This window comes from Citrus clementina, unplaced genomic scaffold (genome assembly GCF_000493195.1).
Source record: "Citrus clementina cultivar Clemenules unplaced genomic scaffold, Citrus_clementina_v1.0 scaffold_1, whole genome shotgun sequence".
Lineage (NCBI taxonomy): Eukaryota > Viridiplantae > Streptophyta > Magnoliopsida > Sapindales > Rutaceae > Citrus > Citrus x clementina.
In genome coordinates this window covers 19,952,487-20,023,061 of record NW_006263303.1, presented here as the reverse complement: position 1 = coordinate 20,023,061, position 70,575 = coordinate 19,952,487, and the positions used below count along the sequence as shown (strand labels likewise).

General features: G+C 34.2%; 5 protein-coding genes and 1 pseudogene across 7 annotated transcripts in view; 1 reads left to right on the top strand and 5 right to left on the bottom strand.

The window, feature by feature from the left end:
- The window catches only part of LOC18054771 (WD repeat-containing protein 25), a 4,837-nt gene extending 4,159 nt beyond the window's left edge, over positions 1-678 (bottom strand). Inside the window, exon 1 of the mRNA XM_006452050.2 lies at positions 344-678. Within this exon, the coding sequence (XP_006452113.1) occupies positions 344-650 (307 nt within the window). The 5' untranslated portion in view covers positions 651-678. The remainder of the gene's footprint in view (positions 1-343) is intronic.
- Positions 679-10,379: 9,701 nt separating this feature from the next.
- LOC18054770 (transcription factor bHLH123) lies at positions 10,380-13,024 on the top strand. Of its 2 annotated transcripts, XM_006452049.2 has the most exons (7): positions 10,380-10,991; positions 11,086-11,650; positions 11,770-11,892; positions 11,982-12,047; positions 12,177-12,242; positions 12,369-12,422; positions 12,545-13,024. In XM_006452049.2, exons 1-7 carry the CDS (start codon positions 10,636-10,638, stop codon positions 12,692-12,694), a joined length of 1,380 nt encoding a protein of 459 aa, XP_006452112.1. In that variant the 5' UTR covers positions 10,380-10,635; the 3' UTR covers positions 12,695-13,024. The 2 variants fall into 2 exon arrangements, with proteins under 2 accessions (XP_006452112.1, XP_024033849.1); XM_024178081.1 differs by lacking the exon at positions 12,369-12,422.
- A 3,150-nt stretch (positions 13,025-16,174) lies between these two features.
- LOC18054769 (probable NAD(P)H dehydrogenase (quinone) FQR1-like 1) lies at positions 16,175-19,922 on the bottom strand. Its single transcript, XM_006452047.2, has 4 exons — positions 19,787-19,922; positions 17,679-17,772; positions 16,728-16,990; positions 16,175-16,636 (listed from the first exon to the last, which is right to left on the bottom strand). Exons 1-4 carry the CDS (start codon positions 19,807-19,809, stop codon positions 16,405-16,407), a joined length of 612 nt encoding a protein of 203 aa, XP_006452110.1. The 5' UTR covers positions 19,810-19,922; the 3' UTR covers positions 16,175-16,404.
- Positions 19,923-28,199: 8,277 nt separating this feature from the next.
- On the bottom strand, positions 28,200-32,102 carry LOC18054768 (G-type lectin S-receptor-like serine/threonine-protein kinase At4g27290). Its single transcript, XM_024192348.1, has 7 exons — positions 30,551-32,102; positions 30,168-30,284; positions 29,668-29,816; positions 29,365-29,575; positions 28,978-29,215; positions 28,744-28,894; positions 28,200-28,661 (listed from the first exon to the last, which is right to left on the bottom strand). The coding sequence occupies exons 1-7, from the start codon at positions 31,818-31,820 to the stop codon at positions 28,356-28,358; spliced, it is 2,442 nt and encodes an 813-aa protein (XP_024048116.1). The 5' UTR covers positions 31,821-32,102; the 3' UTR covers positions 28,200-28,355.
- A 5,577-nt stretch (positions 32,103-37,679) lies between these two features.
- LOC18054765 (G-type lectin S-receptor-like serine/threonine-protein kinase At4g27290) lies at positions 37,680-48,156 on the bottom strand. 2 transcript variants are annotated; one of them, XM_024192347.1, is made up of 7 exons: positions 39,961-41,645; positions 39,619-39,735; positions 39,052-39,200; positions 38,769-38,979; positions 38,421-38,658; positions 38,187-38,337; positions 37,680-38,104 (listed from the first exon to the last, which is right to left on the bottom strand). In XM_024192347.1, the coding sequence occupies exons 1-7, from the start codon at positions 41,225-41,227 to the stop codon at positions 37,799-37,801; spliced, it is 2,439 nt and encodes an 812-aa protein (XP_024048115.1). In that variant the 5' UTR covers positions 41,228-41,645; the 3' UTR covers positions 37,680-37,798. The 2 variants fall into 2 exon arrangements, with proteins under 2 accessions (XP_024048115.1, XP_024048114.1); XM_024192346.1 differs by lacking the exons at positions 37,680-38,104; positions 38,187-38,337; positions 38,421-38,658; ... (2 more) ...; positions 39,619-39,735; positions 39,961-41,645 and adding exons at positions 44,227-44,964; positions 45,047-45,197; positions 45,281-45,518; ... (2 more) ...; positions 46,443-46,559; positions 46,799-48,156.
- A 15,910-nt stretch (positions 48,157-64,066) lies between these two features.
- LOC18054763 lies at positions 64,067-67,540 on the bottom strand (annotated as a pseudogene).
- Between the last annotated feature and the right edge of the window lie 3,035 nt (positions 67,541-70,575).

Below are 70,575 nucleotides of genomic sequence, written 5' to 3'. Positions count from 1 at the left end.
TAAGGTTAGCTAAGCATATACCCAAAAATTTGCCCTATTAGATAAGATATCATATGCCCTTTGATAATTAATCTCATTATACCATCTGAATAATCATACCTAAATCATCAACACAGTTCTTAACAAGCTTCACTACAGTCATCCAACTTTAAAAACATACATATTTGTAATTTCAGAAACAATTGCTTGTAGAAGTTTGCAACTTTAGAAAGCACTTCTACTCAAAACTGCTTCTCACAAAAAGCACTCCCAAACATGCATCCATCCGCACAACATTTACACAAGGCATTTCAATTTGTGACTCTTATAAAAAAGAAAAGCAAATGGGTTTAAATAATATTACCTTGTGCAGCGGCAACAACGGCACTCGGGTCAGGTTTCGGGTCGGTAGCGGCGGGAATACCGGGGCCTAAGAGTGCTCGCTCTCTCTTTGACATGTATCTGCCGGCTACTGAAGCTTCGGTTCGAAGACCAGAGTGCTGTTGATTCGAGCGGTGAAGAGGGTGGGGCTTTGTTTGGGGATACGGGTAGTCGGGTCTAGGCCGCTTTGAAGGAGGTGAAAATATGGACCGTAATTCGGGTTCGTGTTTCGATGCCGGCTCGGGTTCATCGTCTGAGGTATTGGAGTATGCGTTGCAGAGAAGATCCATTGCGCGAAAAGTGGGGGAACTTTTCTGGTATCGGTGTGAGAAATTTAACAAATACTGAGGGTGATTTTGTCATTTTATCTTTGAAATAAGACCTAGATGGGCCGGAGTAGTTTCCTTATTTTTGGGCCTCACAAGATAGTTCATGAGTAGGCGGTTTGACCCCTCTAAATTCTTAATGAAACCCCTCCACCTAAATAATCAAAGACAAATTAATGTCTTTTTTTTTAATGAAAATTTAGTTAAATACTTAAATAAATTATTATTTTTTTTTTACACCTACCCTATTTCATAATTTATACTTATATTTTAAATTTTAATTAATTATTTTTTTTTGAGAAACTTTTAAGAACATAGAATAATGGAGATAGAAATTCTGTAACAAAAACAAAATAATTTGAGATTTTAGGATTTTTATGCATTTATGAATAAAAATTTAAAAGAACTACTCTTTTTAAGGTGAAATTTTAATGACAAGATGATTGATTTTAATTAATGAGTTACTATTTTATAGATTAAGTTCGGATACTTTAAAGAATAGAATTCAAAGGAGTGTTGTAAAGATTTTTTGAAGGGTGTTAAAAGCTCCGCTGGTGGCTCGTCTCTGTGGGTCATTTGGCAAGATGGGTCTTCAACTCTATTAACTCAAGCTAAGTATAAGCCACTTAGAATACTTAGAAGGGTCGTATATACGCAAAATTAAATCCCTCGAGGTGGGGCAGCTGGTGGTGGCCTGATCTAAACATTGTCGCTCCAATAAGTAAGTTTTAATTGGTAGGACACGTCACTTCAATGTGCTGAATTGATACTTTCACCCCATAAAAAAAAACTCTCCCCTAAACTTAAAATAACATGAATAATTAAAATTTAATAACGAGTCATTGAGACTGAACCTATTCTACAAGCAAACACAATGGATATAACTAATCAAGCAATAGGTTCAAAAATAAAAGGAAAAAAAAATTCACCAAGTAGTACAAAGTGAAATATTGTTTTTTGTTGTGCACTCACGAATTTATTGAAATATGTCTGGCTTAGCCGCTTAGCTAATGAATTTTTGTTATGGATTGTATGGTGTTCATAATATAATCTAATTTGTTTAATTCACCTTATCTGTAAAAATTTAATCCGTAAAAAATTCGATGGTGGATTAAACATGGATTTACTTCTATAAACCCACAAAAACTCGCGAATATACAAAAAGAATAAAAAAAGTTTATTTAATTAAGAGTAAAACTTATAAATGTGGTGTTACTACTTGCTAATAAGTAAATAAGTTAAAATGTAGTTACGTTAAAACCATATTATATCATATCCAATAATAATGTAAAATAAAAATAATTGAATAATGAAAATAAACAAATATTAAATTGTTCTTTTCGGTGTGTTATATATTTGAAACTTTGAATGTATTATTCTAACTTTTTTATAAATAATTAATTAATTTAAATCTTATTTAATATTGATTTTGATCGATAGTAAAATTATTTTTATATAAGATTTTTTATTTAATTAATTCATAGATTGGACAGAATTAAAAATTTTTTATCCACAAACCAATGTGCAAAATGGTAGATGAATATGGATTGAGTCAAATCAGCATCCGATCTGTAGATGTATAGATTGTATTTGAATTGAATTGAATTGAAAATTTATAATCTGTAAAATCATGTGTCGGATATAAATTAATGTGCAATCTATAAAATTTGATCTGCGAAGACTCCTAATGGACTGTGATCCACTAAACCAATGAATAAAAGTAACTTATTTTTGCAGGTATTGTTTTGTAGGAATGGTCTGAACATAAACATATCAATCATTAGCAGTGAAGAAATAAAATACTAGAAGTAGGTCCATTCAATCTCTTTTCTTCAATTTACACAATCATGAACCCTTTAAAATAGCTCATTACTCTCTATGGCCCTATAGACTATGGTCACCACAAATGCTTTTATGAAATGGTCCTTCAAATATTTATCATAGCCATATAATAGAGGGCATATACCTTTGGATGATGTAGAGATGAAGTCATGCTCTGCACTTGTTGGCCAGATATGTGTCCCACGATGCTTAACTTAAAAAAAATGTTGTATAATTGATTGTAAGTGATTGCCAATTATATATGAATCTTATTTGCCCCATGAGGGCACTAATTTGTCCTTTAAAATTGTGTGGGGGATTTAAAATACTAGTCTTCATACTTGAAATAGACAAGAGAAAAAATAAATGAAAAGATAAATATTTACAATGATATTAGAGATTTCAATAATTTTTTTTAATGGGATACGATATAATTGATATATTTACAATTAGAATTTAATTCAATACTATTACAATACTGCCCAAAGTTTTATCTTTACAAATTGTTCACAAATACATTTCAGAATTAATGTCCACAAATTTCTTATAAATTTAGAATAATAGTAGCTCCTCCACCAACTAGTAAGAAAAAGTAAGCTCCACCCACAAGCTAGTAAGAGAGAAAATAATTTCTAAATATATATATGAATTTATATTTAGAATGAGAAAAGAATCCACTAAGACTCGACCCAAACTCCCAAGTTTAACTTAATATAGTTGAATCAATTTAATTGAGTCCCAACAACTATGTGTTACTATGAATTCCATAACTTGCAAATTACTATTCTATCATCCAACAAACAAAAAATCACATTAACAAGAACTTAAATGCCAGCCTCTCTAAACATTACCCAAATATGATGTACCTTTTGCCTTCTTATTATGGATCAAAATTTTTGATATTATTAACATGAATAGTTCCACTAATCACTATCAATAAAAAATTCGAAAGTTACTGCCAAAAGAAGAATTTTGATTGCATTAATTCTTGAATGAATAGTACTTGTAACCTTATAATAAAGCTAGAGGACAAAGAAGATAAATTATAATTCACCGACCCAAAAGAAAAAAATATATTGATTTACAAAAGCATAAGAGGACAAGCAACAGAACAGGTTTCAACTCAAGTCTTCAAATATTGTAAGATTATAACAAAGGTTTGTGATAATGTGGGTCCACTTGAAGACTAAAGGAATGTTTCATCAAAGAGGGTCAAGAATCAAGATCACACCCTCTTAAGTCAACCCCACCAAGGGTCTTGGTTGAAGATTAATTTGGTGACAGGACACATGCCCACTAGTCAATTTGTTTATTCACTCATCATCCTATTGAAAATTTTAAAGATGATAGAACCTCTCTTTTGAATTTCTTTTTTAATGGTTGAAATTTGATAATACAATATTTAAATCAAAGATTTCAATGCAAAGTCAATGACAAGAGAGATGGTCTTTTTAGACACAACACCGAAAGCCTTCAATTCAACCAACAATAATACATATAAATTTACGAAAGAATATTGTTAAGATGATTTTACAACTGATTTAATTTACAAATAAATTTTACTAATAATAGCCAAGGGAGAGGAACTTTTGAGCTTAATTAGGTGATGATGTTGGAGGGAGGGAGGGAGTTGGTGAGGATAGCAAGAATTTGGACAAGTTTCCAAGATTAGAATTAATTCCACATATTAATTTGGTTGGTAAAGTAAGTTTTAGACTTGCATTTCTATATTAAATTATCATCTTGTTGAGAATGTAAAGCAACTTAAATGTATTATATTGCCACTAAACCATTTGTAGATCTTACTAGAACAAGAAACTATGGATATAGGCTCTATTTTAAAAGTCATGTATATGTAATGGTTAAATTATTTTGAGTTTTTAATTAAACATTTCTATCCATAATACATTATCCCACTAGGGAGAGCCAACTTTCAGAAAGCAAATTATATAAATATCTTTTGGCTCTTGTAACACAAAGTGGAAATCTTTGTTGGTTTTGTAGGAAGAGTGTACAAAATAAGAGTGGATTGTAGAATGGCTACAAATTAATTAGTTGGCAGAGAAATACAGCATAAAAAAATGAATATACATGTGAAAAGATTTCTTAAAAAAGTTGATGAAATGGAAATATCATTCAGTTTAATATAAATTCTCTTTCTTAATTGCTGAGAAGAAGAGAAAATCCTTCTTAGTTCTTAGCCAGCCAACCCTTCCTAAGCCTGACGTGATTTTTTAATTTTCTAATTTTTTTATATACTTATTTTGACTTATTACCCTCACTCATTGAGAAGAGCAATTTGTTTTTGCTTTAATTACCTTTAAGTGGTAGGGTTCCCGTTTGTTTTTATTTGGTCCTTATGTATTATTTTTATAGGCATTTTAGGGTTACGGGGGGGTTTGCCCTATCTCCCAATTGTGCTTTCTTGGATCACACTGATCAATCACCTACCAAACATTGCTTTTGTTTCCCAAAATAAAGTACTTTTTGAGTTTGGGTATTTATAATCAGTGGTGAAACTGGTGACGTTTGTTTTTTTATCTGAAATCTGAATAGACTTGAATTAGTCTGAATTATGAATAAATCTGAATGTTTGAATCTGAATAATATGTTTGTTTTTTCGTCTGAATCTCGGAAAATAAATATTAAGTTGTTTGTTTTTTTCAACTGAAAAAGCTGAAAATATGTACTTTTACATTTGTATCCTTATTAAATTTGAATATCAAATAAATAATATATTAAATACCACAATATTTTAACATTTATAAGTAAAACTATATTCAAGTGAATACATAATTGTTTTAGAATTTTAATATATAAAATACCATAAATTTCAAATTTTATCGTATATAATATAAGAAAGAAAAAACATAGATATTTTTATGTGGGCTAAATGTCCATGGGTGAGTTTTGGGATAAATATGAAAAATAAATTATAAAACATGGATATTTTTTACATTAGTAAGTAATTGACTTAATTCAAATTTCTCCATTAAGTAAAAAGCCAAAAAAATTAGCTTATTTTATTAAGTCAAAATTATCTAAAAAGTCTCATTAAGTTATAAAAACAAACACCTCTAATTAACTTAATTAATTAAGTTAAGTCACTTTAAGTCATTAAGTTAAAAGACAAACGCCACCTAAGAATTTATTTTAATCCAAGTTAAATTAAAATACTCTTTCAATAAATATTATCGATTAAGACTAATACGAACATTTCTTAAAGTTTGATATGAACATTACTAATTTTATTGTGATTACAAAAAAAAAAAAAAACATGCTAAAGGCCAGTATTAACATTACTTATTTTATAACGGTTTATAATAAAATTTCTTGAAATTTACCTTAGCTTTGCCTATGTTTATTACTACTCCAAAGTTTCATTATAAGAGATCATTTGAGGTTGTTTGTAGGAGATTTTATTTTAGTTATCAATTATTATATATACACAATAAAAAATATTTTATATGCATATTTATAAATGTGTCAATAAATTTCATTCAACATTATCTTCAATTAAGTCATTTATATTCTCACAGTAGTTTAACAATAAAATACATACAACTGCTTTTTAAAACTCACAACACTATTAAAAATAAATTTGACCTAATTTTCAACTAATCTATTTACGGCTAATTATTTTAACAGCACAGTTATAAAAAAATATTTTAAAAATTACAGCATTACCAAATTGACCCTAAGTATAGTTGTTTAGGTTTGAGATTTCACTTTCATGTGACTTATGTTTTTGCACTGTGCTTGGTAGACTTTGAACTATATGTTATTATTAATCTGTGAATTTAGACTTCCATTTAATTTAGTCTAACTAAAAGAATAAAAAAGTATGGCAAGACCTAAGACATGAAACAAAGAAAGTTAAAAATGAAAGATGAATTGACTTTTGAATAATGAAAGCTCAGTAAGTTAAAAGTAAAACTAAAAACCCACCAATCTAGACCGTCCAAATTGCTTCACGTTGGTTGATGACTCTAGGAGTATATCATAGTCAACAGAAAAGTAAACCAGTTGACAACATTTAATTATAAAATTGTTAACAGCTAGGATAATTGATTGACTTAGCAAAACATGATATTCCAATTCAGAATTGCATGATTTTTGACAACAATAAATAACTATCACATCAATCTAAGTTTTAGATATTTTTAATTTAATCGCACCAGTAATTAAGTTAATCTAAGATTGATTTTTGGTACGTATTTTGATAGGTACCTATTGACTATTGTTCTAACCAAAGTCATCATGTATGGGTGTGTATATATATATATAATATAATATAATATTATGATTGTGGCGTGTACGCGGTGCGTGTTTTACTTTGAGTACTAATGAGTTTGACCTAATTAAAATTTAAAAATTAGGACATACGAAGATTTTAGAAGCACTTTGTGAGACTGAAAAATTCTATAAACATGGGCCATGAAAGTAAGGCGTGTTTGGCTGCTGAAATTGTTGCTTTTGTTTCTTGAGCTTTGGTCAGAAGCGCTTTCACAATCTTAGTCACTCTCGTGAAGCTAGCTAGCTGCTTGGCCTTTTCATTTTTCTCATTTTGTTTTCCTTTTCATGAGGAACAAAGAGATCAGACAAAATCTCGTGTCAAGAAATTCAAGTAGGGTTCTGGTTTTTGTCACGTTAGTATGCACATGACCAATTGACCACAATCTTAATTACACTATTGTTACATAATCGTCTTTTATATATAATCCCTAGCTAGAAATAAAGGAATTCTAACAATTATAATTAATATATTAGGACTATTAATAATTTTCAAATGACAGGATGTTCATCTTCATCGATCGGCTAATAAACTAAGAAACTAATTAATGTTGTACTAATTATTTATAAAGCTAATTCTTATTCCCAAGCGTTTTGGTTGATGGAGAGGAATGTGAACGAGAAAAACTCAAAATTGGAATCTTGTGCAGTATCATTGACAATGACAAGCACTGCTGCTGCGTGAGGCGACAATTGATATTTTGCCGGCAGCAGACCTTTAGAAAGACATGGGGGGCACATGCAAATGCGATGAAGAACCCACTTGGAAGTTTGAAGATCCAAATTCAAATGATTCATTTGGGCAAGTTGTAAGATGGAGAGATTCAACCCAGGTTGCGAATGTGATGAAAATCAATTGGATTGCTTGTTCTTTCTACATAAACCGTTCACTTGCCCAACCACCTCCATTACCCACAAAAGAAAGAAATGAAACAATTAATTAACAACTACTTGTTATTTGCTAGTAAAATACAATCAACAAGACAACAACTTTTTAGTTGAATTTATCGGTACATGCTCTCCTTATTTTTATAATAGAGAATTCGAGTCTCTTTATTTATGTAATTATAAGAACTTATTTAGTTGATTCTCTGAATTAGATTTTAATATTGGGAAAGTAGTATTGGTATTGTGATGCTATGCCTTTGTTTTTATTATACAAATATATGATACATTCATGTAAGTTTATAATCCACAACTGTAAGTGTCTATTAAACATTTTAGAGATGTATATTTTAAGACTTCGAGTACCAAATAGAAATATCAAACACACCTTGAATTAAAAAAATATTCAATAATCGATAAATTGTGTCACAATTATTAGAAATTTGAAATGGAGAAGAAAATGAAGGGGGTACGTGTAAAAATGGGTTGGGGTGCAAATGATTAGGAAATTAGAAGAATATCATAAAAGAAAGCACGAAGAAGAAGAAGAACGAACGATAAGGCGGCAAGCAAAAAGAGAGGGGGTCGCCTTCGCTTTCAGGGCTCTGACTCTGAGGCAAGTGTAGGGCTTGCGGGACCCATGTGTCGTCGCACGCGAGCGTGCACGCCGCGTGGACCCCACCCGTTGACTTTGATCCAAAAGTCTTACCCTTCTAAGCATGACGTCATCCAGTCTCTGCCGCCTCGACCTCAACTCAACTAACCTAGTCAATTTCCATTTCCCCACCTTTATTTATTTATTTATTATTATTATTATTTTATTTTTGTGGTCAATTCTTAATTTTAATTTAATCTTTCTTCTTTTCCATTTTTTTCCTTAAAAAATTGTTACCTTAATTAAATTTTCTTATTTTTGGATACTCAACTGATAATTTTTATTTGCATTTGCCTTTTTTGGCTAATGGGTGGTATACACTTATGATGATACATGCATGTAAACTCCTAACAATTTTCTACTAAAAATAGGTGAAACATGAGTTTTAAATTATAAATATTTTGCAACGTGTTTGTTATAATTTATTTCAAAGTTAAGGTTTATCTTTTTTCTACCAAAAAAAATCATAATCTAATTTTTTTACTATTGGGAGTTATAACTTCAATTGTTTTGTGTATCTTTTTTTTTTTTTAATTCTTATTCATCTCAACTCGAGCTTTGAAAATAATTTATCTCTATGTATTAAAGAGAGAAACACAAGTCTGCATAAGATGATTAGATCGATTAAAGATGCTTTGTATTCATGATTAGATGGATTAAAGATGCTTTGTATTCAATCACATAGGAAACCGCATCAAATAAGTTCAATATGGACGTACCTTATCCTGAATTACAGATTTAATCAAACTTACATTATGCATAACAAATCCTTTTTGACTTTATTAAGAAATGTTGTGAAAAATATAAACTGCCTTAATTAGAAAATGTTGAATTTCACCACCTAGATTGAATAAAAATCGAGTCATCCACCAACAATTCTTTTTTCATATGGTTAATAATAAATTGTAGCCTTACCGGGCACGGATATTGCTCTAATTTAAACCACAATTTATGCGATCTTTAACAACAAAATTTTTACACTTCTTATCATGCTCAATTTCTTGTCGACCACCTTATTGTAGATTTAATAAAAATGATAGTGGATAGATGTTGGAATAATTCAGAATCAGGAATGAATATGTTTTTCCTTTTCAAATTTTTAAAGTGAGTTTTGAATTCGAGGTAATTTTATTTATAGTAGGTCAATTAATTGCTCTTGACGTTTAAGCAAAATCTATAAAAGGTTCTTGTATTTGAGCTATAGCTTGCCTTGCATGAAATTTCCTTGAAGCAGTAATTAGTATATGATTTGTGGGTCTTTAAATTCAGTTAACAGTTTTGGAATATATATGTAGTAGGAAATTAATAATCATTAGTGTTGTTTGTCTAACACTTGTCTTTTAGAAATTCCCTCTGTTATTATTAATTATATATGAAAAAAAGAGATAAATATATGATGAATTATATTTTTCAACTACAATAAGAATCTACTGAAATTAGTACTATGAAAATCTAGCCCAGATAAGATTTATTAGATTTACTTCTAACTCTTTGAAAGAAAGAGTTCGAATGAGTTGGATCTACTTTAAATATTTGAAAGAAAGAGATTCTTAAAAATTTAGGTTAGAACTACTTACAACTCGTTTAAATATTTAAAAAAAAAATCAACCTTTTAATGCATATACAAGTACTTGAACCCTAGTTCAAGAATGAGTGAGAAAGTGTAACTACTAGACTAAGTAATAATTTGCTTGAGTCTCATTATAATTAATTTGTGAAAAGTAAAAATATTATTCAAAATTTAATCAAAATTTGAATGATGAAACAAAATATTGTTTCTTACAAGCTTATGGGAAATTCTGGCCTATGATTGGCCAAAATGGGCTCCATGTGCCTTGGTGGCCAATTTTTGGCATTACCTTACTAGGCAAAAGTTGTGCCAATTCGACCATATTACTTTCTCTCGTTCATATTATATTATATTTGAAAGAAATAAACTAATTGAAAAAAAAAGGGATAATTAAGAGCATCTAAAATAAGAAATTAATAAGAAAAGGAAAAAAGAAAAGAAATTCAAAATGAAAGAGACCTAAATTTTCTCTTGTCTAATCAACCCCCTGAAATGTCAAACATTAATCCAGATACTCGTTTCACTTTGCACAGTAACCCTGAAAAACAGTTCTTCTTCAAGCTCACACACACACACACACACACACGCACATATATATATATGACAAATATGCAGCGAGCCGATCATTTTATGTGACCTTCAGAAACCTCCCAAAAAAATAAATTGAAACCAAAGAGAGAAGAAGATCAAGAAGCAAGCAAGAGCTATTGTTATATTTATTAGCCATGGCAGATGAATTTAACACGAGCACAAACTGGTGGGAATCATCAAGAAACAGGTTCGATAGCGGCTCTTCATCTTCAGCAACTTCTGGTCTCAATAGTAATACCAGTAGCTTTGGATGGCCAGTCACAACTCATCATCATCATCATCACCATCATCAAATGATTGACATCAAACCTAATACTGCAGCCACAACAAGATCCTCTATAGATTCTTCGGCTTCGGTTTCGGGTAGTTCAGTTGTTTTTCAAGATTCCCATAAGCTCCAACAACCCCCTGCTGTTGATTCTGATTTGCAAATGATGGGTTTAGGCCTCTCATCTCCTTCTTCCCTTGACTGGAACCAAGCCTTGCTAGTGTAAGTATCTATATGTGTGTGTGTGTGTATACACACACTCCACTATATGTATATAACAAATTTCAATTAATTATCTTTTTTTGTTGTTAATTAGTACCCGAGGTGATAAATCTGAGGGGAGCTTTCGATCTATGCTGCAAGAGAATATGAATTCAACAAGTGGGTACCGAGGGTTTTCTCTAGATCATCAACAACAAATACAGTTTAGTCCTCATCACGGCGGGAGCTCCAGTGACAGCACGGTAACGTGCCAGGGCTTGCCTTCGAGTTTTCAAATGGATTCATCATCTCCGGTTAATTTGTACGGCAACGTCCCAATTTTTCAAGGTGGTGGAATATTAGGGTCCGACAATAATCAGAATTATCAGTACGGAGCTGCAGCAGCAGCAAGTAGCAGCTATGGGATGAACACAAGTGAGCTATCACCTTCTTGGTCAGCTGCTGCTACTAATAACAATAATAAAGTGCCTCAATTCTTGAGAACTTCACCGCCAAAACAGCAACAACAGCAGCAGCAGCAGCAGCAGCTTCACTTCTCTAACAACGCACCGTTTTGGAATGCGTCTGCTCCCACATCATTGAATGATGTTCGGTCACCGAACTTTTTCCCTTCTTTACAAACACCGTATGCTACTCAAACTTTTGATGAAAAACCAAAGGTAATGTTATTGATTAATACGCATCATCATTGTCTGTTTCTATTTTTTTTTTTCTTTCCTTTTAGATTAATTCAAGATTAGGGTTTCGATTTTATTAATTTCATCGTTTTTGTTTTCAGCACCATGTATCTGAGGTTCGAGATAACAGCAGCAGCATAGCAGTGAAGAAAAGTAGTGGAGGTGAACCCGCATCCAAGAGGGCTAAAAATGATCAACCGGCGTCGCCTTTGCCAGCTTTTAAGGTATAATTAATATTTATTAATAAGTTGAAAAATTATTTTGTTAATAAGATGGGATAGGGCTTATTGTATCTTTGAATTTGTTCATACAGGTGAGGAAAGAGAAGATGGGGGACAGAATCACTGCACTCCAACAATTGGTTTCACCTTTTGGAAAGGTAATTAATTAATAACAAGTTTACTCATCAATTTTTATTTTGAAATATTGATCATGAAATATTCTTGCTCTTTTATGGATTTTTCTTTGTGACTTGGTTTTAATGTATGTATTGGTATACATTTGTCAGACTGATACAGCCTCAGTGCTATCTGAAGCAATTGAATACATCAAATTCCTCCATGACCAAGTAGCTGTAAGTATCCACAGAAAGACCTTGTTATTGTCGCAATAATTATCAATAACAAAAAATCATCACATAAAATTTATGCGGTGGCCTCAACTTTCAACTATTTTTCTTTTTCTTTAAATATAATATCAGGTCTTAAGTACCCCATACATGAAAAGTGGAGGAGCTCCCATACCACACCAACCGGTAACATAAATTGTATATGTATATATATAATTATTGCATAGCGCATACATTATATGTTTTTGGTCACATAGTAGTAGATAAAACACACACACACATAATTTTTTTTTTCTTAATATATGCAGAATTCTGAGAAGGTTAAGGACAGTGAAGGGCCAAAACAAGATCTTAGAAGCCGGGGACTATGTCTAGTGCCGGTATCAAGCACATTTCCAGTCACTCATGAGACCACTGTGGATTTTTGGACTCCTACATTTGGAGGAACATTCAGATAGATGAAAAAGAAAGTGAAAGCAGCTAACATGGGGCATGCAATATGCAAGGAACTGATTCTCTGCTACATTTATGTATCTTATCAATTAACCCTAGACAAGTTGTGGGGGGTGAATTGATAAAGATTGATGAATGGTGAAAGAATAGGAAACAGAAGCTGCCCACAAAACTGTCTAGTCCGGGGATGGAAATTTTGAAAAATGAATTGTAGAAATTGTAAAAGGAGAAACAAAAGAAAAAAATTGTTGGGCCAGCTACAAGCAAAATGATGTAAGTTTGCCCTAGACTGGGACCATTTATGCAGCATATATTAATTGTTGTAATAATTGAAGAATTATGAAATTTTAAGGTTGTTTTAGGGGATGAGAATAGGGTGCTCAAGTATAGGATTTGTTTAGAAGAACATCTGTTGTTAGCATAGCTGAGGTTATATATTAGTTCATTAATAGAGATGATAAAGGTGAATTGAGAGCTGGCACTAGCTTTAGCTTGGTAAGCTTTTGTTAAGGGAAAAAAGAAAGTAAAGGAAAAAAAATAAAAATTGAAGGGAATAATTGAATTCCAGATAGGAGTGAGTGTGGGGATGTCATTTGATTGGAAATCTCACTTTTGATTTGTTTATGTGTTTGGAATATGTTAGTGGAAGTCAGAGAGTGACCCACAGCTCCTTCTTTCATGTTTTTATTAATCTATTTATTTTTTAAAAAAGCTTTATAATATCGTTAGAATTGGAGAAATGTATGTGCAGATGTTATCAGACATTGCTTTTGAGTTTTGTGCTTTTGATCCAATGGTCACATAGAGCAGCTTCCATTGGAAGACAAAGAGAAGCAAATTAATCATCTCTTTCTTTCTTGTTAATTTAAATCGAAACATGTTATAATTATTATCCATGTGTAGTTTTATCTTCAAAAGAATGGGCATTTGATAACCGTTGACACTTATGTTGTCTCATTGCATCTCCTGTACAACGAACTTTAGGGTTCTAAATGTGTGTATTTGAATTCACAATTCTAAAAGCATTTGTATCATATGATCCATGATTAGTGATAAGCAATGATGTCATTCTTGATGTTGAGTCAATACAACCACAATAATATGATTACATACATTTTATCTTTCATCTAATAATTCGAAATATATTTTGTTTTGATCCTTTCAAAAAAATGATAGTTTGTTTTGATCCTTTCAAAATTATGATAGTGTGCTAGAAACTTACAAACGTAACTCATAGTCATCCGCAAATCAAAAGTATATGAAATCATCATCTTTTATTAGGCTGACTTTGTTTCAGCTTTTGGCAACTATGCTACCAAATAAATGGTAATATTACCCATCAATTTTTTCTTGACAACTAGAACTTTCATTTTATTATTTCACAGCAGTACGTGATAGCTTAATAAAAACTATAACATCATAATATCAAATAGAGTGCAAATTATAAGTTAGTATCTCATTGGTTTGAGTTATCTTTACTACTTTTATATGTTCTCTTGATCGTAAAAAAAAAAAATCATACATAAAAACACAAATTTGAGAAAATAGTAATAATAGCTTCAAGGTTGAAAAGCTTACATAGACTTTTATTGGTTTATTAATTATTTATAGCAACATGTGAGATATAATGTGAAAAAAAAAAATTGATGATTCTTTTGTCATAACTAATCTGAAAAAGTAGTAAATATTTGAGTAAGTGTGAAGACTAGTTCAAGAATATTCCCAAAAAGTTAAAAGCTGTGGCACCTCTCTCTCTTTGAGGAGAAAAGGTTTTTCAGAAAAAATAATAAAAGCCTAATATATATAATATACAACAGACTAATCATGAACCCCAGCAAAAGAAAGAAGAAGAATTTAAAAAAAGCAACAAATCTTTCTTCTGAAATCTACTTGATTGGCATCTCTTAATTTCTCTCACACTTTCTTTTCCCTCTTACGACTTTTGCACCTATTGGCTAAAGAGTATAAAATAATGTAACATATTCCTTCAACCCAGCCCCGGGATCAGCACCAGCTTTATGAAAATTGAGCTTTAAATTTCTTTACTGAGATACAAACAGGCACACACACACACACACATATAGTATTTCGTGTGAGAATTGAAGATATCTTTAGCTTTACTGTACAATCTCTATACACTTCGCTTCTGCTTTCTTACTAAAGTGCTTCCAAGTAGCTAGAGCCACAATGCTATTGTGGGAAAGCACTTTTGCCAAAGGGGTTAATGGTAAAATGGGCATAGAAAAATTTAGAGTGGAAAGCAAAATTGTTGGCCTGCCCAACAGCATGATTGTAGAGAACTAATGGAGTGAGAAATGCGTTACCAGTAGTGAAAGGCATGTGCTTCACTAGTGCTTGACACATGCATGTACAAAGTACAAATTATATGCATATTCACCTATTCAAGTTGCATATGTAGGAGATGAGAAGTAGAAAAAAGTTTAATACTCATTCGAAAGTATCATGGGTTAAATTGAAAAACGTAAGATAATGAAGAAAAAGGCAATGGGAAGCCTGTTTGCATTTGTTTCCTTTGCCACATAAGCTTGATTGTTCGAGTATTTTTATACACACGTTTTTTTTTTTTTGGTTTGATACACAACAACAGCATCTTAGAATTTTGCTACTAGCCCCGGTATTGAATTCTGCTACATTTGAAGCTTTCTAGTTGGATCTTGCACACATTGTTGGCATATGGGCAAGAGAAAAATATTCTGATATCATGAAATTTGTGGTTGAAGTTTTGTTTCTTTTGAGGTTCTTCTTAAAAGTTCACTGCCACTTGTTGGGCCATCATTTGTGTTTATTATGTTTTCAGCTTTCAGCCTAATCAAGGAACTTTGCGGCTGATTCCGGGGAAATCTTATTTCCAAAGATCTCTAATTAATCATTCTCTGTCACCTTGTGCTAAAGCATAATTATCTTTTACGGATAAGTGAATCAAAATTCCAATGCTTCTTTTTACTCTCATTTACTTTTCAATCCTTACCCTGTTTCCAGCATAATCTGGGGCAAAGTAGAAGTTCACGGTGGAGAAATTGGACACAGAAACACATGCCCATAATGATGTGTTTAAGAAGACATAAGTTGAACAATAAGGGTTACTCACATGGGGATGTACAGTTCAGACGTGGATGTCTCGATGAAATTAAAATTTATTATTTTTTGTTTTGTCTTTCGGCTTCGTCCGGGTAAATTTTTCATGTGGACATCTAAAACTAGGCACGACTCCACAGTTCACATACCTAAAGTTAGGTGCACGTCAATTCGTGTTTGAAGAATAATCAGTGTTCAGTTGATATTAGGTTTGATCTGCAAAATCCAGTTGGCTTCATTTCCAGTCATGCAATTTAGTGTGAACAAGCTTGATCCAAGCAAGCTGGAATTACATCATGAAATTTTGTAACCGACCAAATCTTATTCGTCTCCTATACATGCTTTGGTCAAAAGTATTCACCGACAAGTAGGAAACGAGGGACAAAAAGGACGAAGACAATAATATTTCCCAATTTAATGTATAGAAGAAGTACAAATAATCAACCAAGCAACTTTTTATCATGAAGAAAAGCCACTATATGACACACGCACAAAGCTTATACTGATAACAAAGCAAGAATTTATTGTTTGCAAACCAGAAGATATAGGAAACCGGGAATTCTAGAGACGAAAAGAATGGAATAAGTCCACCTAATGGTTGTATTGTAAATTGAAATATTTAAGCACTTCCCTTCAGCTTCTTTGCAATGCCCGCAATGTGTTTTCCCTGGTGGAAAGCTTGCTCCAACTCAAGCTCAGTTGGCTGTCTCGAGCCATCTCCAGCAAAAGTTCCTGCACCGTAGGGACTTCCACCTTTCACTTTCTCCATCTCAAACATGCCAGCACCAAATGTGTATCCAATAGGAACAAATATCATCCCATGGTGAACAAGCTGAGTAATTGCCGTCAACCTGTGAAAATTCTTAAACTATTAGTCCTTGTTCGGTTTCATCAAGGAATTTCCATAATGTCAATTCAGTCTACCATGTTATCGGAACTTACGCTGTAGTCTCTTGTCCACCACCTTGTGACCCAGTGCTGTAGAACATCCCAGCAGGTTTGCCAGCGAGCTGTTGTGTCCTCCATAGACCACCAGTAGCATCTAAAAATGCTTTAAATTGAGCAGCCATCATTCCAAATCTTGTTGGGAAGCCAAAAACAAACCCATCAGCCTCAGCAAGTTCGTTGGGGGTAATAATAGGTACATCACTCTTTGGTGGTGCACTCATCTTACCAAGTACCTCCTCAGGTAGTGTCTCAGGGACCTGTACCATATGGACACTAGAGTCAGTTGGGGATCATTACCAACTACATGCTATTGAGGAAATAGCGCAGGAATTAAAAACCACAAAAAAAAAAAAAACACATCTGGGTTCTAAAACAAGAGATAAACAGTATGAGAATTCAGAAACAAGGATTACTGGTTCAGTTGGGATGTTAAGAAAGGACATTGGGACAAACAAAGTAAACTTTGCAATCTCTTTGAAGCTTAGCTGCAGAAAATGACAACTTTGCAGCAGAGATACTTTGGCCGTTTACACCACAACAATAGATAATAAGCATGGAGGAATCATGAGTTATGGCCAACCAACTAAACAATATACTACCTCAAAACCTTAGTCAGTAAGAAGGCAATAACTTTGATGACTGGTTCAGTTGGGATGTTAAGAAAGGACACTGGGACAAACAAAGTAAACTTTGCAGTCTCATTGAAGCTTAGCTGCAGAAAATGACAATTTTGCAGCAGAGATACTTTGGCAATGTACACCACAACAATGGATAATAAGCATGGAGGAACCATGAGTTATGGCCAACCAACTAAACAATATATTACCTCAAAACCTTTCTCAGTAAAAAGGCAACATATACCAGACAAACAACAAAATAGCAGACTTAGTATATTATTATTGACAACAGAATGTGACACATAGGTAACATGGCAAACATCATTACCTGCCATAATTTGGCTTCAACACCCTCAACAGATGAAGCTCCTTTCTTTATCTCTTCTGCCAGTTTCTCTACATGTCCATACATGGAATAGTACCTGCAATGCCAATAAACTTTGATCAAAAAGAGTCACATTATGCTTGCAAAACAGTAAGAACATTGTACAATAGATATATAATTCTAGATTTTAGATGATAGAACAACAACATCTTAACAGATCAAATATCGTACAAAGGAGTAGAGAGAAAACAAAATATCTGTAAATCATTAAATTAACTGTCACTGTTATTAATAATGTATTATGGCCAAAGTTTTCAGCTAAATATAAAATAAGCAGTAGGAACACCTGGTCTAAGTCCCAAGTCCTAAGTTACCCTAACTGCTGCAACTGGTTATGATGAAACATTAAACCACTATGGTCAATTACCAAGTACTGACACATCATATAAAAATGAGGCCATATGGAATAAGTCTGAACCAATGTGGCAACCATATAGAAAACAGAGCATACTCCCAAGTTAACAGAGTCGGTCCGTAAAACCACATCCATCATTATCTGGCCAGGACAGAATGGAACAAGATCCCTCAGCCACCCACAATGCTTGAATAAGAAATGGTAAGGTACTGAATCAGGTCCTTGCATTAATTTGCTGCAGATCAAAAATGGGAACAAGGCACCTTGGAGGAACCAATAATCAGAAGACACAGAGGATAACTGCTGGCATGAGCCATCGATGATGCCAAAAACTGTCAGTAAAATTCATAGCAAACATTGACGTTGCTTGAAGAAATCAAGATGGAAAACTAAACTAGATATTAAGCCAAGTTATCGTGTCTGTTTGAATACCATCCAATGCCATGAAAAAATCACTTCTAATGGCCACCCCTACCTACAGCTACTTATCCTATGGCTTAAACGTGGGTACCTACCCACTGCTTTATGAGACCTTCTCTCATTGTGCATTATATCCAAAGCATAACTCTACCGTCCACATAAGACAGTTTAGTTGATCTTTTCACCATATGCAGGTCTATAGATCCGCAAATATTTCAAAGCTTTGGAGTTCAAACACATGTCAATAAGCTGGTGACAGCACGGAGTCAATAAACATACCACAATACAAGCCGAAAGAGAAAATGAAAAAATGAGAAATCAACTACACTCACTTATGAATTACAATCAAACAATGCTGTCTATAAACAGAGTGGAATGGGTGACTGAAGCATGAATTGTATTGGCCCATAACATTCTAAATGGTCAGTCTTTTGACTCTAAAGATACCTTATCCTAGCAATACCATAAATCTACTTCCAAACAGAAGTTGTCCCTGCAATTAGCTACATGACATGCGATAAGGAGCTTAGACTGCTGAAAAGTATGCATATGTCTATACTACTTCCATACTCTGAAAACAGCATTAGGAAATGAAAATTGGATGAAAATTTGACAGTTAACTTCCTTTCTTTGAAACAAAATTTATTTATCATTAGGAGCTAACATCTCCAATTCCAGGTTACCAAAACAACATAATATAGCATAACATCCTTTAGCTATGAATATTCAACATATACTCACCACTACACTAATTCGAAAATAATTGCATGAAACATGTAATTCTAAAATTGAATTTCACAGACTCCAAACATTTTAATATCATTACAAATATCTTATTATTTCACGCTTTCTCAGCTCAAGTGTTACTTTCAGCAGGAGCAATTTACAATATCAAAAAGACACTCCCAACGCGACACCAAATACACAGGCACGCACACAAACAGAAGGCATAGGAAACACAACAAAAACACTCAACCAAAACGATTATCAAAAGCTGAGGAACGAGTCACGGTAACTGCATTTCTGATCAAATAGATTTTTAATCGTAAAAACACAATCAAACCGCCAAGTGTCTACACAAGATGATCAAAATTACAGAAATTACGATAAACATACAATATTATTACGTAAACGAACTCTGTTAATTAACCTAAACACAAACAGATCCACAATTACGACATAATCAAACTCTCAAAACGCAAATTAAGTAAATATAAAACAATAAAAAATATTAATTTGCAAGAAAAAATAACAAATAGAGAGAGAAATTACATACACAATATACACTTTGGTTGCCATCTCTTAAGGAGTCTTCTTCGACGAGTCTCTGTTACTTTTCTCTCTATATATGAAAAAAAAGTTTGAAAAAATGGATTGGAAAATGGAGAGCCTAAGAAGTCGTATTTATAGTTGAGAAAGAGCAGTGATTGAAAAGATAAATCACGGATTAGTTATTCAATTAGGCGGACCTGGACGGTGTCGTTTTAGCTTTCCAAATTACAAAATTAAAAAAAAAAAGTGGTTAATGATGATATGTTGTTGTCACGCTCATCATCATCACGGTCGTTGGGAAACTAATTAATAATCTAGAAGATGGCACTATTTTTAATGCTTTTATATTGTTTAATTATTACTAATTAATGATTCAATCAGGTAATATCTAATAACATTTAAATCCCTAGTTTTTGAAAAATAATAAATAATGATACAATTTATATTTTATTTCACAAGGGTCCTTGCCACTGGATTTTTTTTTTTTTATCACTGGCAATAATAATAATATGCATGAAAGTCTATCTTACGATAGTTCCATATTTCTTAAGGGTATTAAATCATTTTTGGTTGAGTAGATGATATCTCCACATCTTATTTTTGAGTTTGATCGTTTGAGTTCTTCATGTGAGTTATAAGAATAAATATGATACATTTAAATAGGTTTTAACATATTTATAATGCATATATTTTTAATTGAGATTATAATACTTTGATATAAGTTGATCTTTTATCATACTATATGATGAATTATTCGTTATAATTTACTATATAATAGAATATTTAAAAAATAACTGAGGCTAAAATTCCAAATCAACATCATTAATTTTATTTGAGTGTGGATGGTTATTCTAAAGGTAATCCTGTTACTGGTGGTATTTTGCATGACCATTGGAGTGTGGTGTTAGCTGCCTTTGGATCTCTTTTGGGTCATCAACATATTTTTTTCGCTAAACTGATAATAGTTTGTGAGAATTGAAATTTTGCTATTCAACTTGGCTATTATGAGATTAAGGCAAAGTTTGACTCGACCACAGTCATTTCTTCTATCAATTCTTATTGCTCTGCGCGGTGGGATTTTACTTATCTTTTTGGTCGTGTTCGTGCTCTGTTTTTTGGCCTCTCTATCCTTATTAGGCATGTGTTATGGGAGGCTACATCTACTGCTAATTTTACGACCAATTAGGCATGTGTTTCATTATTGGTTTTTAGGTTGTCGAGACCTTCCAATTAGTTTGACTAGTATTTTTTATTTCGATACTTCTAAGGCCCTGCCTGCGTATTAAGTAATGATATTTTATTTTCAGCTTATTTTTTGGAGTCTTTTTATGTCTTGTTATACCTTTTTCATTTGCATTGGAAGTTTTAATCTTGTCGCTCTCTTTTTGTATCTCAATTTTTAATCTATATTACTGGTAGGAATCCAACTTAGCCCCTCACTATCTTGGTGGTTTCAACCAAAAAAATAAAAATGAAACATTTATTCGTGGATTCACGGACATACATATGCTAAAATAAGTAGACTGCCTTCGTCTGTGATTATGCAAAGACTCTAGGGAATCGAAAGCAATTCTCCCATTAGTTAGTTTGTTTTACCCTGGTGGGATATTAGTGGGTGCGGGCTTCAGGACAAATGAAAGATGCCGTGGCACGAGATGACAAGAGCTGCGTGACAATAATGCGAAGATGGGCGGCTGCGATTTCGCCTCAGATTAATGGATTTCGGGGTCCAATAATTTCAGAAAATGGAACTGAGCTGTTGATTGGTGGATAGAGTTTGACTTTTTTCAAAAATTCGAGTGTGGACAACATTAAATGACGTATCACACGCTGCATGCTGACTCAAAATAACTAAATAATATGAATTTTTGACACCTTTGACCTAATCCGTTAGAAAATTTGAGTTTCAACATCGTGCCATTAGGTTGTCTCAGCTCTGCCAAATCTTAATTTAATCTGAATTGATTTTAATTATGGGTTTTTTTTTTTTACAGAAAACCCAATACGGAAATAAAAAAAAAATTAATGTGAAATCAGTTACTTTATCAAGTAAATTGGTGCAAAATCAATGGAAATATAAAGCAGATTTTTTGAAATTTGAATGTCCAAATTTGTTGGGTCAAGAAAATGCAACTCTTTGGCCATCCAATTTTGTATGCCAGAAAGTTTTCGCATGGTTCAATGCTCCAAATCTTGTGTCATCTTTTTTTATTCTTTTTTTACTTATTTAAAGCATTTGGAAAAAAAATTTTATTCCCACTTGATGAATAAACAACTACAACTTATAAAAAATTATGCCTAATCGTTGTTAAAACGGCCGCCATTGTTTTGTATTGAATCTCAAAAGAAGGGGATATTCATTTGTGCTTGTTGTTGAAGTCAACAACGGGGAATATGAAAAGCATAAATTAAAAATGAAGTTTTGTCAATGGAAAAGCAAAGCTCTTTTTGGGTCAGCAAAATCTACCACTATGATCCCTTTTTTTTTTTTTATTTTGTTAATGCCCTAAACAGCTTGCATGGTCAATGGAGTAGCATGAGCAATAATGTATTGAGTGCTGGTAAGAGCGTATCATTGACATTGCCTCAAAACATATTTTAGTGTTGTGTCAATTTCTACACTTTGAATGATGAGAAGATCAAACACAAAAATTGAAACCCCCACCAAGCTCCAATGGTAAATTTCAAAAATGGTGGATGGAAGAGTTAGGTCTATAACCAAAATTCTTGTTTCAATATAAAGAATCATCCTCAAAGTTAATTGAATGCTAATTTGGACGTTAATCACAGTATTCAGAAACTAAACTTGTTTAGATGATGACAAAGTGAAAAAAGAAGGGTTGCAAACTTGCAATCTACATTCAATTTAATTGCAAAAGTCAGCTTTAAATCTATAAAATTATTCATATTTTATAATTGATTATCACATAATACATTAGTCCTTTCGTCCAAAAAGTAACAACCGCTAACTTTTCACATGATTAGAAAAAAAAGGGAATTTGGGCATTTCTTGAACTGTCAGGAACCTCCATTTCATAATTAATCATCATAATTTTTCATAATTTCCAACAAATGGGAATGGGTCCACAATGTGCATGGAAAAAAACAAAAAAAAAAAAAACAAATGTGAAACAGGCTTTGGCTTCAAGATAATTCTGCAATCTGTAGACAAGTCACAGGGTATATAGCCCATGATGCTCAATCTTATTGCCTTGTTCAGAAAGTTATGCATTTGACCAATTGTCTCCTCTCTTATATGCAAAGGTGGTTCTTGTATGGATTCACATTTCTTCCAGACACAGCAATACAAGCAAGGATCTATGGCTGCTGCCTAATTACTACTTTCCTGTTGGCTTGTCATTCTTTTGGGCTACAAAATAAAGCAAGAGCATAATATGTATGTACATATCTAATATCTACATATATACATTATATATAATTTTTTTGTTTTATGCTCTTTAAAAAGTTCGGATGGAGATGTAAAATCTCACCCATTAAATATTGATCCACTTTTATTTCTTATTATTACTCGAATTCAGGTAATTGCAAGTGCAATGCGAATTGATAAACGCAGCTTTTAAATCTTTGTAACCAAACATATCATATTGATGAAAAATAAAATGAAATCAAATCAAACTGGAGAAATTTATAAGGCTGGAAGATCAAGAGTGTAAATTAGTAATGAGAATTAACTAAATTTGAATTTGCTTCAACCAGGCGAATAAAAATCTGAAATCTGATGCAGCAAATATCGGACCCCATAAAAACTCTTAAAATAACTTAAATTTCTTGATATTCCCCTGTAATCCCAAATCTACAACTTTTTCACTATTCATCATCATCATCATAATTCATTAAAATTGGCTGAATTGTGAGATTTATTCTGACTGTGCATATATACTATATAGCCTTTTAAGAGTTTTAAAATATTTTGTCAATGAGTAGTGCTAAGTAGAGGAAAAGCTGAGAGAACACTAAGAGAAATTAGCCCTCTCTCTCCACCTTTTTCTTCACAATTTCTCTCTTAGCCTTTTCTTCACTTAACATATTTCTTTGTCAATAACTGCCACGTATCTACAAATATGTTATGTCGTTAGTTTCCATGCCTAAATCAAACAATCAGCAACATATATCTATAAATAATTATTGAGACTGTTGAAAAGTAATATATGTAATGTTTTTTACTTACATGTCTTATAAGGCTAAGGTTGTGGTTTGGATTATAAAATCCTCTATATATATATATTTATGTATATGTGTGAGTATTAATCTGATCTATAATCTTAAACTTTATTAAAGTTTAAGAAAGTTATAAGTCCTACGGTTTAAAGTATAATGCCGTGAGTATTAATCTGATCTAGAATCTTAAATTTTATTAAAGTTCAAGAAAATTATAAGTCATACGGTTTAAAGCATAATGCTGTTACATTATTAAAACATGTGATTTAAGTGCTTCTTTAGACGTTAACAAATCTAAGATCTCGATTGAAACATTTCTTTTATATACACACACACACACACACAAAATGCCATGAGTATTGCGTAAACTAAGTAACTTGTTAGTATTGCAGAATACAATAAGGTTACCCCGTATACAGGTCCAAAACCAGCTTCTCCAAGCTTGGTGTTGATTGATTAAAAAGTTATCGGTTGCATTGGCAAACTGCATCCAACTCAGAGAATGGTAGCTCCAGGCCTTCTTTTCGATCTTCATTTCTATGAACAGATTGCGTGTTCTCTGTTTTTGCTAAACCAAAAAAAAAAAAACAGTGGACACATTAAGCAATCCTCGTCAGAATTTCTAGTTGAAACATAATTGCCAGCACAAATTTACGACAGTAGGAAGTTTTAACAACCAAAGAAACATAAACTTGTGAAAGAAAACAGAATGTAATCTTACCTACTAAATTTCTCCTCTTTTTTGCGAATGTAAAAGCTGACTATAAGCACAAGCACCTCTGCAATTAGACCAACGGTTGTCACAATTATCAATATTTTCTTCTCATTCTTATCTTTTGTTCCCTTGATAGGCAATTTGGTACACCAAACAGAAATAGTCAATGGTGATGGTGCCAAGAAAACATGGCACGTTGGGAACTCATGATTTGTGTGTCTCTCTGATAAATGTTAGTTTGTGCAAGGTGTTTGATGATATTAGCAAAGTGTTAGATCATTTGTCGGAGTGAAGAATCCTGCACCAGCTCTCATCATCTCACTCATGCATGTACACTGGACAGTGACATGGACAAACAGGAGCTGTCCTTGGTGAAGGACAGTACACGGCAGCCATTGGATCAAGTTATTATTAGCCATAGGATCAAACGAAAGACATGAGACGAACTCTTCTTGTATGGGAAAAAACAATGTTGTGTCTGTGAAGATAGAAACGAATGGCATTACAAATTTTCTTAGCTTTGCAGTATTGGGTCGTTTCTTAAGTTATAGTTGTTTTTACTTTTATATTTCCATTATAAAACTTCCAAGCTCTATAGAAGCTGCCCAACAGCTCCTGTTGAGCGTCAGCAGTGTTAGTACAAAGGTCTTCGAATTTTCTTTATAGTTTCTGCATCAGAGGCACTAGATCGAGCAGGATTTGCAGTTGCCGAAGCCTTCATCCTAATAAAAGACTTAGCGGTTTTTAACATGGTTATTCAAAAAGCATAATCAAACACTGACATAATGACATTATAGTAGCACATGCACAAATGGACATAAAGTGCACATACATTTAGTGAAACGAAAACGAAAGTGATAAAAAAAGGCATTCATTAGAGACGAATTCAATTGGAGTCACCGTATGACCAATAGTAGCTTAATTTGCGAACCCGTAGGCCCAACCAGCCAAAATCAAGCCCAGAAATCAGAGCGAACAAGCCCAGCACTGTGCTGTCACCACTCTCTTTGAAGAGACTTGCAGAGCAAGGATAAGCGAGCTTGCAACTTCTGCAAGAAAACGTGAAATCCTGGTTGCATGAAGATAAAATTCTGTCTCCAAACGTAGTAAAAACCACATTGTGAAATTTGGACCATAGATTTTAGGGCTAACAAATTCTATGGCCAGATGACATCCAGTGCATATGCTTAGCTACCACTCCATCTTTGTATAAGGATCACTATTTCTAACTCTTCAAAAATTAATGAAATCATCTAGTAACTAAGATTCATAATTATTCCATTACAACAAAATTTTAAGTAAGATATATAAATGATCAAAAACCATTTACGTAAAATTTTAGAAGTTTCAACTTAGTTATATTTCTAATGAGAATTTGGTCTCAAATCGAGGTACCTAGCTTGCTGCTTTTGCCCACAATAATTGTTTCCATTAAAACTAAGATTGTGATTGTAAATGCCAGAAATTATGGCCACTTACACTGCATCGCATGTTTGTTAAAAATTGTTAATTCAGATAAAGAATATATTTTATATTGATTCGAATTAAACATCAATATAAACACAGCTCACATTGATTCTGGATCATAAATCAATATCTGATATGAATTATGTTCAGCCTCGGATTTAATATTAATATTAATTGGATGAATCATTGTGAAAGGTCCAGAGAAAACAAACATCAATCAACCCGAAAATGTTGATAAGTAATGACACATGGTTACTAACGAAACCACGTGCTAGGAAATGAACAAACAGTTACCAAATCTAATGGTTCAAATTAAATTAAGAAAAAAAATGTAGGATTCATATATGAAATGATAGAACTTTCTCACCATTCTTTTATCTCTTGGTCCACAACTTTCACCAATTTTTAGAGCTAAGTCGAAAGAAATTCATATCTAAATCAATTCTCAATCTCCAACGATTAACTTGAGTGTCAGAGTATCGTTTAGAGGCACACATTACACACTCGAGTTCAATCAACAAGAGTCCATGAGAATTGTGAGTTTTTCCAAAATCTTCAAAAGAATCGGGTATAATTCTTTGTTTATTATACATTGAATTATCATATGATGGATTAAGGTTTAAGCACCTTCCGTGATGGTCTGCCAAATGATTTAATTTAGTGGGTCTATTAGTTTCCTCCAATATTTTAAATTTATTGTATATAAAAAATTTTCAAATTAAGAAATTTTTGAGTCTATTAAACAAAAAATGAATTGTGAGAATGTAAAGAAAAGTTGCGAGGAGGATATCATGAATAGAATTTTATTTTCTTATAAAAAAAAAGTTTTCATGTTCTTATTCATGCTATATTAACATGATTGGCGACATAGAAAAGTAAAATTCACATGAGTGACAATGTCTAACAAATTTGTAGTTTCACAAAATGAAAGTCTTTATGGAACAAAATTCTTACCATTTCTGTCAACATTTAAATAAATATAGGAGTAAGAGGTTTTAGCCTCTTAAGCATAGTTCCACTGGCTATGAATTAATGAATACACTTTGTGCCATGGTCATATGAGTTGAGTAATAGTAGAAGATGAGAGTTGCTTTTAATGAGTGAGACTTCGTATCCGCATCCAAATTTTTTAATATAGAAGATTTTTATAATCCCGTAAATAAATATGTATATGTGTGTATATGTATATCTATATATATAGTTCTTCTCTTGTGTGAATATTTACATTTTATAAAATATGGGTGCGCTTTTTACAACATTGTAATTGATGTGTTTACATTATTGTAAAGTATTTTACAATGATTTAAATACTTTTGTACTTTTGGACTATTGTAAGAGGAAGCGTCCGCACAAAATTTTCCTTTTATATATTATAGTGAAGATTTCAATTTGCAAATACATGTTTAATCCTTAGGGCGACTGCCACTTCCTAAATAGTTTGACTTTTACCACTTACCCTCGGGGGTTCCCATAACACTTTATTATTCTCCTAACGTTAAAGCTTTAACGGCAAATGTTTCATTTTTTTCTTTTGCTTTTTCACATTTAACAAAATTTTAAGTCCAATACATCAACTTAATGTTTTCATAAAATTAATCTGCGAAGATATTTCCATAAATTTTACTTCCATAAAGTTTACTTATAGATTCTTCCCTTTTTTTTTGTTTTTTTTTCCATACTGAACGCTCCAAAAGATAGCTAAAATAACACTAATAACTTCGATTCTCTCCCTTCTTTTTTTTTTTTAAAATACTGAACGTTCCAATAGTTAGATACAATATAATTAACAGTAATAACTTAATAAAGAAACCAAAAAATAAAACAAAATTTCATTGTCAAAATCAATCATTACTAAATAATTTTATTTATTTATAAAAGGATACTTTAGGTTCAATTATCTAGACTTAAATATTGTTCATCATTATTTATAATTTTTAGAAACTGCGAATTAAATGAAGCTCATAAATTTGATTGGCGCAAAAATACTATATCTCAAAATGTAGAGTGATTGCTTCGGTATACTACAATACTACATACATACGTGTTGAAAGAGTGTCTTCAGAATTCCTACTCTACTGAAGAAGGTTCCAGGAAAGTTCCTACATGACAACGCTACTACACACGAATAAATATTCTAAGTTCTGAAAAATTACTGATAATGTACCTTTTAAGTTTCAGAAAATGTAGAACAAGGCATGTACCAATAGATTCTCTATCGGCCTTCCAACGTTGAGATCGTAATTGTATTAGTTGAAGATGATTCAAGCATGCTTGATGAAGAATTTGGCCCAGTTGATTTCCTGTCCGCCAAGAAACCGGGTTGCTTCGGTTGAGGCAACATAATCTCACTGCCCAACATCAAAATCACCGAGGGCATACATGGCCTGTCCTCAGGATGGTGTTGCACGCATAACAAACCGACATGGATGCATCGTATCACTTCAGCAAGATTGCACGATTCTTGATAATACGCATCAATCAGTTGTGAAGGCATGCCATTGTTCCACAACTTCCATGCCTGCAACATGTCAAAACCCTTATGTCATATATGATTTATTAGTGTAAACTATGTCAGAAAATGGAATATGCATTTTACTTACATGTCCTATAAGATTGAGGTTCTTGTCTGAATGATAAAATCCTCTGTTTTTCTTTCCACTTACTATTTCCAGCAATAATATGCCAAAGCTGAAGACATCAGATTTTACAGAGAATAGCCCATCACTAGCGTACTCTGGTGCCATATAACCACTTCAGAGGATTAAAATATATAAGTTAACTTTCAGTAATCAGTAGAAGTGAATCATAAAGATGATAAAGCAAGAAATACTTACTATGTTCCAACCACTCTCTTTGTACTTCCTTCTATCTCGTCTCCGACAAAAGTTCTGGCCAAGCCAAAATCTGAAATTTTTGGGTTCATCTCATGATCAAGTAACACATTACTTGCTTTGAGATCTCGATGTATAATCCTCAATCTAGAATCATGATGAAGATAGAGAAGACCCCTAGCAGTCCCGCAAATAATACAGAAACGTTTGGGCCAATCCAATAGCTTACGTTTTGTTTGATCTAGAAAATATCACATTAAGGTTAGTACAGTTTCCAGCTTGAATTTTATGAAATAGAACATAATGTCTGCTAAATCTTAAGAAACATATATAATGAAAGCACAAGCTAGCTGAAATTTTTAAGGTTTTGACTTGTAGAGGGATCCAGACCAAAAATGAAAGAGTCTAGGCTTCTGTTTGGCATGAATTCATAAATCAGCAATTTCTCCTCTCCCTGAATGCAGCAGCCTAGAAGCTTTACAAGATTTCGGTGCTGTAATTTGGAAAATAGTATAACTTCATTCTTTAACTCCTTCAATCCTTGCTCTGAAATCTTTGAAAGCCTTTTCACAGCAATTTCCTGTCCATCTGCTAGTGTGCCCTGAAAAAAGTTAAGAGAAATTAGTTATGCTACCCTGAGTAAAATAAGTACATAATTATTGGGATCATTCTACAAGCGTGTTGCAATTTTACCTTGTAAACAGGTCCAAAGCCACCTTCTCCAAGCTTTTTGTTGATTGAAAAGTTATCAGTGGCATTAGCAATTGTAGCTAACTCAAACAGTGGTAGCTCCAGGTCTTCGTTTTGATCTTCATTTTCCTGATCAGTTCTTCTGTTGTTTCCTGTTTTCGCCAAATAATGTACAATATTAACAGAAAGCAGCATATGCGGATGATGGACCATATCAAAATTTAGATTTCCATTTCCATGTTCTGGGTGTGAAGGTTCTTTATCAGGAAAATAGCACTGAAACTACCTAATTCATCCAATATGTGCTTTTCCAATCAGTATAAAAGTGCAAGTAAAAGCAGAACCATAGGTGAAAAGGAAGTATCATATAGTTAAATTGTTGCCTACAAAAAATTATCTATTTGGTAAAGAATTTTTTTTGAAGACTTGATAAAATGAAACTGCAAGCATAAAAATGCAAACAAATGAATAAAAACTTTTGAAGGCAAATGGAGCAATTTTACCAGCTATGTTTCCCCTACTTATGCGAATGTAAAAGCCCACCATAAGCACCACAGTAAACAGCCCAGATGCAGAAATGAGTATCACCAGTATTGTAGTTGTAGGCTCATTTTTCGCTGCTTGATCATCATATTTTGATATAGCAAAGTAAGTCAACAATCATATGGCCAAGCAAAAACATTCAAATTGCAGCAAAATTCTAAGCATAGAGCTCAATCTGAAACTGCTTTTTATGAACTACATGGATGGTAGGAGTACCGCAATCTGCTCAGTAATAATAACACCACCCACCCCACAAAAGAAAAGATAAGTGGAATTGAGAATCTAACTGGAGTGTCACTCCTAAATTCTCATTATGGAGCAACATAAACAAGTAAGCCGATACCTCCTAGCTCTGAAGCAGACATTCGAATATACAAGTCCTGTCCACCATCTTGGAAGTTTCTCATGTCAATCAGATCACCAAACCACATAACACAGCCACTGCCACCTCTAGTGATATCCGAATTTGTGTAAGCCATACAAGAAGAGTTTTCTAAGCATTTCTCCCTGCATTCCTTGAGATTCATACTTTTGCTCACCCAAGATGAAGTAGAATCTGGCAATTTCAGCTCAGAAAACTTGATAAAACCATCTTTTCTTGAGTAATTCAATGGCTTATTATGGACACACCCTTGAGACCAGTCCACATATCCCCCCGATTTTGGATGAAAACCTTCCAAACATTGGCAAATAGGTGATTGGCTAATGATGCAAATTCCGTAGGCACCACAAAGACCATAAGTGTCACATTGATCTTTTGGCAAATTCGAATACAACTCCCAACTTTGATTTGCTTTACGCCATATGAATCGTTGACGTAGAGAGACTGTTTGATTCATAACAGTCCTTGAGATAACATCTTTATCTGTGAGGTAGAATGTGTAGTACAGCTCATCCTCATTGAAGACAAAGCGATACTTAAAAATTGGGTTAAGCCTGAGTGATGAAGCACTGAATATAAGGCCATTCCATGGGCCAGTCCTATAAAACTTTCTTGATCCCTTCCACATGACTAACTCAGGATAAAATTGTCGTTCAATTTTCCAAATAAAGTCTCCAGGAGACGGGTCGTCTGAGCTCTTCCATGATGTTATACGCCGCTCAAGACCAGTCTTGAAATCCCATCCGAGCTTCATCCCTGGTAGCAATGTATCAGAAGGATAATCAAAGCTTTGCCATAAATAAGTTTCAGAATCGCCATCTCGTTCACCTCTGAGGACAAGATTTCCTGAATCTAGTAGCTGCAATACAACTGGAGTCCGGACTTCTTTGCTCAAGTTTGCTGACCAAACTACACTCTTGTTCTGGCTTGTTAAAACAAGATTGCCCGTCTTGTTTACAACTAACACGCCAGAAGAGTCATTAATAGGGTTGATTCGATTTGCAACCCAAACAACAGTTTTAACTGGCATATTTTTGTACCAAATCCCTACGTAACGATTCTTGGAACTACCAGGACTGAAGAAACCAAGCTCAAAGCTTCCTTCTTTCGAAACTAAGGTCCTGCCATCGCTGAGGGACTGAGATGAAGTAATGGTGTCGGAAGCAAAAGAGGATTCAGACAAGAAAAACAGTAACTTACAACAGAGGAACGAAAACGAAAGTACATCCATTTGTTATACTCTATAGGCGTAGAGCTCTCTCTAACAAATTAAATAAATATAATTAAACACCATGACTGATAATCCATCTTGGAGGGCACTGACCTGAAAGTGGTTGCTTCTGAACTCAAAATTCTCTATTTAATATTGTAAAATGTGGAACACCGGGAACGTAGAGCAACAGTTAATTGCAGCTGAAAACTCTACATCTCTATGAATATGTGAAGGGTGGACTGTTTGCACTAAAAAAAAAAAAAATCGTCACACCCATAGAAAATTTGCAAGAAATTTGACTTATACTTACAACAACGGAAAAAAGGCATTTGATGTTAAAATTTTCTAGAAGTTTGACATATTGAGTCAATATTGGTGCCTTTTCCACCGCAAATTATTATTTAACATGTTCATTGCCCCAATAATTGAAAATTTTAAAAAGACATATATATCATTGGCCATCTCACAAACTATAAAAAGAAAAAAAAAAAAAAACACAAACCTACGTTGCCCAGGTGTAAGCAACTGGTTAAACTACACTGCTATCCTATCGTTTGTTACAATAAAATTAATTAAAGAACAGAATATCTGTAAATTTTGGACGAACAAGTCCTGATTTTTTTTTTTTAATGTTTTCATTTGTCACTAAAATGAATCAGCAAGCCCAACTCTACTCAAGCAATGCCTGAATTCAAAGCAATGCAGGCACTACCAATTATAAGCAGCTCCGACATGATAATACCAATTAATTTTGCAGATTCTTGGAGAGGCGAAATGAGTTTGATCAATTCAAAGGCATAAACCTACCAATTATAAGTTGAGCAAATTCCCCAACCCATGCATGGGAATTGAATCGAGATCAGTTGCCAATTCAAGCCAACAACATTGAAGCCTGAACAGAGCATCTTACCAAGAAAGGATACAGCAACTTCTGAGCAGAGAGTAAATATTAAAATTAAAAAAAAAATCTAATCAAGGATACTTTAGGAATTACAAGAGGTTTTACTTTTATATGGTAAAATTTAATTCTTCTAATTTTAAGGTCATTTGGCCCCCCATAAAAATGCACCTTAGACCTATTTTTAAATAAAATTTTATATTACAAAAATAATCTTAAATAAAAATTACCAAAATAATAAATAATTTAATTATCTAAATTATTGCACCAACCATAAAACGGTTATTTGTGGGGTATTAAGAAGTTTATAGAGTTAAAATTTAATTTTAAGATTTTGATAGGGGATATATTAAATAAATGGATGTTAAGAGGGATTTAATAAGTTCTAAAAATTCCATCCTTTTAATTAATTATGGATGTGTGGGGCAAATGTGTTTATTGAATAATTTGATGGGTTGCCTAATGATGAGCTCATGCTTCACCAACTCAATTTTTCAAAGGGGCTCATTCCTCTTAACCAAATAATTTTTCTTAATATATATTGAAATAAATTTCTAAATTAGTACTCGACAGACTTTCTGAAAAGTATGTTATAAGTTGTAAAGAAAATTTTAAAAGAATTTTATGGATTCAATTCAAATAGTGTCACCATTAAGATATTTGATAAATTTAGATTATGAGACAATCCATTATAAAATCGTTTATCATACATGTTTAGTCAATTAATCGTGAAAGAGTGATGTGCGTGTATAATTACAAAAAAAAAAAAATGTGTTAAGTAATAAAAAGTACCAGCTCGGCCATGCCCTCATCTCCCACCCCGGGGCAAATCTCCTCAGCTGAATGGTACGAGAACAGTCCTGGTAAAACGTCTTATACAAACATGTGTCAACTAGAGAAACATACCAACCAGAGAGATGTACCGACCAGAGACGTATACTGACCAGATACCCATCACCCAAAGAAAGGGCACACGATCTCACGAAGTCGCGACAGTTCCGCTACGCCCCGAACCGTTGAGAGAAATATGGCATCCCACGTTTACCCACAGTCCAGTGGTTGGAGACCCATGAGGGTCTGCCAACACCCAAAAAAAAAGGGGGCAGGAAGAGTGCACAGAAACGTGGAGCAACGGCTATAAAAAGTCAGAAAACCGATGGAAAAGGAGAAGAAAAATTGAGAGTAAAGGGAAAACTCTGCCAAATTGAAATCAGATTATTTTCTATACAAGTTCTTGAGCACATTACGAAAAATCACACGATCTAAATTATATAGTTTTCCCGTAAACATTTTCCTGTAAAACACCTTGTGGTAACTTAAGCATCAGAGGATTTATGCTGGTAAAACTACCGGCGTCTCTGATCCGTTTTTGTGAACGCAGACTTGGAGAGAGAAAAAAAGAGTAATTCCAGTCCTAGGGATTCAAACAATCGTTGAGACAGGAAAGAGGTGACGTCTTATCTATCAATCACATAAACGTTGGTGAAAGAATATGGTCGGATAAAGGGCGAGCAGATTTCAGCATCAACAACATGTTCAATATTTTTTATCATAGATTATTATAATAAGTAGATTACTTAATTTTTGTCATGTTCAAAATTTTGAAAGTATAGTAAATATTGTAACAAAAAGATTTTTGTTGACGGGTGTCCAATTTTCATGTGTTTGGAAATTTTTTTTTCATGAGATTGCGATGCTATCGTTACGGGGTCACTCGCATAAAAATAAATAAGAAAATCAGAAACCGCCGGATTCATCAACCAACCGAATTCATCAACCGCCGGATTCAACCAACCAACCGAATTAATCGTTAGTAAATAGGATTTTGAAAAAGAAGAAGAGAACGGGACACGAGCCCAAAGACTTTTGATATAACAATATTACTACACATCCCAAATTTTTTATCCCAAAAAATTATCCCAAATAATGTGTCATTAATTGAGTGATTGATAATTCTTTACAAGATCCAAGTGAATTAATTATATTATCTCACCGACCAATTGATAAATGACACATCATTTGAGATAACTTTTTGAGATAAAAAATTTAGAATAGGTAGCATTATAATTGGGGTCCATTTGTAATGTCGATAATAATAATTAGGGAAAATATCCACCGTCCACCTGATTTTGATAACTTTTTCAAAAATACACAAATCCTTATTTTTTTAGCTGCGCTCCACCTGAACTTATAATTTTTTTCACATTTCCACCTCCATCTGCAAACCGTCAAGACGTTGCTGACGTCATAAAGCTAAAATGATAATTTCACTTGGGCTTAAAAAACGACGTTGTTTAAGATCTGTAATAAGCAAAAAAAAAAGTTATTTCAGTTTCAAGAACCCAAACAAAAGCTTTGATAAACTCGAAGCTCAAAGCTTAATTATTCTCTGGTCTCTACTCACCACATTCGCATTCATGGCTGCACAAGACACACAAATTGAGAGCGAAAATAAAGACTCAAAAGAACCCAAAAACCTGTTCGCACACTTTACAAACTTATTATTTTCTGCTCCAATATTTAATAATAAGCAAGAGAGAAATAAAAGTGAAGGTGAAGAAAGAGAAGCTGCAGAAGCAAGCAAGAAACGAGAGATGGTGAAATTTTCGGATCCTAAGCCGATTGCTCCGCCGCCGATGAAGCTCGAGGTTGAAGATTCTGAGCAGAATCCTGCTGCCCGCTACTTGGTGATTAATCTTCTTTATCAATTAATTAATTTTAGTTCTTTATGCATGACTGAGGACCAATAAATAATAAACTCTTTTTTTTCTGAATTTTTATTGTTGTTTTTACATATCACATGCATGAAAGAAACACCCTCCACACCTGCTAACAGTAATAAACTAATATTTTATACAAATAAAAATTTTATTATTAAGGGTTATATATATAATTTAATGTAGGCAAAAATAGACTTAAATTATTTTTATTTGTTTTTGTAAACAAAATTATATAATTAATAATTATGAAGACGCCACAGTCCACACTGCTTTCTCCGCCGCTTCAAAACTTGCTTTTAAAAAAATAAAAAAAAAAGAAAGAAAAAGCAAAGGCAAAGCCAAAATCTTCTACTCTGAAAGTCATTGACCGTAGTCATGGCGGAAAACACAAAAATTGCTTCCAGTCCCAGAAAACAAGAAAACAAAAGCATACTCTCGCTGTTGCCGAAATTCCAACTCAATCGCCCTTTCTTCTTTAATCAGCAACCTAAGAAAGCAGAAGAAACTGTTTTTTCTAAAGGGACTGCCAAAACGTCAACGGTTAGTGAAGCCGATGACGGTAATGCTAGGAGTGTGAAGCCGAGCTTGGCTAGGTTTCCGGACGCCACGCGTCCGATTCTTCCGCCGCCGATTGAGCTTGAGGCCGAAGAGCCCGCCTGGCGGACTTCCAATCCTATCGTTCTCTGGCAGGTTCGCTTTCTTCCGTCTGTTCCTGTTTGGTTCCCGAGAAAATGTGGGGTCCTTTTGTGTTGCGAGATTGCGAGATTTTATAATATTTGTTTAAAAAATAAAATTTTTGAAAGGATTTAAAGATTTTCAGTCTTTATTTAGGGCTACAATACTCACAAAGCTAATATTTTAAAGTTTATTTAGGATAAATATGTAATTTTTTATTTTCGGGGTTAAAAAGTAATTTGGACAAAATTCCGTTAGTTTTATTGACGGTTTACAGACGGAGGTGGAAATGTGAAAAAAATTATAAGTTCAAGTAGAGTGCAGCTAAAAAAATTAAGATTTGTGTATTTTTAAAAAAGTGGACAAAATCAGGTGGACGGTGGAAATTTTCCCTAATAATTATTTCCCTCCCATTAAAGTCTTTCTTGACTTAAGCAACGTAGACTTTGATCATGATAGTTATGGTTGGTTGAACGAAGCTCAAAGTTTTGATAACCCAAGTTATATTAAAAGTTAAAGTCGTGGTGAAAAAAAATGTTGTAGTTACAAAAAAAAAGTTGGGATAAATATAATTTTTAAATAAGAATTTTAAGAAAATAATAAAAAATTTAAAAGATTTTTATTATGAGCATTAGGATAAAAATAATCATCCCAATTCTTATTGGCAGGAGTGGTGGATTTAGCATGTGAAAGACAAAAAATAAAAATAAAAAATAAAAGAAAAAATCATTTGCGTTTCTAATTAACCTTCATCAATCTATTAAAATAGCCTCTATACATTCATAAACCTACAAAATTTAAATTTTAACTAGAACTTTTAAACTCACACTTTATTTAAAAATAATAATAACCCACAACCCAAAACATTTTTCTATTTCAAAAAATAGATTCAAATTTATTAAAAATAATAATTAGCCACTCCTCCAATCACAAATTTTATCTTTCCTGTTCTAAAAAGAAAAGAAAATTAGGGCTTGGGTTAAATTAGGAAAGAATAATTAGGTGGGTTTGCAGGAATGAAGGGAATCAATAAGTTGCTAAAAGAATAGTTTGAGACTAAAAAAGATAAAGAATATCCATTACAGTATTAATATATTCGTTGGTGACACTTAACTACAATTTTTTCGGTTCCCACAGTCATAGTAGAGAGAACGTTTTCAGCAATTAAGTTCATGAAAAGTCAACGCTGAAATTGGATGAGAGATGAATGGATGAATGTTAATTTTGTTGTTTATGTAGAAAAGGATGTACTTAATAGTATTGATAATGAATATATTGCACATGGTTTTCAAAATGTAGAAAAAATCTTGGGTACTCTTGGAGAGCGTCTCCTTTTTCATTTACTCTTTGTCACGTGTATGTTTCTACTAATCATGATGACATATATACACAAGTAATAAATTGTGAATAGATAAAAATGCTCCAAAAGCACCAAAGATATTCCCATAAATGTATTAGCAAATATTTTATATCTAAACAATTATAATGTCTTGCTTTTATTTAATTTAATTCTCGGTTAATCATTTTTTTGGACCCAACACTGCTCACAGTACCTCTAATTTACAATTTCTATATGAACATTAGTTTACATTCTATTTTTTTTTTTACCAAAAATAGGCTTAGCCAACTTTCCATTTGGTTGACATATTACCGCTTTTGCACTTGACAATGGAGAATAAAGCATGATACCACAAATAGATTCTCTACCGACCCTCCAACTCAGAGATCGTAATTGTATTAGTTGAACATGATTCAGGCGTGCTTGATGAATAATCTTGTCCGGTAGATTTCCAGTCCGCCAAGTAACCGGGTTGCTTTGGCTGAGGCAACACAGTCTCGCTGCCCAACATCAAAATCACTGAGGGCATGCTTGGCCTGTCCTTTGGATGCTGTTGCACGCATAACAAACCGATGTGGAAGCATCGTATCACTTCAGCAAGATTGAATGAGTCTTGAATACACGGATCGATTAATTGTGAAGGCATGCCTTCGTTCCACAACTTCCATGCCTACAACATATTAAAACTCTTTTATCATCTATAGTTTATTAGTTCAAACTATGTTAGAAAATGTCGTATGCATTTTACTTACATGTCCTATAAGGTTAAGCTTGTTGTTGGAATGATAAAATCCTCTATTTTTCTTTCCACTTATTATCTCCAACAATAAAATTCCAAAGCTGAAGACATCGGATTTTACTGAGAATTGCCCATCACTAGCGTATTCTGGTGCCATATAACCACTTCAAAAGATTAAAATATATAAGTTAATTTTCATTAATCAGTACAAGTGAATCGTAAAGATCACATGACAAGAAGTACTTACTATGTTCCAATCACTCTGTTTGTATTTCCTTCTGTTTCGTCTCCACCAAAAGCTCTTGCCAAACCAAAATCTGAAATTTTTGGGTTCATATCTTGATCGAGTAGCACATTACTTGCTTTGAGATCTCGATGTATAATCCTCAATCTAGAATCTTGATGAAGGTAGAGAAGGCCCCTAGCAGTCCCACAAATAATGTGGAAACGCTTGGACCAATCCAATATCTTACATCTTTCTTGATCTACAAATTACCACATTAAGGTTAGCACAAAATTTTCTGAAAATACATAAGAAACGTCTATAATCAAGGCACAAGCTAGCCGAATATTTTAAGGTTATAGGGACCCAGACCAAAAATGAAAGAGTTCAGGCTTTTGTTGGGCATGAATTCATAAATCAACAATTTCTCCTCTCCTTGAATGCAGCAGCCAAGAAGCTTTACAAGATTTCTGTGCTGTAATTTGGAAAATAGTATAACTTCATTCTTTAACTCCTTCAATCCTTGCTCAGAAATCTTCGAAAGCCTCTTCACAGCAATTTCTTGTCCATCCACTAGCGTGCCCTGCCAAGACATATATGTGAATTTAGTTACCCGGTAAAATAATTATTTTTGACTAGCAAGTTTCAAGTTTACCTTGTAAACAGGTCCAAAGCCACCTTCTCCAAGCTTGTTGTTGATTGAAAAGTTATCGGTGGCATTAGCAATTGTAGCTAACTCAAACAGTGGTAGCTCCAGGTCCATGTTTTGAACCTGATCAGTTTCCCTGTTGTTTTCTGTTTTCTCTAAAATATTGGATAATATTAACTGAAAGCACATATGCGTATACTGGACAATATTAAACTCCTAACTAGTAACTACAATTTTCATGTTCTCGATGAGAAGTTCTTTATCTGTAAATTTGTATTAAAGATATTTTCCAGTCAGTATGAAAGTGCAAGTAAATAAAGAAGGCGTGTATTAATATAACACTAAATGCAAATAATTAAACATGCTATCCCAACGAAAAATTTACAAGTTTAATTACCTTGCCCCTGATCTAAATGATATGCACTGATAACTCTTCATCTTGAAACAAATATACAGTTATTGCTGCATATAAAATTTAATCTACTCTTATAAATTTAATATTTATAAGAGTTTGATTTGCCTGCATCAAATCGTCAGCGAAAATTTGTGAAGGAAAATGGAGCAATATTATACCTACTATATTTCTCCTTCTTTTGTGAACCAAGTAGCCAGCTGCAATCACCACAGCTGACAGAGCAGCAATAGAAATGACTATCACCACCATCTTCGTCCTAGGCTCACCTTTCGCTCCTTGATCAGCGTATTCAGATATAGCAAAGCAAGTCAATAATCAAATGATTCAAATAGCAGCAGAATTCTATGCATAGAAGCTATACCCAGAAACTGCTTTATGCGAAAGGAGCTTCTCAATCAGAACTCAATACTAAAATGCACAATAAAAATGTGCAACTAGTCTAACTGGAGTGGTACTCCTAAGTTCTCATAATGGAGTGACATAAACAAGTTTGCGGGTACCTATCTCCGAAGCAGACATTCGAATATACAAGTCCTGCCCACCATCTGGAAAGTCTCTCATGTCAATCAGTTCACCAAACCACATGGCACAGCCACTGCCTTCTCCTCTGATATCTGAATTTGTGTATGCCATACAAGAAGAGTTGTCTAAGCATTTCTCCCGGCATTCATTGAGATTCATACTTTTGCTCACCCAAGAAAGAGTAGCATCTGGCAATTTCATCGCAGTGAATTTGATGAAGCCATCTTGTCTAGAGTAGTTTAACGACTTATCACGCACACACCCTTGAGACCAGTCCACATATCCCCTTGACTTTGGTTTAAAGCCTTTTAAACATTGGCAAACAGGCATATCGCTAATGATGCAAATGCCATAGGCACCACAAAGGGCATAAGTGTCACATAGATCTCTTGGCACATTTGAATTCAAGTCCCAACTTTTAGTTGCTTTATTCCATATGAATCGTTGACGTAAGTAGAGTGTTTGGTTCATAACCATCCTTGAGAAAACAGCTTTATCTATCAAGTCGAAGGTGTAGTACAGCTCATCCTCATTTGAGACAAAGCTGAAGTTAAAAACGGGGTTTTGCCTTAATGATGAAGCACTGAATCTAAGGCCATTCCATGGGCCACTCCTAGTTAACTTTCTTGATCCCTTCCAGAAGATTGACTCAGGGTTATCTTGTCGTTCAAGTGCCCAAGTAAAGTCTCCAGGAGACGGGTCGTCTGAGCTCTTCGATGATGTTATACGCCGCTCAAGACCAGTCTTCAAATCCCATCCGAGCTTCATTCCCGGTAGCAATGTATCAGAAGGATAATCAAAGCTTTGCCATAAATAAGTTTCAGAACCGCCATCTCGTTCCCCTCTGAGGACAAGATTTCCTGAATCTAGTAGCTGGAATATAACTGGAGTCCGGACTTCTTTGCTCAAGTTTGCTGACCAAACTACACTCTTGTTCTGGCTTGTTAAAACAAGATTGCCCGTCTCGTTTACAACTAACAACCCAGAAGAGTCATTAATGGGGTTGATTCGGTTTGCAACCCAAACAACAGTTTTAACTGGCATATTTTTGTACCAAATTCCCACGTAACGATTCTTGGAACTACCAGGACTGAAGAAACCAAGCTCAAAGCTTCGATCTTTTGAAACTAAGGTCCTGCCATCGCTGAGGGACTGAGACGAAGTAATGGTGTCGGAAGCAAAAGAGGATTCAGACAAGAAAAACAGTAGCTTACAACAGATGAACGAAAACGAAAGTACATCCATTTGTTATACTCTATAGGCGTAGAGCTCTCTCTAACAAATTAAATAAATATAATTAAACACCATGACTGATAATCCATCTTGGAGGGCACTGACCTGAAAGCGATTGCTTCTGGACTCAAAATTCTCTATTTAATATTGTAAAATTCTCTATGAATAGGTGAAGGGTGGGCCGTTTGCACTCCAAAAAAAAATCGTCACACCCATAGAAAATTTGCAAGAAATTTGACTTATACTCACAACAATGGAAAAAAGGCATTTGATGCTAAAATTTTCTAGAAATTTGACATATTGAGTCAATATTGGTACCTTTTCCACCGCAAATTATTTACCATGTTCGTTGCCCCAATAATTGAAAATTTTAAAAAGACATATATATCACTTGCCATCTCACAAACAATAAAAAAAAATAAGAACACAAAACTATGTTGCCCAGGTGTAAGCAACTGGTTTAACTACACTGCAGTCCTATTGTTTGATATAATAAAAATTAATTAAAGAACAAAATATTTGTAAATTTCGACAAACAAGTCCTGATTTTTTTTTAAGTGTTTTTAAGTGTCACTAAAATGAATCAGCAAGCCCAACTCTACTCAAGCAATGCCTGAATTCAGAGCAATGCGGGCACTACTAATTATAAGCAGCACCGACATGATAATACCAATTAATTTTGTAGATTCTTGGAGAGGCGAAATGAGTTTGGTCAGAGGCATAAACCTACCAATTATAAGTTGAGCAAATTCCCCAACCCATGCATGAGAATTGATTCAAAGTTCAATTGCCAATTCAAGCTAACAACATTGAAGCCTGAACAGAGCATCTTACCAAGAAAGGACATAGCAACTTCTATGGCAGAGAGAAAATATTAAAATTAAAAAGAAATCTAATCAAGCATACTTTAGGAATTACAAGAGGTTTTACTTTTATATGGTAAAATTTAATTCTTCTAATTTTAAGGTCATTTGGGCCCCATAAAAATGCACCTTAGACTTATTTTTAAATAAAAATTTATATTACAAAAGTAATCTTAAATAAAAATTACCAAAAACAATAAATAATTTAATTATCTAAATTATTGCACCCACCATAAATCGGTTATTTGTGGGGTATTAAGCGGTTTATAGAGTTAAAATTTAATTTTAAGATCTTGATAGGGGATATATTAAATAAATGGATGTTATGAGAAATTTCATAAGTTCAAATAATTCCATCCTTTTAATTAATTATGGATGTGTGGGACAAATGTGTTTATTGAATAATTTGATGGCTTGCCTAATGATGAGCTCAGGCTTCACCAACTCAAAAGGGGCTCATTTCTCTTAACCAAATAAATTTTCTTAATATATATTGAAACAAATTTCTGAATTAGTACTCGACAGACTTTCTGAAAAGTATGTTATAAGCTTTAAAGAAAATTTTAAAAGAATTTTATGGATTCAATTCGAATATTCTCACAATTAATTAATATTCAAACTTGACTTTTGAAGTAATCAACTTCACAAATAATTTCTGAAGATATTTGGTAAATTTAGATTGTGAGACAATCTATGATAAAATCGTTTATCATACGTGTTTAGTCAATTAATCGTAAAAGTGTGATGTGAGTGTATAATTACTAAAAAAAAGGAAGACATGTCCAATATTTTTGGTCATGGGTTATTATAATCAGTAGATTACTTAACAAAAAGATTTTTGTTGAGGCGTGTCCATTTTTCATGCGTTTGGAAATTTTTTTTCATGAGATTGCAATGCTATCGTTACGGGGTCACTCGCATAAAAATAAATAAGAAAATCAGAAACCGCCGGATTCATCAACCAACCAAATTAATGGTTAGTAAATAGGGTTTTGAAAAAGAAGAAGAAAACGAGACAGGAGCCCAAAGACTTTAGATATAATTGGGGTCCATTTGTAATGTCGATAATAATAATTATCTCTCTCCCATTAAAGTCTTTCTTGACTTTAGCAACGTGGACTTTGATCATGATAGTTATGGTTGGTTGAATGAAGCTCAAAATTTTGATAACCTAAGTTATATTAAAAGTTACAGTACTGGTGAAAAAAAAATTGTAGTTAAAAAAAAAGTTGGGGTAAATATAATTTTTAAATAATAATTTTGATAAAATAGTAAAATTTTTAAAATATTTTTATTATGATCATTAGGATAAAAATAAATCATCACAATTCTTATCGGTATGAGTGGTGGATTTAGCATGTGAAAGACAAAAAAAAGAAAAAAAAAATATTTGGGTTTCTAATTAACCTTCATCAATCTATTAAAATAGCATCCATACATTCATAAACCTACAAAATTTAAATTTTAACTTGAACTATTAAACTCACGCTTTATTTAAAAATAATAATAACCCACAACCCAAAACATTTTTTGATTTCAAAAAATAGATTCAAATTTACTAAAAATAATAATTAGCCACACCTCCAATCACAAATTTTATCTTTCTTGTTCTCAAAAGAAAATAAGGGCTTGGGTTAAATTAGGAAAGAACAATTAGGCGGGTTTGCAGGAGTGAAGGGAAACAATACGTTGCTAAAAGAATAGTTTGAGACTAAAAAAGATAAAGAGTATCCATTACAGTATTAATATATTTGTTGGTGACACTTAGCTATAATTCTACCGATTCCCACAACCATCGTAGATAGAATGTTTTCAGCAATTAAGTTCATGAAGAATTAACGCTGAAATTGAATGAGAGATGAATGGATCAATATTAATTTTGTTGTTTATGTAGAAAAGGACGTACTTAATAGTATTGATAATGAGAATATTGCACATGATTTTTAAAATGTAGGAAAAATCTTGGGTACTCTTGGAGAGCTTCTCCTTTTTCATTTACTCTTTGTCATGTGTATGCTTCTACTAATCATGCTGACATATATACACAAGTGATAAATTATGAATAGTTAAAAATGCTCCAAAAGCACCAAAGATATTCTCATAAATGTATTAGTAAATATTTTATATCAAAAAAATTATAACGTCTTGCTTTTATTTAATTTAATTCTCGGTTAATCATTTTTTGAACCCAACACTGCTCACAGTACCTCTAATTTACAATTTCTATATGAACATCAGTCTACATTCTATTTTTTTTTTAACCAAAAAAAGGCTTAGCCAAGCTAAGACACAACCGAGCGGGGAATCATTGTCCCATTTCATAACAAAGCCAAGGATCATGACCTACAGGAGGTTCTTGATAAACATGAAATCCGAGAGGTATAGAGCCTGCATTTTTAGCCAAGTAGTCAGCTGCAAAATTGGCCTGTCCTCTGAACTTTTAGATCCACAACATGCATTCACTGGATGATCCTCATCATTTTTTATCCAATCATTTATCTTAACTTTCCATTTGGTTGACATATTACCGCTTTTGCACTTGACAATGTAGAATAAGGCATGATACCACAAATAGATTCTCTACCGACCCTCCAACTCAGAGATCGTAATTGTATTAGTTGAACATGATTCAGGTGTGCTTGATGAATAATCTTGTCTGGTAGATTTCCTGTCCGCCAAGTAACCGGGTTGCTTTGGCTGAGGCAACACAGTCTCGCTGCCCAACATCAAAATCACTGAGGGCATGCTTGGCCTGTCCTTTGGATGCTGTTGCACGCATAACAAACCGATGTGGATGCATCGTATCACTTCAGCAAGATTGAACGAGTCTTGAATACACGGATCGATTAATTGTGAAGGCATGCCTTCGTTCCACAACTTCCATGCCTACAACATATTAAAACTCTTTTATCATCTATAGTTTATTAGTTCAAACTATGTTAGAAAATGTCGTATGCATTTTACTTACATTTCCTATAAGGTTAAGCTTGTTGTCGGAATGATAAAATCCTCTATTTTTCTTTCCACTTATTATCTCCAGCAATAAAATTCCAAAGCTGAAGACATCGGATTTTACTGAGAATTGCCCATCACTAGCATATTCCGGTGCCATATAACCACTTCAAAAGATTAAATATATAAGTTAATTTTCATTAATCAATGCAAGTGAATCATAAAGATCACATGACAAAAAAGTACTTACTATGTTCCAACTACTCTGTTTGTGTTTCCTTCTGTCTCGTCTCCACCAAAAGCTCTTGCCAAACCAAAATCCGAAATTTTTGGGTTCATATCTTGATCGAGTAGCACATTACTTGCTTTGAGATCTCGATGTATAATCCTCAATCTAGAATCTTGATGAAGGTACATAACACCCCTAGCAGTCCCACAAATAATGTGGAAACGGTTGGACCAATCCAATATCTTACATCTTTCTTGATCTACAAATTACCACATTAAGGTTAGTACAAAATTTTCTGAAAATACATAAGAAACGTCTATAATCAAGGCACAAGCTAGCCGAATATTTTAAGGTTATAGGGACCCAGACCAAAAATGAAAGAGTCCAGGCTTTTGTTCGGCACGAATTCATAAATCAACAGTTTCTCCTCTCCCTGAATGCAGCAGCCAAGAAGCTTTACAAGATTTCTGTGCTGTAATTTGGAAAATAGTATAACTTCATTCTTTAACTCCTTCAATCCTTGCTCAGAAATCTTCGAAAGCCTCTTCACAGCAATTTCCTGTCCATCCACTAGCGTGCCCTGAACAAGACATATATGTGAATTTAGTTACCCGGTAAAATAATTATTTTTGACTGGCAAGTTTCAAGTTTACCTTGTAAACAGGTCCAAAGCCACCTTCTCCAAGCTTGTTGTTGATTGAAAAGTTATCGGTGGCATTAGCAATTGTAGCTAACTCAAACAGTGGTAGCTCCAGGTCCATGTTTTGAACCTGATCAGTTTCCCTGTTGTTTTCTGTTTTCTCTGAAATATTGGATATTATTAACTGAAAGCACATATGCAGTACGTATACTGGACAATATTAAACTACTAACTAGTAACTACAATTTTCATGTTCTTGATGAGAAGGTTCTTTTTCTGTAAATTTCTATTAAAGCTATATTCCAGTCAATATGAAAGTGCAAGTAAATAAAGAACCATAGGTGAAAAATTTACAAGTTTAATTACCTTGCCCCTGATCTAAATGATATGCACTGTTAACTCTTCATCTTGAAACAAACATACAGTTATTGTTGCATATAAAAACTTAATCGACTGTTGTAAATTTAATATTTATAAGAGTTTGATTTTCCTGCATCAAATCGTCAACGAAAATTTGTGAAGGAAAATGGAGCAATATTATACCCACTATATTTCTCCTTCTTTTGTGAACCAAGTAGCCAGCTATAAGCACCACAGCTAACAGAGCAGCAGTAGAAATGACTATCACCACTATCTTCGTCCTAGGCTCACCTTTCACTCCTTGATCAGCATATTCAGATATAGCAAAGCAAGTCAATAATCATATAGCTAAGAAAAAATGATTCAAATAGCAGCAGAATTATATGCACAGAAGCCATACCCAGAAACTGCTTTTTGTGAAAGGAGCATCTCAATCTGAACTCATTACTAAATTACACAATAAAAATATGGAACTAATCTAACTGGAGTGGCACTCCTAAGTTCTCATAATGGAGTAACTTAAACAAGTAAACGGATACCTAGCTCTGAAGCAGACATTCGAATATAGAAGTCCTGCCCAGCATCTGGAAAGCTTCGCATGTCAATCAGATCGCCAAACCACATGGCACAGCCACTGCCTTCTCCTCTGATATCTGAATTTGTGTATGCCATACAAGAAGAGTTGTCTAAGCATTTATCCTGGCATTCATAGAGATTCATACTTTTGCTCACCCAAGAAGAAGTAGCATCTGGCAACTTCAGCTCAGTGAACTTGATGAAGCCATCTTGTGTAGAGTAGTTTAACGACTTATCGCGCACACACCCTTGAGACCAGTCCACATATCCCCTTGACTTTGGTTTAAAACCTTTTAAACATTGGCAAAAAGGCGTATCGCTAATGATGCAAATGCCATAGTCACCACAAAGGGCATAAGTGTCACATAGATCTCTTGGCACATTTGCATACAATTCCCAACTTTGAGTTGCTTTATCCCATGTGAATTGTTGACGTACATAGAGTGTTTGGTTCATAACAATCCTTGAGAAAACATCTTTATCTGTCATGTCGAAGGTGTAGTACAGCTCATCCTCATTAAAGACAAGGCCATTCCATGGGCCACCCCTGTGAAACTTTCTTGATCCCTTCCACATGATTAACTCAGGATTATCTTGTCGTTCAACTGCCCAAGTAAAGTTTCCAGGAGACGGGTCGTCTGGGCTCTTCCACGATGTTATACGCCGCTCAAGACCAGTCTTCAAATCCCATCCGAGCTTCATTCCCGGTAGCAATGTATCAGAAGGATAATCAAAGCTCTGCCATAAATAAGTTTCAGAACCGCCATCTCGTTCACCTCTGAGGACAAGATTTCCTGAATCTAGTAGCTGCAATACAACTGGAGTCCGGACTTCTTTGCTCAAGTTTGCTGACCAAACTACACTCTTGTTCTGGCTTGTTAAAACAAGATTGCCCGTCTCGTTTACAACTAACAACCCAGAAGAGTCATTAATGGGGTTGATTCTGTTTGCAACCCAAACAACAGTTTTAACTGGCATATTTTTGTACCAAATTCCCACGTGACGATTCTTGGAACTACCAGGACTGAAGAAACCAAGCTCAAAGCTTCCATCTTTTGAAACTAAGGTCCTGCCATCACTGAGGGACTGAGATGAAGTAATGGTGTCGGAAGCGAAAGAGGATTCAGACAAGAAAAACAGTAACTTACAACAGATGAAGGAAAACATAAATACATCCATTTGTTATACTCTATAGACGTAGAGCTCTCTCTAACAAATTAAATAAATATAATTAAACACCATTACTGATAATCCATCTTGGAGGGGACTGACCAGAAAGTCATTGCTTCTGGACTCAAAATTCTCTATTTAATATTGTAAAATGTGAACATGGGGAACGCAGAACATGTGAAGGACAGAAGGGTGGGCCGTTTGCACTTAAAAAAAAAAAAATCATCACACCCATAGAAAATTTGCAAGAAATTTGACTTATACTAACAACAGTGGAAAAAAGGCATTTGATGTTAAACTTTTCAAGAAATTTGACACATTGAGTCAATATTGGTACCTTTTACACATTGAGTCAATAATTATATATATATATATATATATACACATATATTGGCCATCTCACAAACTAAAAAAAAAAAAAAAAAACTATGTTGCCCCAGGTGTAAGCAACTGGTTCGACGACACTGCTATCCTATTGTTTGTAACAATAAAATTAATTAAAGAACAAAATATCTGTAAATTTTGACAAACAAGTCCTGATATTTTTTTTTAATGTTTTCATCTGTCACTAAAATGAATAAGGAAGCCCAACTTTACTCGAGCAACGCCTGGATTCAGGGCAATGCAAGCACTGCCAATTATAAGCAGCACCGATATGATAATACCAATTAATTTTGCAGATTCTTGGATAGGCAAAATGAGTTTGATCAAAGGCATAAACCGAATTGATTCGAGTTAAGTTGCCAATTCAAGCCAAGTACATTGAAGCCTGAACAGAGCATCTTACCAAGAAAGGATATAGCAACTTCTATAGAAGAGAGAAAATATTAAAATTAAAAAAAGAAATCTAATCAAGGATACTTTAGGAATTACAAGAGGTTTTACTTTTATATGGTAAAATTTATTTTTTCTAATTTTAAGGTCATTTGGGCCCCCATAAAAAAGCACCTTAGACCTATTTTAAATAAAAATTTATATTACAAAAATAATCTTAAATAAAAATTACCAAAATAATAAATAATTTAATTATCTAAATTATTGCACCAACCATAAAACGGTTATTTGTGGGGTATTAAGAGGTTTACAGAGTTAAAATTTAATTTTAAGATTTTGATAGAGGATATATTAAATAAATGGATGTTAAGAGAAATTTAATAAGTTCAAATAATTCCATCCTTTTAATTAATTATGGATGTGTGGGGCAAATGTGTTTATTGAATAATTTGATGGGTTGCCTAATGATGAGCTCATGCTTCACCAACTCAATTTTTCAAAGGGGCTCATTTCTCTTAACCAAATAATTTTTCTTGATATATATTGAAATAAATTTCTGAATTAATACTCGACAAACTTTCTGAAAAGTATGTTATAAGTTGTAAAGAAAATTTTAAAAGAATTTTGTGGATTCAATTCAAATAGTCTCACCATTAAGATATTTGATAAATTTAGATTATGAGACAATCCATTATAAAATCGTTTATCATACATGTTTAGTCAATTAACAGTAAAAGAGTGATGTGCGTGTATAATTACAAAAAAAAAAAATAAATACATGTTCAATATTTTTGGTCATAGATTATTATAATAAGTAGATTACTTAATTTTTGTCATGTTCAAATTTTTGAAAGTACAGTAAATATTGTAACAAAAAGATTTTTGTTGACGGGTGTCCAATTTTCATGCGTTTGGAAATTTTTTTTCATGAGATTGCGATGCTATCGTTACGGGGTCACTCGCATAAAAATAAATAAGAAAATCAGAAACCGCCGGATTCATCAACCAACCGAATTCATCAACCGCCGGATTCAACCAACCAACCGAATTAATGGTTAGTAAATAGGGTTTTGAAAAAGAAGAAAACGGGACACGAGCCCAAAGACTTTAGATATAATTGGGGTCTATTTGTAATGTCGATAATAATAATTATCTCCCTCCCATTAAAGTCTTTCTTGACTTAAGCAACGTAGACTTTGATCATGATAGTTATGGTTGGTTGAATGAAGCTCAAAATTTTGATAACCTAAGTTATATTAAAAGTCACAGTCGTGGTGAAAAAAAAATTGTAGGTAAAAAAAAAATTGGGGTAAATATAATTTTTAAATAATAATTTTGATAAATTAGTAAAAATTTTAAAAGATTTTTATTATGATCATTAGGATAAAAATAAATCATTCCAATTCTTATCGGCAGGAGTGGTGGATTTAGCATGTTAAAGAAAAAAAAATTAAAAGAAAAAATCATTTCGGTTTCTAATTAACCTTCATCAATCTATTAAAATAGCCTCTATACATTCATAAACCTACAAAATTTAAATTTTAACTTGAACTTTTAAATGACATATATACACAAGTGATAGATTGTGAATAGATAAAAATGCTCCAAAAGCACCAAAGATATTCTCATAAATGTATTAGCAAATATTTTATATCAAAACAATTATAATATCTTGCTTTTATTTAATTTAATTCTCGGTTAATCATTTTTTTGGACCCAACACTGCTCACAGTACCTCTAATTTACAATTTCTATATGAACATTAGTTTACATTCTATTTTTTTTTTACCAAAAATAGGCTTAACCAAGTTAAGACACAACCGAACGAGAAATCATTGTCCCATACCTATCATAACAAAGCCAAGGATCATGACCTACATAGAGCCTGCATTTTTAGCCAAGTAGTCAGCTGCAAAATTGGCCTGTCCTCTGAACTTTTAGATCCACAACATGCATTCACTGGATGATCCTCATCATTTTTTATCCAATCATTTATCTTAACTTTCCATTTGGTTGACATATTACTGCTTTTGCACTTGATACTACAAATAGATTCTCTACCGACCCTCCAACTCAGAGATCGTAATTGTATTAGTTGAACATGATTCAGGCGTGCTTGATGAATAATCTTGTCTGGTAGATTTCCTGTCCGCCAAGTAACCGGGTTGCTTTGGCTGAGGCAACACAGTCTCGCTGCCCAACATCAAAATCACTGAGGGCATGCTTGGCCTATCCTTTGGATGTTGTTGCACGCATAACAAACCGATGTGGATGCATCGTATCACTTCAGCAAGATTGGGAAAATATGTTCTTTAAAAGCATATGTGTTTATTTAATTGTAATAAACAGTTTTTCTGATTAATAAAATAAATGAGGTATTTTATTCAAATATCTTAATTGCATTAATATTTGTATTAAAGTCCATTTAATCATATTATATGTATTTATGTGATCACCATGTGGATTCACAGAAGACATAAATACAAGTTATCTTATGATTAAATAAATTTAGTTCGCAGTTGATAAATAAAGTGGGGCACTTTATTTAGGTATAGACTGTAATAAATTCATTGAATGATTTGTCTTAATCATGTATGAATTTATTGATGTAGTGCGACTACATTGAACAGGATCACATATGAGATTTAATTAACTTTGTAATAACTGTCAGACTTATTAAATCTCATAGGCATTGGTTTTACTGTAATCTTAATCTTGAGTTAATTATGATTTCATGATTGTAATTGTTATTCCATTTGAGTTACCAATGGGCACGACACATACTTGTGGTCAAGATTACCCGGTATCTTGGTGGGAGCAATTATGAGTATTGGAGTTATGGATTAACAATATAGAATTTGTACAACACATCTCTTGATGGGTTTTCGGCACTTGATCATAGAATTCTCTGGCCAGAGTGTGTCAACATATTTAGTATGTTGAAAATGATCATTAGAGAAAACCAGTAAGGATCAAGGAATAAGATGTTATTAAATTGATTGGACAGTTGAGATATCAATTTAATTAACGATGTGGTACAAAGGATTGTGCAGTAAAGAAATCAATGTGGCTTGGGACGAATTATTATTCGAGCATACAATTATGGAAGTCAGTTCCAATCTTTTAGTGGAGTAGATTTGGAATTAAATAATTGGGCTAGTTTAATTACAGGCCTAATTATTGTAGCCACTATTGTATGTTCCCAAATGATCCCCGGGTTAGCTCATTTAATTGACTGCACCACTACTGGACTAATAAGGAAGATAACTAGCTATTTGGGTCAAAAGCCTAAATATATCATTTAGTGGGAGGCTCCATTTAATTAGCTTTTGTATAAGGGGCCTTATGTTATTTTACAAGGTGGGTCCCCTATTGAAAAAGAAAATAACGTGAGTTTTATTTAGGGCATTATTTGGAGCCTAGGGTTTTCACTAAAGGGAGATATATAAGGCTTATTTTCTCTAAAGAAAAAAGTGAAGCCACTTTATACAAATCGGAGAATAAGATTTTTCTCTCTATTGTTGAGAGAAAAATTTTCTCATGCTAGTTGCTTTGGTAGTGATAAAGGCGCCCACACGTCAAGTGCAGATCGAACCTGAGTCATAACCTGGAAGATCATTGGTGACAGTTCGTGATCTAACAAGCGTGGTGGTGACGGATCGTGATCTAACAGGAGTGGTGGTGGCGGATCGTGATCTAGGAGCCTAAATCACTTCAGCGGAAAAAGCCAACTCGGATTTTCAAGGTACGATTTCTAGAATACAAATTCTTATATATTATATGAGAGCGATCTTCAAAAGGTTTTATAAAAATTTAAAAAACCGGATTTTTCCCCAACAATTGGTATCAGAGCCATCTCATATTAATATATAAGAATTTCGTATGAAATCATTCTTGAAATTTATGTATTAGAGTGGCACAATTTATTCAGATATATATTAATTGTTTAATATATGAATAAAGCATGTTTTGGTTTGTCTTAATTCATGGTTAGATTTTCCGTTGTATTTTTCGTTTGGATCTGTAACAAGAGGGGTGACTTTTTATCACCATGTTTCCCTCTTTCTTTTATTTTACTGTTATAGAATTTTTGTAAGCCAAAATTGGCATAGGAAATTTGTAATTCATCACTGGAAAATGAGATCAAAGCGACGGAAGCCGGAAATTTTTTTCAGCGGCGGCCACCAACCAGCAACGCAAAAACACTCGCGCAGCAGCAACGCACAGCAGGCAGCGCGCGCGGCCAGCATGGCCAGCAGCGCACGCTGCGCGCACAGCAAGCAGCGAGCGAGCGCTGGCGCACGCAGCATGCGCAGCTGCAGCGCGCGCTGCATGTGCAGCAGAAGCGTGCGCCGGTTTGGTCAGTTTCCGGTGACGTGGTGACGGTCGGCTGCTGTCTGAATAGTGGTGGAGGTTTGTGGAGATGGCGGCGGGGGAAGAAGAAAGAAAGAAAAATATGATTTTAGGGTTTTATGGTTTTTATCATGGAGGGCCCTATGGTTTCATAATTTTTCTTTCGGGCAGAAAATGTTTAAATTTTTGCAGTTAAGTCCAAAAATAGTTTTGGGCTTAATGAATCCTAGTTTTAGGCCCAATTTCAATTGGGTTTAATGGATTATAATGCATAGATAAATTGAACACATTAAATCTATTTTTGGTCCAAAAGTTTTATTTTAATAAAAAAAAAATTTAATTATTTATTTATTTCCTTTCAAAATTAAAATTGGACCAATTATAAATTTAAAAGCCCAATTTCCCCTAGTCCATTAACAAAAACAAGCTTATGAAAGATGGACATTGACAAGAAGCCCAATGAAGATTAGGCTTAGGGTTAATCTATTTTTCATTATTAGGAAAGCCATGAATTAAGATTATTTAATTGTTTTTCTATATGTTATGTTTTGGATGTCAACATGCCATGATAACATGTCATATAGAATAGGTGGTGCCACTCTATGCATAATGATACATGTCATTCATTAATAATGAATTTCATTATATTGTTTGATATTTGCATATGCTTAATAATATTTGATATCATCTAGATAATATTATAGGAAGCATGCAATTAACAATATGTATGTTTTAAAAAAAAAAAAAAACCAATTTTAAAATATTGAGTGGCAGAGGGAAAATTCAAGATAATTTTCCCACGGGCTCCATTGTTAGTTCAATAATAAAATTATATATATACCTCGACTTCATGATACGGTGATGCTCCCTTCGGAGGGTATATATATTAGATATTTTATTTGATGAACTTCTTCAAAGATAAAATTGAAATATTTTTTTAATCGATTGTTCACCCCAACGATGACTATTGATATGAAAAATATCTAGATTGAAACAATGGTTATACACTCAACTAAAATTTGTTATTAACCTTCCCAACGAAGTTCTGTTAACAAATTTAGGCCCAAAAGGATAACGATAATTATTTATCATGTCTCTACATGAAAGTAAATAATCCAATGGGTAATTGGGTCTAGTAAGTATAGACACGACTTCCCCACCGGATAGCTTGTCAAAGCGGAACTAGATTATCGTTACAATAAATTAAAATGCATTTATGGTTTTATGCATTTTTGTCATTTATTGTGAATATTATTTCAAATTATTTATGCATGGATGTTTTATTTTTCAGAATATGTCTTCCCTGAGCCCACTTACTATTATTCTGAGTCAAAACAAACTCACTGGAGAGAACTATATAGATTGGAAAAGAAATCTATTCATTGTCCTGACTGCTGAAAATTATAAATATGTCTTAACCCAACCATGCCCCCCAGTTCTAGCGGATGATGCTCATAGAAATCAGAGGAGGCTTTATGAGAAATGGCAAAAGGCCAATGAAATGGCAAAGTGCTACATTTTAGCCTCGATTTCTAATATTCTGCAGACCAAACATCAGAACTTGGAGACTGCCACTGAAATAATGGATAGTCTCCAACAGATGTTCGGGCAGAGTACTCGCTCTACGAGACAAGCAGCGCTGAAAGGAATTATGAACAGTAAAATGGGGAAGGGCACAAGAGTTCGTGATCATGTCCTCAAAATGATGGACTATTTGAATGAGGCTGAGATTCAGGGAGCACAAATCGATGATAACTCAAAAATTGACATGGTGCTAGAATCTCTGCCAGAAACATTCAAGGAGTTTAAGGTCAATTATAACATGAACAAAAGAAACATGACCTTAACTGAATTGATGAACGAACTCCATTCTGCTGAAGAGATCTATCGTGCTGAGAAATCTCTGGGAAACATAAATATTACTGAAAAAAGTTCATCTTCTGGAACTAAGCCGAAAGGCAAAAGTAAGAAGAAAGCTGGGAAAAAGAGACCGTCTACCAAGCAAGATGGCAAGCCGAAAGGCAAATGCTTCAAGTGTGGACAGAAAGGTCACTGGAAAAAGGATTGCCCTAAGATTGTGAAATCAGGTATGGGAAATCTTTTTGTAATTGAGGCCTGTTTAGTTCAGAATCCTATTGACACTTGGGTGTTGGATTCAGGAGCAACTAATCATATTTGTAATTCACTTTATTGGTTTCAGGAAACCAGGAAAATAAGTGAAGGAAGCGTCAAGCTGCAGTTAGGGACAGGACAGTTCGTGTCATCAATGAAGACTGGATCTGTTTTATTATCTTTTAATAATGAGACTTTAGTTTTGAATAATTGTCTTTATGTTCCAGACATTAAGAGGAATTTAATTTCAGTAGCTTGTTTGTCAAAGCAAGGGTACACTGTAAATTTTGGATCCTCTGTTTCTATTTTTCATAATAAGAGACTTATTTGTTCTGGTACATTGGAAGATAATTTATATCATTTAATTCCAATGATCCATTCTATGCATGACACAGTGATAAATAATGATGAGCATACACATTTATCTAAGAAAAGAAATATTTCTTCCAACCAATGTTACCTCTGGCATTTACGCTTGGGTCATATAAACCAAAATAGGATATAGAGAATGATCAAAGATGGGCTCTTGGGTCCATTAGAAAATGAATCATTGCCACTCTGTGAATCCTGTTTAGAAGGGAAAATGACCAAAAGGCCATTCTCGGCCAAAGGAGTACGTGCAACAGTACCACTTGAATTGGTACATACAGATGTATGTGGACCAATCAATGTACAAGCTCGAGGAGGTTATGAGTATTTCATCACTTTTACTGATGATTACTCAAGATACGGTTATGTTTATCTGATGCGTCATAAGTCTGAAGCTCTTGAGAAATTCAAAGAGTATAGGGCTGAGACAGAAAAGCAATTAGATAAGAACATAAAGAAACTTCGATCTGATCGAGGTGGTGAATTTCTCTCAGGAGATTTCAAAGAGTATCTGGTTGAAAATGGGATTATATCTCAATTGACTGCCCCGGGAACACCACAACAAAATGGGGTAGCTGAAAGAAGAAATAGAACTCTTTTGGATATGGTGAGATCTATGCTTAGTTATTCGTCATTACTAATCTCTTTTTGGGGACTAGCACTGGAAACTGCAGTTTACCTTTTGAACTTAGTTCCATCTAAGTCAGTGCCTAAAACCCCAATAGAATTATGGTCAGGTCGCAAACCAAGTTTACGACATGTCTGTATTTGGGGATCACCAGCACATGTGCTGAAACCAAAGGCAGACAAAATGGATTCACGTTCTGAGGTTTGTATGTTTGTGGGGTATCCCAAAGGAACAAGGGGAGGTTTATTTTATAGTCCTCAAGATAGGAAAGTGATAGTGAGCACACATTTCACTTCCCTCGAGGAAGACTATATGAATAACTTCAAACCTAAGAGTAAGGTAATACTTGAAGAACTGTCAGGTGATCAGGTTGATGCTCAGCTTTCAATGCCTGTTACAGAACAGGAAGAACAACAACAACCAGATGATCAACACAGGATTAACCCTGAACAACCATCACTTTTAGAACCTCGTCGTAGTGGGAGGGTAACTAGGTTACCTGCGAGATACATGCTTTTGGGAGAAACCTATACGGCTATCTCAGATGAACATGTACAAGATCCCACTAGTTACAACGAAGCTCTAATAGATAGAGATGTTGAATTTTGGAAAAAGGCCATGAATCAAGAAATGGAATCTATGTATTCCAATAAAGTCTGGGAACTTGTAGAGGCACCAAATGGGGTAAAACCTATAGGATGCAAGTAGATCTACAAGAGAAAAAGAGGAGTAGACGGAAGGGTGGAAACATTTAAAGCAAGATTAGTAGCCAAAGGGTTTACTCAGAAAGAGGGAATCGATTATGAGGAAACATTTTTCTCCGGTTGCTATGCTTAAATCCATCAGGATTCTGCTCTCCATTGTTGCAGTGCTAGATTATGAAATTTGGCAAATGGATGTCAAGACTGCCTTTCTCAACGGGCATCTTGAAGAAAACATCTACATGCAGCAACCAGATGGATTTATACAAAAAGGCCAAGAACACATGGTATGTAAGTTGCAGAGATCCATTTATGGATTGAAGCAAGCATCCCGGTCATGGAACATCAGATTTGATCAAGCGATAAAATCGTTTGGATTCATTCAGAACATTGATGAACCATGTGTGTACAAGAAAATTCAAGAAAAATTTGTAGGCTTCCTAATTCTTTATGTAGACGATATTCTCCTAATTGGTAACAATATAGGAGTATTGACTACAATAAAGAGTTGGTTAGCAAAACAATTTGATATGAAAGACCTGGGAGAGGCAAGTTATATTCTTGGTATCAAGTTACTTCGAGACCGGAAGAATAAAACTTTAGTCTTGTCTCAAGCGGTCTATATCGATAAGATATTGGCTAGATTTAGCATGGAAAATTCCAAGACTGGTTTATTACCATTCAGACATGGAATTACATTCTCTAAGGATCAATCACCTAAAACATCTGAAGAGATAGAGAAAATGAGACGAGTTCCCTATGCAGAAGCTGTGGGAAGTCTCATGTATGCCATGCTTTGCACTAGGCCAGACATCTGTTTTGCGGTAGGGATGGTTAGTAGATATCAATCTAATCCTGGACCTGAACACTGGATTGCGGTCAAGCATATAATGAAGTATCTGAAAAGAACTAAAAATTATATGCTTGTGTATTCTGGTGATGAACTCATTCCAGTGGGTTATACTGATTCTGACTTTATGTCAGATAAGGATTCCAGAAAATCAACTTCCGGCTATGTGTTTACATTGGGAAGTGGAGCTATTAGTTGGAGGAGTGTGAAACAATCTTGTATCGCAGACTCCACAACTGAAGCTGAATATGTGGCTGCATCCGAAGCTGCACAAGAAGCTGTATGGCTCCGCAAGTTCCTACAAGATCTTGAGGTGGTACCTGCTGTAACTGCACCCCTTAAACTATTTTGCGATAATAGTGGTGCGGTAGCTCAATCTAAGGAACCAAGGAAACAAGGAACCACAAGAAACAAAAACATATTGAGAGGAAGTATCATCTTATAAGGGATATAGTGCAGAGAGGTGATGTGGAGGTTACTCAGATTGCGTCACAGCAAAACTTGGCAGATCCTTTTACTAAGGCCATACCTAGGAAATCTTTTAACTTGCACTTAGAATCCATGGGCATGCGTGAGATGCCAAATATGCTTTGAGAGCTAGTGGGAGATTGTTGGGAAAATATGCTCTTTAAAAGCATATGTGTTTATTTAATTGTAATAAACAGTTTTTCTGATTAATAAAATAAATGAGGTATTTTATTCAAATATCTTAATTGCATTAATATTTGTATTAAAGTCCATTTAATCATATTATATGTATTTATGTGATCACCATGTGGATTCACAGAAGACATAAATACAAGTTATCTTATGATTAAATAAATTTAGTTCGCAGTTGATAAATAAAGTGGGGCACTTTATTTAGGTATAGACTGTAATAAATTCATTGAATGATTTGTCTTAATCATGTATGAATTTTTTGATGTAGTGCGACTACATTGAACATGATCACATATGAGATTTAATTAACTTTGTAATAACTGTCAGACTTATTAAATCTCATAGGCATTGGTTTTACTGTAATCTGAATCTTGAGTTAATTATGATTTCATGATTGTAATTGTTATTCCATTTGAGTTACCAATGGGCACGACACATACTTGTGGTCAAGATTACCCGGTATCTTGGTGGGAGCAATTATGAGTATTGGAGTTATGGATTAACAATATAGAATTTGTACAACACATCTCTTGATGGGTTTTCGGCACTTGATCATAGAATTCTCTGGCCAGAGTGTGTCAACATATTTAGTATGTTGAAAATGATCATTAGAGAAAACCAGTAAGGATCAAGGAATAAGATGTTATTAAATTGATTGGACAGTTGAGATATCAATTTAATTAACGATGTGGTACAAAAGATTGTGCAGTAAAGAAATCAATGTGGCTTGGGACGAATTATTATTCGAGCATACAATTATGGAAGTCAGTTCCAATCTTTTAGTGGAGTAGATTTGGAATTAAATAATTGGGCTAGTTTAATTACAGGCCTAATTATTGTAGCCACTATTGTATGTTCTCAAATGATCCCCGGGTTAGCTCATTTAATTGACTGCACCACTACTGGACTAATAAGTAAGATAACTAGCTATTTGGGTCAAAAGCCTAAATATATCATTTAGTGGGAGGCTCCATTTAATTAGCTTTTGTATAAGGGGCCTTATGTTATTTTACAAGGTGGGTCCCCTATTGAAAAAGAAAATAACGTGAGTTTTATTTAGGGCATTATTTGGAGCCTAGGGTTTTCACTAAAGGGAGATATATAAGGCTTATTTTCTCTAAAGAAAAAAGTGAAGCCACTTTATACAAATCGGAGAATAAGATTTTTCTCTCTATTGTTGAGAGAAAAATTTTCTCGTGCTAGTTGCTTTGGTAGTGATAAAGGCGCCCACACGTCAAGTGCAGATCGAACCTGAGTCATAACCTGGAAGATCATTGGTGACAGTTCGTGATCTAACAAGCGTGGTGGTGACGGATCGTGATCTAACATGAGTGGTGGTGGTGGATCGTGATCTAGGAGCCTAAATCACTTCAGCGGAAAAAGCCAACTCGGATTTTTAAGGTACGATTTCTAGAATACAAATTCTTATATATTATATGAGAGCGATCTTCAAAAGGTTTTATAAAAATTTAAAAAACTGGATTTTTCCCCAACAGACGGGTCGTCTGAGCTCTTCCATGATGTTATACGCCGCTCAAGACCAGTCTTCAAATCCCATCCGAGCTTCATTCCCGGTAGCAATGTATCAGAAGGATAATCAAAGCTTTGCCATAAATAAGTTTCAGAACCGCCATCTCGTTCCCCTCTGAGGACAAGATTTCCTGAATCTAGTAGCTGGAATATAACTGGAGTCCGGACTTCTTTGCTCAAGTTTGCTGACCAAACTACACTCTTGTTCTGGCTTGTTAAAACAAGATTGCCCGTCTCGTTTACAACTAACAACCCAGAAGAGTCATTAATGGGGTTGATTCGGTTTGCAACCCAAACAACAGTTTTAACTGGCATATTTTTGTACCAAATTCCCACGTAACGATTCTTGGAACTGCCAGGACTGAAGAAACCAAGCTCAAAGCTTCGATCTTTTGAAACTAAGGTCATGCCATCGCTGAGGGAGTGAGACGAAGTAATGGTCGGAAGCAAAAGAGGATTCAGACAAGAAAAACAGTAGCTTACAACAGATGAACGAAAACGAAAGTACATCCATTTGTTATACTCTATAGGCGTAGAGCTCTCTCTAACAAATTAAATAAATATAATTAAACACCATGACTGATAATCCATCTTGGAGGGCACTGACCTGAAAGCGATTGCTTCTGGACTCAAAATTCTCTATTTAATATTGTAAAATTCTCTATGAATAGGTGAAGGGTGGGCCGTTTGCACTCCAAAAAAAAATCGTCACACCCATAGAAAATTTGCAAGAAATTTGACTTATACTCACAACAATGGAAAAAAGGCATTTGATGCTAAAATTTTCTAGAAATTTGACATATTGAGTCAATATTGGTACCTTTTCCACCGCAAATTATTTACCATGTTCGTTGCCCCAATAATTGAAAATTTTAAAAAGACATATATATCACTTGCCATCTCACAAACAATAAAAAAAAATAAGAACACAAAACTATGTTGCCCAGGTGTAAGCAACTGGTTTAACTACACTGCAGTCCTATTGTTTGATATAATAAAAATTAATTAAAGAACAAAATATTTGTAAATTTCGACAAACAAGTCCTGATTTTTTTTTAAGTGTTTTTAAGTGTCACTAAAATGAATCAGCAAGCCCAACTCTACTCAAGCAATGCCTGAATTCAGAGCAATGCGGGCACTACTAATTATAAGCAGCACCGACATGATAATACCAATTAATTTTGTAGATTCTTGGAGAGGCGAAATGAGTTTGGTCAGAGGCATAAACCTACCAATTATAAGTTGAGCAAATTCCCCAACCCATGCATGAGAATTGATTCAAAGTTCAATTGCCAATTCAAGCTAACAACATTGAAGCCTGAACAGAGCATCTTACCAAGAAAGGACATAGCAACTTCTATGGCAGAGAGAAAATATTAAAATTAAAAAGAAATCTAATCAAGCATACTTTAGGAATTACAAGAGGTTTTACTTTTATATGGTAAAATTTAATTCTTCTAATTTTAAGGTCATTTGGGCCCCATAAAAATGCACCTTAGACTTATTTTTAAATAAAAATTTATATTACAAAAATAATCTTAAATAAAAATTACCAAAAACAATAAATAATTTAATTATCTAAATTATTGCACCCACCATAGATCGGTTATTTGTGGGGTATTAAGCGGTTTATAGAGTTAAAATTTAATTTTAAGATCTTGATAGGGGATATATTAAATAAATGGATGTTATGAGAAATTTCATAAGTTCAAATAATTCCATCCTTTTAATTAATTATGGATGTGTGGGACAAATGTGTTTATTGAATAATTTGATGGCTTGCCTAATGATAAGCTCAGGCTTCACCAACTCAAAAGGGGCTCATTTCTCTTAACCAAATAAATTTTCTTAATATATATTGAAACAAATTTCTGAATTAGTACTCGACAGACTTTCTGAAAAGTATGTTATAAGCTTTAAAGAAAATTTTAAAAGAATTTTATGGATTCAATTCGAATATTCTCACAATTAATTAGTATTCAAACTTGACTTTTGAAGTAATCAACTTCACAAATAATTTCTGAAGATATTTGGTAAATTTAGATTGTGAGACAATCTATTATATAATCGTTTATCATACATGTTTAGTCAATTAATCGTAAAAGTGTGATGTGAGTGTATAATTACTAAAAAAAAGAAGACATGCATGTCCAATATTTTTGGTCATGGGTTATTATAATCAGTAGATCACTTAACAAAAAGATTTTTGCTGACGGGTGTCCATTTTTCATGAGATTGCAATGCTATCGTTACGGGGTCACTGGCATAAAAATAAATAAGAAAATCAGAAACCGCCGGATTCATGAACCAACCAAATTAATGGTTAGTAAATAGGGTTTTGAAAAAGGGACTCGACTAGCTTACAGAATCTGTAAGCTACAGACTGCAGCAAGCTACAGACTGCAGCATCAGCCGTTGGATGAGGTTGGATGTGGAGTGAGAAATTAAACCATAGAAAATGGGACGGTGGGATGACGGGAGATGTTAGGTACAGAATCTGTACCATAGACAGGTCCTTGAAAAAGAAGAAGAAAACGAGACAGGAGCCCAAAGACTTTAGATATAATTGGGGTCCATTTGTAATGTCGATAATAATAATTATCTCCCTCCCATTAAAGTCTTTCTTCACTTGAGCAACGTTGACTTTGATCATCATAGTTATGGTTGGTTGAATGAAGCTCAAAATTTTGATAACCCAAGTTATATTAAAAGTTACAGTAATGGTGAAAAAAAATTATAGTTAAAAAAAAAGTTGGGGTAAATATAATTTTAAAATAATAATTTTGATAAAATAGTAAAAATTTTAAAAGATTTTTATTATGATCATTAGGATAAAAATAAATCATTCCAATTCTTATCAGTAGGAGTGGAGGATTTAGCATGTGAAAGACAAAAACAACAAAAGAAAAAATCATTTGGGTTTCTAATTAACCTTCATCAATCTATTAAAATAGCCTCTATACATTCATAAACCTACAAAATTTAAATTTTAACTTGAACTATTAAACTCACGCTTTATTTAAAAATAATAATAACCCACAACCCAAAACATTTTTTGATTTCAAAAAATAGATTCAAATTTACTAAAAATAATAATTAGCCACACCTCCAATCACAAATTTTATCTTTCTTGTTCTCAAAAGAAAATAAGGGCTTGGGTTAAATTAGGAAATAACAATTAGGCGGGTTTACAGGAGTGAAGGGAATCAATACGTTGCTAAAAGAATAGTTTGAGACTAAAAAAGATAAAGAGTATCCATTACAGTATTAATATATTTGTTGGTGACACTTAGCTATAATTCTTCCGATTCCCACAACCATCGTAGATAGAATGTTTTCAGCAATTAAGTTCATGAAGAATTAACGCTGAAATTGAATGAGAGATGAATGGATCAATATTAATTTTGTTGTTTATGTAGAAAAGGACGTACTTAATAGTATTGATAATGAGAATATTGCACATGATTTTTAAAATGTAGGAAAAATCTTGGGTACTCTTGGAGAGCTTCTCCTTTTTCATTTACTCTTTGTCATGTGTATGCTTCTACTAATCATGATGACATATATACACAAGTGATAAATTATGAATAGTTAAAAATACTCCAAAAGCACCAAAGATATTCTCATAAATGTATTAGTAAATATTTTATATCAAAAAAATTATAACGTCTTTCTTTTATTTAATTTAATTCTCGGTTAATCATTTTTTGAACCCAACACTGCTCACAATACCTCTAATTTACAATTTCTATATGAACATCAGTCTACATTCTATTTTTTTTTTAACCAAAAAAAGGCTTAGCCAAGCTAAGACACAACCGAGCGGGGAATCATTGTCCCATTTCATAACAAAGCCAAGGATCATGACCTACAGGAGGTTCTTGATAAACATGAAATCCGAGAGGCACGGAGCCTGCATTTTTAGCCAAGTAGTCAGCTGCAAAATTGGCCTGTCCTCTGAACTTTTAGATCCACAACATGCATTCACTGGATGATCCTCATCATTTTTTATCCAATCATTTATCTTAACTTTCCATTTGGTTGACATATTACCGCTTTTGCACTTGACATTGTAGAATAAGGCATGATACCACAAATAGATTCTCTACCGACCCTCCAACTCAGAGATCGTAATTGTATTAGTTGAACATGATTCAGGCGTGCTTGATGAATAATCTTTTCTGGTAGATTTCCTGTCCGCCAAGTAACCGGGTTGCTTTGGCTGAGGCAACACAGTCTCGCTGCCCAACATCAAAATCACTGAGGGCATGCTTGGCATGTCCTTTGGATGCTGTTGCACGCATAACAAACCGATGTGGATGCATCGTATCACTTCAGCAAGATTGAATGAGCCTTGAATACACGGATCGATTAATTGTGAAGGCATGCCTTCGTTCCACAACTTCCATGCCTACAACATATTAAAACTCTTTTATCATCTATATTTTCTTAGTTCAAACTATGTTAGAAAATGTCGTATGCATTTTACTTACATGTCCTATAAGGTTAAGCTTGTTGTCGGAATGATAAAATCCTCTATTTTTCTTTCCACTTATTATCTCCAGCAATAAAATTCCAAAGCTGAAGACATCGGATTTTACTGAGAATTGCCCACCACTAGCGTATTCCGGTGCCATATAACCACTTCAAAAGAGTGAAATATATAAGTTAATTTTCATTAATCAGTGCAAGTGAATCGTAAAGATCACATGACAAAAAGTACTTACTATGTTCCAACTACTCTGTTTGTGTTTCCTTCTGTCTCGTCTCCACCAAAAGCTCTTGCCAAACCAAAATCTGAAATTTTTGGGTTCATATCTTGATCGAGTAGCACATTACTTGCTTTGAGATCTCGATGTACAATCCTCAATCTAGAATCTTGATGAAGGTACATAACACCCCTAGCAGTCCCACAAATAATGTGGAAACGCTTGGACCAATCCAATATCTTACATCTTTCTTGAGCTACAAATTACGACATTAAGGTTAGTACAAAATTTTCTGAAAATACATAAGAAACGTCTATAATCAAGGCACAAGCTAGCCGAATATTTTAAGGTTATAGGGACCCAGACCAAAAATGAAAGAGTCCAGGCTTTTGTTGGGCATGAATTCATAAATCAACAATTTCTCCTCTCCCTGAATGCAGCAGCCAAGAAGCTTTACAAGATTTCTGTGCTGTAATTTGGAAAATAGTATAACTTCATTCTTTAACTCCTTCAATCCTTGCTCAGAAATCTTCGAAAGCCTCTTCACAGCTATTTCCTGTCCATCCACTAGCGTGCCCTGCCAAGCCATATATGTGAATTTAGTTACCAAGTAAAATAAGTATTTTTGACTAGCAAGTTTCAAGTTTACCTTGTAAACGGGTCCAAAGCCACCTTGTCCAAGCTTCATGTTGATTGAAAAGTTATTGGTGGAACTAACAATTGTAGCTAACTCAAACAATGGTAGCTCCAGGTCTATGTTTTGAATCTGATCGTTTTCTGTTTTCTCTGAAATATTGGACAATATTAGTTGAAAGCGCATATGCAGTACGTATACTGGACAAATTACTAACTAGGAACTTCAATTTTGATCTTCTTGATGAGAAGGTTCTTTATCTGTAAATTTGTATTAAAGCTATTTTCCAGTCAATATGAAAGTGCAAGTAAATAGAGAACCATAGGTGAAAAAGAAGCGTGTATTAATATAACACTAAATGCAAGTAAGTAAACCTGCTATTCCAACCAAAAATTTACAAGTTTAATTACCTTGCCCCTGATCTAAATGATATGCACTGTTAACTCTTCATCTTGAAACAAATATACAGTTATTGCCGCATATAAAAACTTATTCTACTTGGTGAAAGATTTTATTGAAGACTTGATACAGAAAAATTGAACTCATATAAATATTGATTGAAAGGAAACGGCTATCATAAAAATGCAAGCAAATGGCTATAAATCTTTGAAGGAAAATGAAGCAATATTATACCTACTATATTTCTCCTTCTTTTGTGAACCAAATAGCTAGCTGCAATCACCACAGCTAACAGGGCAGCAGTAGAAATGACTATCACCACTATCTTTGTCGTAGGCACACCTTTCGCTCCTTGATTAGCGTATTCAGATATTGCAAAGCAAGTCAATAATCATATAGCTAAGAAAAAAGAATTCAAATAGCAGCAAAATTCTATGCATAGAAGCTATACCCAGAAACTGCTTTATGCGAAAGGAGCTTATCAATCAGAATTCAATACTAAATTGCACAATAAAATTGTGGAACTAAATAATTGATAGTTTACGGATACCTAGCTCTGAAGCAGACATTCGAATATACAAGTCCTGTCCACCATCTTGGAAGTATGTGATGTCAATCAGATCACCAAACCACATGGCACAGCCACTGCCTTCTCCTCTGATATCTGAATTTGTGTATGCCATACAAGAAGAGTTGTCTAAGCATTTCTCCCGGCATTCATTGAGATTCATACTTTTGCTAACCCAAGAGGAAGTAGAATCTGGTAATTTCATCGCAGTGAATTTGATGAAGCCATCTTGTCTAGAGTAGTTTAACGACTTATCACGCACACACCCTTGAGACCAGTCCACATATCCCCTTGACTTTGGTTTAAAACCTATTAAACATTGGCAAAATGGCGTATAGCTAATGATGCAAATGCCATAGGCACCACAAAGGGCATAAGTGTCACACTGATCTATTGGCACACTTGTATACAGCTCCCAACTTTGAGTTGCTTTACTCCACACGAATCGTTGACGTAAAGAGAGTGTTTGGTTCACGAGAGTCCTTGAGAAAACAGCTTTATCTACGAGGATGTATGTGTAGTAGAGCTCATCCTCATTAGAGACAAACTTGAGTTAAAGATTGGGTTAGGCTTTATTAATGAACCACTGAATCTAAGGCCATTCCATGGGCCACTCCTAGTTAACTTTCTTGATCCCTTCCAGAAGATTGACTCAGGGTTATCTTGTCGTTCAAGTGCCCAAGTAAAGTTTCCAGGAGACGGGTCGTCTGGGCTCTTCCATGATGTTATACGCCGCTCAAGACCAGTCTTCAAATCCCATCCGAGCTTCATTCCCGGTAGCAATGTATCAGAAGGATAATCAAAGCTTTGCCATAAATAAGTTTCAGAACCGCCATCTCGTTCCCGTCTGAGGACAAGATTTCCTGAATCTAGTAGCTGCAATACAACTGGAGTCCGGACTTCTTTGCTCAAGTTTGCTGACCAAACTACACTCTTGTTCTGGCTTGTTAAAACAAGATTGCCCGTCTCGTTTACAACTAACATTCCAGAAGAATCATTAATGGGGTTGATTCGGTTTGCAACCCAAACAACAGTTTGAACAGGCATATTTTTGTACCAAATTCCCACGTAACGATTCTTGGAACTACCAGGACTGAAGAAACCAAGCTCAAAGCTTCCTTCTTTCGAAACTAAGGTCCTGCCATCGCTGAGGGACTGAGATGAAGTAATGGTGTCGGAAGCAAAAGAGGATTCAGACAAGAAAAACAGTAACTTACAACAGATGAACGGAAACGAAAGTACATCCATTTGTTATACTCTATAGGCGTAGAGCTCTCTCTAACAAATTAAATAAATATAATTAAACACCATGACTGATAATCCATCTTGCAGGGCACTGACCTGAAAGCGATTGCTTCTGGACTCAAAATTCTCTTATTTAATATTGTAAAATGTGGAACACGGGGAACGTAGAGCAACTGTTAATTGCAGCTGAAAATTCGACATCTTTATGAATAGGTGAAGGGTGGGCCGTTTGCACTCCAAGAAATAAAAAAAATCGCCACACCCATAGAAAATTTGCAAGAAATTTGACTTATACTCACAACAATGGAAAAAAGGCATTTGATGTTAAAATTTTCTAGAAATTTGACATATTGAGTCAATATTGGTACCTTTTCCACCACAAATTCCTACACTGCAGTCCTACCGTTTGATATAATAAAAATTAATTAAAGAACAAAATATTTGTAAATTTCGACAAACAGGTCTTGATTTTTTTTTAAAAAAATGTTTTTATATGTCACTAAAATGAATCAGCAAGCCCAACTTTACTCAAGCAATGCCTGAATTCAGGGCAATGCAAGCACTACTAATTATAAGCAGCGCCGACATGATAATACCAATTAATTTTGCAGATTCTTAGAGAGACGAAATGAGTTTGATCCCAAAGGCATAAACCTACCAATTATAAGTTGAGCAAATTCCCCAACCCATGCATGAGAATTGATTCGAGTTCAGTTGCCAATTCAAACCAACAACATTCAAGCCTGAACAGAGCATCTTACCAAGCAAGGATACAGCAACTTCTTTAGGAGAGAGAAAATATTAAAATTAAAAAAAAGAAATCTAAGCAAGGATACTTTAGGAACTACAAGAGGTTTTACTTTTATATGGTAAAATTTAATTTTTCTTATTTTAAGGTCATTTGAGCCCCATAAAAATGCACCTTAGACTTATTTTTAAATAAAATTTTAGGGAATGTCAAAAGGCAAAGAAAAAGTAATTGAAGTTGACGATGACGAACTAGACTTCCTGCCTGGTCTACTCACGAATCCCGCTTTCGACCCCAGGATCCCTTTAGAGCCGATAAGATCCTCTAATGTTGGGACTAGTGCTAGGAGAATGTCTCCTGAAGTAAGCACCTCGCCCAACAATAGTGACGATAAGGGATCTTCTAGTTTAGAGGATGCTCTAAGTGAGGACCCGGGTGAAGACTCTGGTGAAGTATCCTCACTAGGAGTATCACGACTAGAAAAGAAAAGGAAACTAGGTGGTAGAGCTCTAGCAGAACATTATGCTATTGACCTCATGACCTATATGACCACAGTAGAGGATCTTGTCGAACTTCGAACCATTTACGACATCCCTGATGGTATACCTCTTTGAGTTCCAGGGAAAAATGACACTCCCAGTCGACCTCCCAGGGCGTATGTTACTCTATTTCTGGAAAGTTTTAAATTTGGAATGAGGCTCCCCTTACAACCTTATTTCATCCAAATGCTTGGTGGGTTATACTTAGCTCCTGGTCAACTTAACCCTAACGGATGAAGGGTACTTTCTAGTCTGTTCGTTTTGTGGGGCAAATGCGGTCAGAGTAAGCCTACAGCTGATGAGGTCAAACACTTGTATTAGTTAAAGAGCAGCCCCAAAGACGCCGGCTGGTATTATTTCACGTCAAGTACCAAGAATAGGAAACCCATAACTGATCTTCCAACAGGTGGTGGTGGGAATTGGAAGAAAAAATTCTTTTATACTGGGGGTCCCTGAGGTCAAGTGGCATAGATTGACGGGGAGAACGTTCGCGTCCCCTCTCGTTTTCATAGTTCTAGGTTGCCTGCTCGCTTTAGATGTCTTATACCCCTAGTTGTTCTAATGATTGATCTATTTCTAACATGGTCTTTGTTCGAACTGCAGGTTCCTGGGGCGTCCACTACAAACTCGAGCCTGAAGCACTCAAGCTGGTCAAAACTGCGTTGGCCAATTCCTACCCGTGTAGAGACCTACTGTCTACTTGCAACTTGATCGAGTCTCGTCTGGTACTCGTTGCTTATGTTATGTAGGACACTGTAATTGGAGCTTTGAACAAGAAACGTCCTCGTCCCAATACTGCTAAGCAAGATCACAACAAAGATGCTCCCCCTAGAAAGTGGGTTAATATTGTGGAGAAGGTCTCCCCTTTGAAGACTCTATCACCTCCTCCTTCCAAGGCTGGCGAGACTAGTGGAACTGCAAGTAGCGCTGATCCTGTTGCTGCTCCTCCACTAGTAGGGTTAAAACATCAATTGCCAGAAAAACGACCAGAGCATCTAACCCCATATATCAATGAGTTTTCTAAGCTCGTGAGCGAAAAAGACCTGGAAGATTTTGACAGCAGTACTCTTGGCGAGCTGGTTGGGGCTATGCAGTTCAGTGTTTTTCATCTTGGCTGCATGGCTACTTGCTATAAGGCGAATGTCGGCCGTTACGACCAAAAAATGAAAAAGGATATTCAGTCAGCTAAAAGCAAAGTTGACACTGTTGAGAAAAAAGCTAGAGATCTCAATCTTGAGAACTTAAAGTTGTTAGAGCAAGCATCTCTCGCGCAGGCGAAAACTATCATTCTTGAGGAGGAGCTAAGTAAGGCTAAGAAGGACTTGTAGGCATAAAAGGTTACCTACGAGGCTGAGCTCGAATCCCTTCGTGCTTCTCACCAGACTCAGGTCGAAAACTTGGAGAAGAAGGTTGACAACCAATACGACGATGGGCTTAGGCATTTTTATCGGTGCATAATGGCCGTCCTAAAAAAACAGCATCCTGATCTGAAGATGGATGAGCTCGCTGCTGGTGTAGCTGATTACATGGATGAGGAGGCGGCCAAAGAAAATGGTGAAGGATTAGAGCCAGATGCAACCGAGGTGGCAACCTCCCCTTCTCGTGCAGCCCCTACTGATGCTGCCAAAGCAAGTACCCCCCCGGGCGCAACTGGCGAGACACCCTCTACTCCTCAAGTGAATCAACCAGCAGAAGTAGCTCTGCTTACTGACCCCTTTCCTTTTGATTGTATTATGTGTTTATTGTATGCC

Coding starts and splice junctions, on each gene's coding strand:
- LOC18054770 (XM_006452049.2), top strand. CDS start 10,636: ATGGCAGATGAATTTAACACGAGCACAAACTGGTGGGAATCATCAAGA. Junction 11,893..11,981: donor CGCCTTTGCCAGCTTTTAAG/GTATAATTAATA, acceptor TTGTTCATACAG/GTGAGGAAAGAGAAGATGGG. Junction 12,048..12,176: donor TGGTTTCACCTTTTGGAAAG/GTAATTAATTAA, acceptor TACATTTGTCAG/ACTGATACAGCCTCAGTGCT.
- LOC18054769 (XM_006452047.2), bottom strand. CDS start 19,809: ATGGCAACCAAAGTGTATATTGT. Junction 17,773..19,786: donor GCAACCAAAGTGTATATTGT/GTATGTAATTTC, acceptor TTGGCATTGCAG/GTACTATTCCATGTATGGAC. Junction 16,637..16,727: donor GGTGGACAAGAGACTACAGC/GTAAGTTCCGAT, acceptor GAATTTTCACAG/GTTGACGGCAATTACTCAGC.
- LOC18054765 (XM_024192347.1), bottom strand. CDS start 41,227: ATGGATGTACTTTCGTTTTCGTTCATCTGTTGTAAGCTACTGTTTTTC. Junction 38,338..38,420: donor AACAGAGTGATTGGAACATA/GTAAGTACTTCT, acceptor AATCTTTTGAAG/TGGTTATATGGCACCAGAAT. Junction 38,105..38,186: donor AGCTTAACCTTATAGGACAT/GTAAGTAAAATG, acceptor AATATGTTGTAG/GCATGGAAGTTGTGGAACGA.
- LOC18054768 (XM_024192348.1), bottom strand. CDS start 31,820: ATGGATGTACTTTCGTTTTCGTTCCTCTGTTGTAAGTTACTGTTTTTC. Junction 30,285..30,550: donor GTCTGCTTCAGAGCTAGGAG/GTATCGGCTTAC, acceptor ATGATGATCAAG/CAGCGAAAAATGAGCCTACA. Junction 29,216..29,364: donor CCTAGACTCTTTCATTTTTG/GTCTGGATCCCT, acceptor GATATTTTCTAG/ATCAAACAAAACGTAAGCTA.